This window comes from Hippoglossus hippoglossus, chromosome 14 (assembly GCF_009819705.1).
Source record: "Hippoglossus hippoglossus isolate fHipHip1 chromosome 14, fHipHip1.pri, whole genome shotgun sequence".
Taxonomy (NCBI): Eukaryota; Metazoa; Chordata; class Actinopteri; order Pleuronectiformes; family Pleuronectidae; genus Hippoglossus; species Hippoglossus hippoglossus.
Window position 1 is genome coordinate 21,464,770 of NC_047164.1, and position 69,346 is coordinate 21,534,115.

A 69,346-nucleotide genomic window follows, 5' to 3' on the forward strand; every position below is an offset into this window, starting at 1 on the left:
TGTGTCTTGTTGTACAACAGCACACAGCTGTACATATCAGGGTTGCACTTATGGAAGCAGGGTGGTGGAGGGAGGGAGGGTGGAGCTGAAGTCATTGTTTTTGGCAGCATACCGTATGCTACACTGAACTGGATCATTACCAGCTCCAATCCTGGGGCTTTGCTCTGAGCTGTAGCTGCCCCTGACCTCTGACCTCCCTTTGACGGGGAAAGTGAATAGTATTCCTTACAATAGAGTATTCAATTATTCACAGCATCCAATTATTATTTTATACAGATTAATTTCTCTGAAATACTCTGGTTTGTTTTTTCTCAGTCAAAACCAGAAATAAGAAAAACCTCCTTATATATTAAAATACAATCTATTGGAAAGGAGGTGCAAGTTGATTGTAAAGCAGGAGGATTTTTGGAAAGAGATAAGGCAACATTTTGTGGAACAGAACTAAGAGCGCAACTATCATCTAAATTTCCTTGTAGATGTAAAAGTACAGGCAGAAATTGTATGAGTCCACTAAGTCCATCTACCCGGCTGCTAATGGAGCTGCTTCAGGCGATGCATCAATATGACATCACAGATTACAATCTTTAGACTTTGGGAGCACTTTAGGTACTTTCAGTGCTGGAAGAATGGAGCAAGACCTGGCTGACAAAATACTGAGTCATTATAATAACAATCTCAGAGACGGGTGGAGCCGCGCAGTGATACAGCCCGACAGATATTTCAGGAGTATTCCCATGGGGACTTGTAGTGTGCCTATGGTACTTGATAGGGATTTTACAGTGACCTTAATGAACTTTTTATCTGTCTCTTGTCTAGTACAGTATCAGAGTATCTCTTTTTCTTGTTCCTTTGTTCTGAGGTTTAGGAGCAGGAATTGATTGCACAAGAGTACATCTCATTTACATTGATCTCAGAGAATTCTTTTTTGGGGGGCAGTTATAGCTTAGAGGAGACAACATGTCAGAGAGACAACTTCAGATGTAACTGAAGTCGCATTTCTCTGTTTTAGCAGCGTATAAACTCTAGGGCAGTGTGGACCCCAGGTATATCCGTAGCAGATTCAAATGAAAACATGGTAATGTCGAGGTAGCCTAAGAAGTGGAAGCGAAAGCGTGCTACAAGGCTTGTAATGTTATAACTATTTTTTAAACTTCTAATCCCTTACACTTTTTTGGAGAAAAAAAAAGTCATCACATAACTGGTATCTTGGAAAAAGTTACTATAAGTGAAGAGTAATAAATTGGCATTTGAATTGCAACAGGGAAAGTCCTCTCTGTGGAGTGTTGCTCAGGGGATTTCAGTGTTTATCCCTCTGCATGCTGCAACTCCGTGAATGTAATAGGACATTTCCCCTCTACCTGCATGCTCCATTGTGTACGTGCATAAACTCACTGTGTAACCCAGAAGGGGGCGTTTACTCTGGACACCTGTAAAGGCGAAAAGCCGGTATGACACCAGGCCTAAGTCCTGTGAACTGTTCTTTCTACTCAGACAGGATTTACCGGATAAGTGTCCTGCGCAGTTGGGACGCAGTCCTTTTGAACACTAACCACTCAAAGCTGGATTTGAAGCTCCACTGAACCCTGATGAACTTTGACATTTAAGGTAGAACCGAGTAAGAAAGAGTCTCCTCTCAGCGTCTAAAAATGCACTGTGCCCCCAGACCCCCCCCCCCCCCCCCGGATGTTCGATCACACCTGTTCCATCACCCTGCTGGCATAGTACCATTTTGACTCTTGCTTTTGATTAAACGAAAAAGCATTTAGACTAAACAATCAATAGGTACAGGCTTGAGTCGTGGATCGCTCTAGCATAAATCTTCCGGGTGCCTGGGCTAAAGTCGTCCCTGTATCATTTTTGCTGATTAGTTTTCCCATTACTCAAAACAGATGTGTTCGCTGGTGATGAATGATCCAATTATGGGATATTTGTCACCCATTTGATATCTGCTGCTAGTGGGGGACAGTAAAGAGTTTCAGCTTGGTGCTACCCCTCCAGTCCACAGTCCGCTCTGGCTGGGTACGTTGTGACCTGGCCTTTGGATTTGTTTGAATAGCCAACTAGCCGTTACACGGTGCTTACCCTGTGGAGTTTTTCTGTCCCCAGTAGCCGTTTCACTCTGATCATTTCATCAATCTTGTGGTTGCAGATAAGAGAGAAGCACTCGACAGAATACTCAGCACTCCTTTCATTGTGAGATAAGAATAGTTGCCCTGTCATAAAATTTAATTTAACTAGTGTATCCTCAAAAGTCCATACACCCTGCTGCCCCTCCTGCTTACATGCCTCGGATAGTAGTCATACATGTCTAAACTGTAGTTGACCCCAAACTGCTCCGCGCACACACACACATAAACCAAAACAATACACAGACACTCACAGCTGAAAGGATTCATGTACACCCCCAATCCCCCACCCTTGTCTGTGGACAGTAGACTGATTCTGCAGCCTCCCTCCCTTCCCCTTTTGCTCTCTCCTGCTCTGCTGTGCCGAGCTCTCTGTGTGTGTGTGTGTGTGTGTGTGTGTGTGTGTGTGTGTGTGTGTGTGTGTGTGTGTGTGTGTGTGTGTGTGTGTGCGTGTGTGTGACAGCTGCCTAATTGGGCATTCTCCCCTCGTCGGAGCGCCTGCCTCTCCTCTCTCTCCTCTCTCTCCTCCAGCCTGGGCCGGGGCTGCTGACGAATGGCAGCGGATTACAGATGAGGACACAGTGACCCGCCTGACCTTGCTGCACAGCCGCGGGGGAGGGAGAGGGGAGTGAGGGAGACAGAGTGCTAGGGGTGGGGCGGACAGGGGGCTAGGACTGCAGAAGGGGCGGGGCGGGGTGGGTGTGCGGGGGGCCGGCGGGGGTGCAGGCGGCGGTGGGCATAGGTGGGGGAAGGGAGATGGGGGGGTCAGGTCAGCGGAGGATGAGGTCACGTGAAGGTGGGTGAGATATTGCAACAGGAGGGGGGGGGGGGGGGGGGGGGGGGGGGGGGGGGGGGGGGGGGGGGGGGGGGGGGGGGGGGGGGGGGGGGGGGGGGGGGGGGGGGGGGGGGGGGGGGGGGGGGGGGGGGGGGGGGGGGGGGGGGGGGGGGGGTGGGGGGGGGGGATTTGCCAGGTGGTTGGGCAGACAGGCGGGTGGACAGGCGAGCGTTCAGGCAAATGACAAGAGTGTCACATGACAGCGCTCCCCTCCCTCCTCCACCCATGTCAGTATGTCAAGGGCACGAGCCCCCGCTGGCAAACGCCACTGCGGCATTTTCCCCTACTTTTATTTATATATTTAATTCCTCACTTCCCCTTCTTCCTCCTCTTCTTCTCCTTTGCTCGTATACCTTTTAAGGTGTTTTTTGTGTCTGTCAGACGAGTCACTTCTCCATGACTGCTGGCTTCCCTCCACACACCCCCAGGCCACGATGTGGTCGGTCAAACGGAGGCGGCAGATCCTTGACTGTGGTGAATTTTAATTTCTGTGCGCACTATAGATATTTCCATGCCCCCACCCACAACCCCCCCACCCACCCACCTTCCTGCTGTGCGTGTGAGACTGCCAAGGTGAGGTTGTGTCCTCTTGTTAAGAGCGATTAATGGCACTCGTTATGTACATAATGAAATATCCCTGCTGATGCATAGGGTGGCGTTGTCTCTCTCTCTCTCTCTCTCACACACATGCACACACACACTTCTACTGCCTGTGTGTGTGTGTGTGTGTGTGTGTGTGTGTGTGCATGCAGTGTAACATTGAGGACACTTTGTTACAGCCTCCAGGCAACTCCGGAATGTGTTTGATATGGTGTAGAGACCCCCCCCCCCCCCTCCCTCCACCCTCCTCCCTTGTAAGCCATCTCCCCAAATGAAAAACGAATGGGAATTAAGGCCCTGTCAATTCACAGTCGAGTTTGTTCCTCTTTTTCGCTTTAGATGCACACAACACTGCAGTTCCCTGCGTGACATGTGTTCTGAGAGATAGAGATGGGTGGCTCACCACTGAATCCCGTTTTGACTGGCGGAGTAAATTTAGATCTAATCTTCTTGTGTGTGTGTGTGTGTGAGTGTTCTTTTATAGCCCGAGAATGTTCACCTAACATATCAGCTTTTAAGTTGACCTTGTTGTGTTGTTTGCTCATCTGAGGCACGAGTATATGTGTGCGTTTCTAGAACGTGCCACTGCTGGCTTCCCTATAGGTTTTTATTTTGACCTCGTGTATCTGTGTGTGTTTGCCCGTGTGTGCGTGAGTGTGAGCGCTAACACCATTCAGTGCCTGAGTCAAGCTGTGCAAGCTCTTTTAATCCCACGCCCCGGTGCACGTAGGCTTGATTAGTGGCAGCAGTTATCTGTGCAGAAGACAGGCCGCCCTCCTTTAGCATTTGGTCAGGTCTGGGGCACTGGGAGAGGGGGGGTGTCAAGTCATGAGAAAGGTGAACAAGGAAGGAGAAAAGCAGTGGGGGCGGTGGTGGAGGAGGGATGGCGAGAAGGAGGGAAGAGGGGAGGGCGGAAGCCTGATTAGTATTCTAAAGGAGCTCTCCTGTCAGTAGAGCAAATTGATTACTGCACTTTACCTGTATCAGCCTCCACAGCTAAGGATGACAAGGTACGGGAGCATGATGTGTGTCTGCGTTCACCTCCCAACCACAGCAGAATAGGTGTGTTAGTATTTGGCTTAGTGTAGTTTTTTTTGTGTTTCTTTTTTTTACTACGACTACCGCTGGATATTTTTTCTCTGTCCTCTCGATCTCCTTCATTACAGTGAAGCAATAGGCCAGTTGCAGTTAGGTGCTGGCCTTGTCTATCTCTCTCTGTCTGCTTTAATAGTCAATAGCTGACTGAGGGAAGATGGACTCATTTCCTGCATGCCTTGGCCCTGCGCTTGTCTGCATCTAGACTGACAATTAGCATGTTTCTCTTGCAGTTAAGACAACCTGATCAATTCCAAAGCATGTACCTCTTCCATTATCTTATATTAACTATTTATTTATTGTTTGTGTATAATTTTCATTATCAGTAAGAATTGACAGGTTGATTACACCTGAGCTGCCTCCCAGTAACTGGAGTTAACCTCTGTTTATAAAACAAGCAGTAGGTTGAGAGATGCAACCCACTGACTTAAACAATAAATATCTGTTCATCTGCTCCTCTACTTTTGTTGACTGAAGCAAATGTATTAAGAAAAAACTGTTTCCTCTTCAGATGCTCCTGATACTATTTTTCCTGCCCAGAACAATCTTTTCACTGTGAAATTTAAATTCAAAGCCAATTACACTGATCAGTTCAGCTTGCCAGTTACGTGCCCTGCGTTGTCAATATAGTCAGTGGCCACCGCAAGCATTTTTATATTCACTGCTTGTCACCGGCCTGGCCCAAATCATGAACCCTCCATTCACTGGCAGAATGTGACCATTGAAAGTTGATTAAGCACAGTCTCATCTAATCCACCTGTTTTACAATGAGGGGTGGGGATGCCCACAATTGATAATAAACAAGGCGGTATGTTTTTTAAACAGACTGGAAGCCTGTGGGCATCATGATGCTTGGCACAACATCGCTACGACTGTTGACGATCAGCCATGGACAGTGACAGACATGTTAGCATGTTGGTTGCTCTAACATCATCTGTGGCATCATATCTTACACCTGATTTTATTTGGGGTGCTCCTCACAAATTTGAAAGTTTTTCCAGACACTTGACGTTTTCACCATCTTGCTAGTGTAGTTATAACTTGTAATGATATAATGTGTGTCATGTGATCAGATGTCACTGTCCCAGTGTCAGTGCTGGTAACATCAGGCGAGAGCTGTGACACACAAAATTATCACTAAAATAAAAAATGTCCTTGCCCGAATATAATTTATCGTTAGTTTATGCACAATTAATGATATACTACAATTTCTTATTATTTTATATGCTATTTGGGATTTCTGTCTTTGTCCAGATTTGCCATATTAATTTCCTGTGTAAAGTATTTAAAGGGATAGTTCACAGAAAAATTTAAATTCACTCATTATATACTCACTACTATGCCGTTGGAGGATTGGGTAAAGTGTTTGAGTCCACAAAACACTTTAGAAGATTCAGGGGTAAACAGCGTTGCAGCCCAACCCAGTGAAATTTAAGTAAATGGCGAGCACTTCTTCAAACGTAAAAAAACAACAGAAAACGCTTCCATTTTGCTTCTGTGGTGTCATCCAAGTGTCCGTAAGCCCCGACATTCAAATTCGACTCGAAACAGTTTTTACACCATGTTTTTAGCCTAAATGTCCAATTATTTTCCTCCTAGTTACTGCTGCAGCTTTAGGTGAAGGGATCTATTGGCAGATATTGAATATAAAATAATCCTGTTTTCACTAGTGCGTTATCATAAAAATTATTTTCTTTACCCTAGAATGGGCCCTTTATATTTAAATGCTAAACTGCTGCAGCTATCGCGAGTTATTGCGTTATTAGCATTTAAATATAAAGGGTCAATTCTAATAAATATATAATTTAGATGATAACGCACTAATATAAACACACTGAACCTTTAACTGGTTCAAATTTGTTCTGTTGCTTGAAAAGTAATCATAAGAGACATGTAACATTAACTTAAATAGCTTTGCCTGTCTAAAGCTAACACTCAGGTTGTGTAACAACAGGCTACAAGGTGTTTCAACGTTCTTTGGGGTGATGGGACGGCAGGCATATTGTTTCCTGTTTCATCAGTGTTATCCAAAACCCTTAGATTTTGTGGAAATATTGTAAGCAGCGGTAACTCATTGTGTTTTTCTAGCAGTGTTGCTCTTAATGGGGCTGTGTACCTAATCCTACCTGAGTTACTGTTAACAGAGATTAATTGTCAGTGTACTTCTCTCTGTCTTGATGTCTGTGCCATCTGCAGCTTGTTGCAGAAGCGTGTCCCTTAATATATTTAAGTGTAGGTTGAGAATAAGATAGATTATCAGTTCATTTTACAGATGTATGGACATGTTTGTGCCGCCTTTGCCATATTGAAAAGTCACAAACTTTTATCCAAAGGTGGTTTTGATTATTAACCTGGATGCTAATGTAGAGTCTGGGACTTTCAGGAATGTTTAGAGTTGGGCTGTTTTTGTCGGTTGCACCAGCTTTTGCTCAGTGAGCTCTGGGTCAGACTCCTAGGTGTAGGACTAATCTTATTGAAGTCTCCTGTTCATTGGCATGTACTCAGCTCTGACCTGCTAACTGGATTGGTGCTACTTGAGAGATTTTGTCAGAAAAGGTTGCACATAATTGTTTTATACTTTATTGGGTTAAATGTATCCAGTCGATTTAAGAGATTCCTTTTAATTGTAAGTCTTGTATTCTTACTTAGGTAAAGAGAGAAGAAAAAAATCCAAACTGTGTTTGTGATGCTTCTTGTGGAATGTCCCTTCAAACCCTGTTGTACAATTTGATATCATTCTCCAACCTCATTCAGAGCAAGCATTAGAATTATTTAAAAACTAGAAAGTAGGTCATGGGGAGCATTATGAAATGGAAAATGATAGCAGAAATATGGCCTCTTCTTTTTCTGTCACTTAGATCTCTGTCGCTTGCGTTATTACTGCAAACCATCCCAAATTACTCACAGTAAAAAGAAAAAAAGACAAGGTACTCTTTTAACCCAATAAAGGCAGACATCTTGCTGACTCACAGCAATAGCCTTCTTAAGGCTGATGCCAAGGATATTATGGGAATGATTCATTAAAGGCCAAGGTTTTTTAGCTGGTTTTATCCAGCTCTCAGGGCAGCCTGACTGTGGGACATTGGATCTCAATTGCAAAGTGGCCCATTTCCCTCAGACATCACCACTGCAGTCTGTTTCAAGAGCCTCCCTCTGCCTTTTGGCATGCTGGCCATGGGGCAATCAGCTGTTCCTATTTCCAGCACCAGTGTTTACTTTTAAATGTAAAATGTGTGTTGTTTCGGGAGGGAAATGAGCACCACTTTGGACAGACGATGTGAGCAGAAGATTACCTCGGAGCCCAATAGAAATGAATCAGGTATAGATTGATGGCAGCTACGGCTCATTAAGAAAGAATGTGTGTGTGTTTAATAGATGCACTAATTCTCAGCCACTCAGGAAATGGCCCTTGGGCGGGTCTTCCAAATGGCACACAAATATTTACTATGGACTCAAACAGTTTAGTAAACAATGCAAGCCTGGGCATGGGAGGTACGGGAAAGATTGCCTGGGTCGGTGATACGGTACAGTGATATCATCACTGCACTGGCTAGTTTGGCTTGGTGCTCCACCAGAGTCAGCTGGGCTCTGAACTGCTTAGATGACTCATCAGCGTGCATGAATTCCTCCATCCTCTCCCTCAACCCTGAGAACTCTTTGTACTGATGAGGACAGATGAAGTTAAAATCCACCCCCGCACTCCTCTTCAAAGGCCAGATGCAGGCCAGGAACTTAAGCACTCCAGACCCTTTTTGTTCAAGTCTGAAATGTTAGCATTCAGTCATCACATGCATTTCCTCACATCCAAGTGGTCTGAGAAGGATAGTTTCCCCAAAGAATCGCCTGTGTTATTTAACACAAGAGGTCTGACTTTTCAGCATTCACGTCTCACATTTCCTTTATGTCGGGCACATCCATGGCTCTCTGTGTGCACACATGGGGGCGTGTGTGCTTTGCATGACTTGTTTGGTCAGTACATCCTAAGAAGTGGGTCAGAGTGCCCTAGTTCTCAATGTGTGGGCGTGCACGCGTCTGTGTCTTGCATTTCAGTGTTATTTTGTCCTGATTGACTTATCTGCAAAAACATTTTCTTGCTCCAGCTCTCCTGCTGTTCAATGGCATGTTATTCTCTTGTTTACCTCTCTCAAGGTGAACAAGAGCTTTTAATTCAACTTTCCTCTGGTGCATTTGCTCACTTGTGGAAGGCCTGGAACAACTGCATTTGGTCAGGTAGCTTATGTTTTGTCTTATTTAATCATGTCAGAGCATATTGAATTTACAAATAGCGGTCACACCGTATGTGTAAGTGAGCTACCCCGATGAGTATGTGCAGCAGGGCTGGGCTGCAGATTACATGATATAATAGTGTTTAGGCATCGCCTCTCCTTTTAAATTCCTTTAACCTTGACTCCCCTTAAATGCAGGGAGAACACATCTGCCAGGCTGGTGTCAGACATTAGTAATACACACCGCTCGGGCAGCATTGTCACTTTTTATTAACGCCCAGAGCTTTGCATGGACACCAGCTGTTGCATCAAGTGGAAAAGCCTTAGCGGTATGAATGACCTTGACTTTAACTGCCGCTCCTTTGGCTCTTCCCCTTTTTAATTCTTTTGTTTGGTCTCATACATTTTAAATGGCTTAAATGGATTACCATTCCTGACAATGAAGGTCAGCTAGGAACTGACTTTTTTTAGATAAAAAAATACCAGCAAGTGTGTTCACGGCTGGGGGGTTGTAATGTGGAGGTCAGTGGATGAAATGAAGGTTGTATTTTAAGATGTAATCCGTGGCATCGGCACTGACATATTCCTATGTCTGCCTTTTGTTAATTCTATGACTCTTATGAAGAGTGACCTACAGTGACCCTGTTCTGTTCCTGGTGTCTTTTAAGTACAAGAGGAGCAAAAGAGAGAGTGAAATGGATGAAGAGTAGGCCAGCCAGAGGAAGATGAAGCTTTCACCCCTTCACATAGCTTTCCCTCCCCTCTCACATGTACATGGCTGACTGTAGGGGTAAAAATCACTTTAGAATGGTGCCTGTTCTGTCATTGGCTGACATTGTCAAGGATAATGGATAATCACCACAGAAACCGTAGAGCAGCTCATTGGTGCTGTGGTGTCCCACAGTGGGGGAGGGGGTTGGAGGTCAGGCTTTTTGGGTGCCACCTCCAATGAGATGACATGTTAACAGATGTGTAAGGTCATTTTCAATGTATACTCCTGGGGAGATAATGTAATAGTAATGCACACATCATACACTCTTGGAGGGAAAAGGAGGAGAGGTGTATGCTTTAGGTGCTCAGTATAGAGGACAGTTTTCCCTATATTAAGGTCATTTGTTTGTTGTCAGAGCTCCGTTACTGAGGAGAATATGTTTTTTCTTTCCCTTGCTATAGCATGACTTGACATCGGTTCTGTCATTACATATCTCTCAAGAGGCTGAAGGCCTCCACTTTGTTTAAAGAGTAATTCATACTTAATGTGAGATAGTTACTGCAGTTGCCCTGCTGTATATAAACTAACACTGTGCATGTCTTAGTGTCTCTGTGCTGCCTTGTCTGCTCTGTATTAAAGTTTCTTTGGACAAAAACATAGACAAGGTCAACTGTAATTCCAAAGGTTTACTGCCAGCAGCAGAGAGATTAACAGAATTTCCCATGTTGAGGCCGTGTTTTTTTTTCCCATTCACATTTTTCCCTCACTAACTGTATCATGGCATATTAGTTACTCTAACAATATATGTTGAAGGTAAACATGTTTACTGTGCTTATCAAACATGGTGTTACAGGGCATTCTATTATAATTGCGTTAAGCTCACTGGCGGGAAAATAGACCTAATCCTGAGCATCTAAGATTAGCATGACAGCAGACGTCAGATGGCCCAGTGTGACCAGGTTGGCTTTTGTTGCTGTCAGATTTAGGTCAACAGCTTAAAGATGGCCTTGAACTGTAATTGACGCGGATGGGTCCATCTCAGTTAAATTATGCTATTCTATACAATACTGCATAGTCTGAAATGTCTTATCAGACTGGACGTTTGGTTTGAAGAGGTCTTTAAATTGCCAACCTTATTGTTTCTAACTGCAATTCAGACATGCTAATCAGCCTAAATCCAGTTTCTAATCCGGGCTCATTTTCAAGGTGGCATTAAAAGTGCCACTTTGTTGCCCTTACTGTCATGACAACCTGTGAACCTTGACCATGGGGATGGATTTTGGCCTGGTTGGAAGCTTGCTGCCGTGTTGTTTTTGGCCCTTGCTTCTGTTCTTTGTGAGGTATTTAGTCTGGCGGTTGCGTGGGTTGCCATGGCCTCTCGTCATAATCAAGGGCTGCTGTCCTGTTGTGTGACCTGCTATGTTGGTCCACTCAGCGGACACCAAAGGTGAGGACGGCATTGGGAAAGGACACGAACAGCAGCTGAGGCGAGGTGGAAACTCTGTATTAATTAACCTTTATGGGATGTGTCCAGGACTGTCAGAGGTGTCCTGTATCCACGGAAACCAAGCTGACAGGGTTCAGAGCAGAGGTCTCCTAGGGCAGCAGTGCTGACACTGTCATGGCAACTAGCACAACGGTCACCCTAGTGTCACTGGTTCTGCCCTCCTGACAGTGGTGTGGTGTGACAGGTGCACCTGATCCTGAAGCCACCATTACTCCTCAATACATACACAAAAAATACACACGCACTTGACAGTTATGTAGAGCTTGTCTGTCAGCTACTTCCTTGCTGTGATTCTCCCCTGTCGTTGTACTGCATTTAAAAACACAGCTCACATCATATCAGTTCAGGTTTTGGTTTAAAAACAATTCGGCCTGTAAAGAGCTAATCTTGGTAAAGTATTAGCAGCTGGCCAGGTATTAATACAAATAATGCATTTAAAAGATTGATTGAGGTACAAGAATAGCTTTCACCTTAGTCTGTATGTATGAGAGTGTGCATATTCCTATTCAGTATCTATGTCTTCATGCACATCTTCATTCTTGTGTCTACGTAGGAATGCTTAAATGCTTATTATTTTGCATGTTGGTGGGTGGCTTCTGCTCTATGCAGACTGAGGGTTTGCTTCGTGTGAGATGCTGCTCAAGTGCATAAGGAGCAGAAGGTGGTAGGGGGGATAATCCACTGAAATGACAAGCTGCATAAGAAATTATTCACAGCTCTCACAAGGCCCTTCACTTTTGAAAGGCATCGCTGTGAGGGGCTTACAGCTCAAGACCTGAATGTTTTCAAGGTAGTGGTCTTGAATTTTCAATTTGGATCCAATCAGGCCTAATCTACATTTATCGTCTGTTCGGTGGCTGTGAAGGGAGAGTGCAGAGAGGAGAAGGAGCTGTGTGCAGTCAATCTGAAATGTTGCTAAGTAACAGAGATGGCAGACAAGGTGGTGAAATGAATGTGATATAGTGCTTTGCAAATCCCTGCTTCTCACACAATTTCTCCTTTTTCTCCTCTTTTTCTCCACCCAACCATCTCTGTTTCCTCCCTTCCTTCTCTTTTCTCTCATTCACTGCCATAGGTCCCCCATGTGAGATCTGCAAAGCTGAAAGGCGCCACTGACAGAACCACATCCAGGCCTTAGGACAGACATCCCAAACATCCACAGCCACGGAATGTGTCAACATCTTTGTGGTGAAATCCTGCCGACTCCTCGCTTGCTACTCACATAAGCCTGGAGCTGGGCCTTCTGGGATCCTACGGTGTTTTACAGGCAGACAACAATGCCTGGGAGGCCCCCCTGCCCCACATTGCCTCCAAATATGGATGCTGTTTTACCACATTGCTAACTCTGCACACTAAAAAGAGGGATCTCCTTCCGGCCAGTGAATCTTTCAGCCCCCGTGCCCTCTTTTTGTTATTTAGGAATTACATGCCACTGTCTACCAGATGACCTAGTGGACATTTGTTTCCCAGTAGCCGGCTGAACTATACGAGAGGATCCTAGTATTGAACATGACTCATGGGGAGGAGCCTGGCCCTGAGACACACAAGGATTCAGCTGTTTTAACTTATCTGGAAGGTTTACTGATGCATCCAGTGGTGGCCGGGCCTGGGGCCACGGCAGGTGGGAGGTCTGAGGCTGCCCGCAGCAATCAGGAGCAAGGAGACAAAGGGGGTGGGCCTTACCAACTGCCCAGCCATGGGCCCACAGCTCCTAAGACTGGAACCAATGGGCCCACACTAGGTTCTTCACAGCACTTGAAGAAGGCCCGCCTACTGCGCTCTGGAGTCTGGAATGATCCAGGGAATCAGCGGATGAGTTCACCCCCAATAGAACTGAATGGCCAAGGGGGAGGCCTACAAAATGGAGCACTAGAGGGATCTCCTCATGCTGGGGAGAGCACCCTGTTGGCTTCACTGCTTCAGTCATTCAGCTCACGGCTTCAGAGTGTGGCAATGTCTCAGCACTCTAATAAGCCACCCAGTGAGTGTTCCTCTCCATCCAAGGCACCACTTGCAGACAAAGACCCACTTCCTGTGTATGGGACAGCTTCAAGCCGCTTGAAGGGCCTAATGAGAAAGAGCAAACTTCAAAATCACAGCAACACACCTTACAGTCGACGGGTACACAATCAGGACAGGCCACCAGAATCACCTCGGTCAGCGCATAGCGCCACACCTCCCTCTGCACCAACAGCTACTGAATCGGTATCCTGTGCGGAGCGTCTAAAGGCAGTGGCCAACATGGTGAAAATCCGTTCCAGTCCAGCACCTTCACCCAAGCCCAGTGTAGCCTGCAGTCAACTGGCACTGCTTCTGTCCAGTGAAGCCCATCTTCAGCAGTATTCCAGAGAGCATGCACTCAAAGCCCAGCTCTCAGGAAGATCTGCCAGCGAGAGACTAGCTGCCATGGCAAACCAGCAGCATGGCCAGGACATAAGACCACCTAGTGTGGGAGGGAGTCTGCCTGGAGCTGCAGACACCTTAAGCTCCTTAACAACCCAAAACGGAATGACAACCACAAATACAACAACAATATCCTCTCGAACAGCCCTGTCAAGTCCACAGAGCCCCTCTTTGCAACGTGGCCATAGCCAAAGCTCCCCAGCCACTCCCCCAACTCCTCCAAGCCACACTCACAGCCAACAACCTAAGGAGAAGCGAGGCTTTGACTCACGTCCAACCCGTCCCCCACAGACATGCAGCAGCTTGCTCCTACTGCTACTCAACAACCACAACAACCAGAAGCAGCTGACCAAGAATGGGCACCTGGAGGATAGTTGTGGCATTCTGCCACCAAGCGGCTCCTCTTCAGTCACATCGGACAGCGAGTGCTCCACCCAGGAGAGGAGCCTGACCAAGGATAGCAGTGATGCGGAGAGTTCCTATTCGAGTTGCTCTCCTATTGACCTCTCAATGAGAAGCCGGGCCAATACACAACGCACAGGGCCGAAAGCTACCACCCCCTCTTCCTCCTTCTCCTCCTCCTCGTCCACCTCTACCCTCTCTTCTTCCACAACGTTGTTTTCTTCCACCCCTGTTACATTCTCTCCTCAATCTTCAGCTCAACCCTCCGCCTCAAACCTTTCACCACCCTTGACTGTTGCTTCCTCTGTCTCCAATGCTATTTTCTCATCTTCCACCTCCTCTATCTCTACCTCCTCCCTGGACAAATTAACAGAATCTTTAATAAACAAGTGGAAGCCAGAGGCATTGGGATCAAAGTTGTCCATGAACAAGGAGTCTGAAATGAGCCCAGACCTAAAATCCCACCCTAAGGTCACACTAATGCAGCTTCTTCTTGAACGCAGAAATAATGAGATGGTTAATAAAGGTGCAGTTAACCAGGATTCGCCACTTGATATAACTATGGCCACCATGTCTCAAAGCCCACCAAAGGGACTGGTGCCCTGGGATGACACCAGGACAAAAAGCCCCACAGATAAGCCCGTAGCCCCAGCCCCACCCCACTACTCAGTTAATCGTGACCACAGTGGTGCACTGTCCCCATACTCCTACCCCTCTCCCCATGTTCAATCCAGCCCATTGGACTTGTGTAAATCTAAAACCTTCCCTGCTGAGAAGGCCTCTGAGCCTGCCTTCAGTGCCAGTAAACTGTTGCAGAATTTGGCTCAGTGTGGCACAGCTTCATCCTCCCCACCCATCCCCTCCAGCAAAGGACTGGCCCAGGAACCTGATGCCAACAGGCCCCTTGCTCTTTTGGAAAGGCTCAATGCTCCAATCCACAGGACCACCACCACTCCACTCTCCGACAGACCCTCCGGCAGTGGCACTCCTTTCAGTCGTAAGGAAGCTTCTCCTCCTTCTCAAATTGAGAACCTTCTTGAGAGACGCACCGTACTGCAGCTCCTTCTAGGAACAGGCTCGGCTAGCGCTACAGTCAGCCGCAAAGATAGGCCCAGTGGGAGGAGGAGTGTGGAAGTGGCAGGGGTATGCTATGAGAAGAGTCCTGGTACCTCCATCATGTCTGACACTTCAAATGGGCCTCCTTTGGACATAAAGGTCAAAACGGAGATCACAGAGGGAATGGGACCGTCATCTGCCATGTCTGAGGACTTAAGTGGCAGGAAGAGACCTAGTGGCTATGAAAAGAATAGCCCCCTCTCAGATTCTCAGCAGGACTTTAAAACAGAACCACGGCCTGCAGAGGTCATAGCAAAATATGGCCTCCTTAGCCAGCTGCTGAAACAACAGACTGCTACCTACTACACCAGTGCTGCAATGCAGACTGAGTCTCAGCCCAGACAGGTTAAAGAGGAACAGAGGGAGTATCCAAGCCCCAGTCCTAAAAAGAGACGCCTCTGCCCTGATCACACTGATAGTTTGAGCAATACCAGCTGTTCAAGAGCAGTGGACAGTAATGACACAAACATTTTTGCCTCTTCTGCTGTTCAGGAAGAGCCTGACTACCAGAGGAGTCTGAAGGAAGAGGTGGCTCCACCCAGGAGCCCACCAAGTGAAACCCCTGCCAGAGAGAGTCGGGGCTTCAATGTGCTCAAACAGCTGCTGCTCTCTGACAACTGCCTGAAGGAGCTGTCCCAGCAGCCCCGGGGGGCAGCCAGTCCTACTGTCCTGCAGGCCAATGGCAAGGCCAATGGCAGCATTCTCAGTCAGCCTGCCCATAATCACAACTTCCTTCACCTACCTGGGTGGCACCCCCATGGCTCCCTTAACTCAGGGCTTCAGAGTAATCTCAGACCACTGCCCACCCCGCCTGCAGGCGACAGCCCTATCCGCAACCCTTGGAGCCGCCACCCAGCTCCATGGCCTGTCAGTCAAAAACGGGACCCCCCTACTCTTGTCAAACAGGAGCCTGAGAGCCCTGTGCGATGGGGTAGTCAGGAAAATGAGGAGGAAGAGGAGGAGGAGGAGGGCTGTGACTCAAACCTGGACTCTCCTCGGCTCTCACGTTCCAACCCCATCCTGTATTACATGTTGCAGAAGGGCAGTATTCAGCTGAGGAAAGAGGTGAGGGATCAGGCAGTAGGGACCCAGTCTGTGGTCAAAGTTAAAGAAGAGCCAATCAGTGACATGCATGCCTATGAACACAGTCTGAGCTCCACCCCGCAATCACCAACCCACAACGACAAGCACAGCCACGAGAGCCAGGGGCTGAGCCGATTTTCTGAGTAGAAGTTATATCATCAACAGAAAAATAACAAGTGGAAATCAAAACCATTGACTCTGTTTTTTCTTTTTTTAAATGACTTGCCAAATTTGTTTGATGAGACAAATAACAAAGAATGCAAAGCTGAAAACAGGCCTGTCTTAGCAAAAATGTCTAATTGATACAACCAAAACTACATTACTGTCTCAAATTTAACCTTTACCATCAGTGATTATCATGCACTACATATTTTATTTTGTCAGATATGAAGTCCTTTACAAATTGGCCTTGTTTTATACTGAATTGCACACATATCACTATCCATGACTTCTTTGCTGCCTGCCCTAAAACATTTAGAGAGAACATTTCAAGTGACATTTATAATTAATGAGTCCAAAATTGTTCATGCTCAGTTCAGTGGACATTTATTTATTTTCTCCATCAGAACACTTTCAGAGAGACAGAGTCCCATCAATTTTAGATAAGAATCCAAATAAAGTCATTCTCGAACAGTCACAGCAGTCTATTACAACAATGTACATGAGACATTCATCCAAAGGACGTTGAAAACAATATTAACACTGCAGTTGCTTCGGTGAAGGTCTTACCATGAGGAATGCTTTGTCTTGCTTTTTATAAAGATTCATGGTGTGGTATGATTGCCAATGAAGTGAGTATATATCAGCAGAAGTTTTAATGGTCACAACTCATTGTATTTTACTTTGATTTGAATTGAACTTCTAAGGCTAATATTCGACAGTGCAAATTCAGGGTAATGATGTTTGTGCAGTTTTCAGCAGGTGGGTCAACAGAGCGTGTGTGGTACTTACAGTTGAGCAACTGTGTGTAAACAGGTTTCTAGAGCAACAGTTAAAAGGCTGCAGTGTCTGAGAAACTTATCTTACCATCCTGGGTAAACCCACACCACTGTTTTTTTTCATGCACACAAAAACTTTGAGTGTGAAGCACATGGCCTTTTCTTTTCATTTCATAGAAAGGAGCACCCAGAGTTTGCACTATTGAACCTGAGTTTCTCCGTGTGCTTTTCAGCATAATTTGATGGCATGTAATAAAAAATGTCAGTGTTGTTATCTGTTGAGAATTTGACAGTTTGTGATTTCTTTTTTTTCCATCATTTTTTAACTGTTGTGGTTTTTGGACATCTTTTCTTTTTGTGGCTCTCTCTGTCTTTTAAATCATAAAATGTCAAAAGAAATGCATGATAATAAAGAGAAGACCACAGGTACATCTTTGTTTCCAAAGCAGCTGGATGTGTGTACCTGGCCAACAATCGCCAAGACATGTTGGTGTCTTGAGGGATATCTGGTATCTAGCTCCTTACTTTGATTGAACTGTATTCTTTTCAGTTACTTTCACACACTGCTTTATCCATTTAGTCTTGTGATCTTTTTAATACATATACCTATGAAGTATGTCTCTTCGATTAATACATTTTCACAACGGTTAAATATATTTGTGTAAATAGTACTTTCAGTATGAAAGATGACTATTTTGTAATGTTTAAGAAAAGATATGACCCTAGTTTTTAATGCCCTGACATGTAAATATGAATTATATGCGTACAAGTGTACATACAAAGGCAGAGGATGCTATGCCCATCTTTTTTTGGTTGGTTTGTTCTTTGCATGTGTCTCTATGTGGTAAATGATAATCTATCCTGCGCTGTGTTGTGTAATAATGTCTGACTCTCCTCACTGCTGCCTGTTGCATGCAGACGCATGGGAACTACCTGTGTATCCCTACTGGTGATGGGGGAAAATGTCAAGTCTTAAAATAGGTCTTTTTTTATCACACAGAGAGGTTCGTTTAGAATATGATCAGTCTCTAAATAACCACAGGCTGTTGAGCAAGTTGATAAAATGTGTGAAAAATAAACGTGCATTGAATATTTTTGTGATTTTCTTTTCTGTTACTGGTTAACAAAGCTCTGTGAAAGAGCTTTAGTGGCGGATTGACGTACAATCATGGATCTGCATTGTGCATCTAAGAAATACATTTGTAGCAACAAATATTAAAAAAAAGATGTTTCATTTTTTCATGTGAAGACCTGAAACATTATTTCATTTTTTATGTTTTCATTTTTGGTGTTCATTTGCACTGATATCTCAAAAATAAAGTACTAAAATGCATGACCTAGTATGAATGTGTTCCTCTTTTTCTAGTTTGCCATTCAGAATATTTGTTAGACTATGTTATCTAAGGAAAACGTTTAGGTACAACCATAAACCATAAAATACGTTTGTATTTGTCAAGATTCTTTTCAACAATACATGTGTTGAAATATTTACTCTTGTTCAAGGTTCAAGTGTAGCCCAGTTTCCATGTGAGTGGCAGGTTTTAGAGAACATATTACAGTAAACTTAGTCAGCCGATAGGGAAGTTATCACACACATCCCAATATCAGACTTAAGCCTCACAATATAGAATTGTATTATTAACAAAGGACATCAAAGACTAATTCACTTTTGTGTAATCAAAGACTGTGGTCCATTAGAGTGACAGGATGTCCTGTATTTGGCCCAAAACTTCTGCTTCTGACTTGGCTGCTGTTCACTGCAGTGCTGAATTAACAAAGGCAGGAAAGACACTGAGAGGAGGGAGGACACATAGAGGTCACCAGATGTACGCTGAAGGCCCAAGGATGTGCCTTACAAAATGGAACACATATCTTCTATTTAGAGCCCGAAATAGATCTCATTGTACAGTCAATACCAAACCTGAGTTCTTGTGTTCACTCTAGAAAGCTGTCCACTTTGTGATAAATTTCTCGACTTGAGAAAAACAGCCTGTAGCGTGAGACCTCTGAAGGTGAAGATGAGTTCAAGCTAAACTTCCCTGGCACTGGGTTTGAATATGAAGTCCAGTGAGTGAACAGACAGCTTTTTGTCTGCAGTGCGCTTTTGAAATCGGCAGCGCAGTTCCTCAGCCCTGACTTCCCTTTTTATTTAATCCTCCCCATGACTGACTGCACTCTCTTTCAACTCCCTGTAACCTTTCCCCTCTGTGAACTTCTCCATTTCGAGATTCTTATCAAGGCTGAACCGCCAGTAACCTCTTGATTTCCTCTGACTGTTGAAGCAGCGGCAAACATAAAGGCGGGAGCTGCAAGTTTAATCCGAGGTCAAGGTGTAAAACTTGACAATCGGCTGTTTGTCTGTGGCTTCTCTCTTTAATTTCCTGACCTCAGCATGAGGCCAAAAGGATGTGAGCGGCGCACACCAGGCCACCAATGACTCAAGGACCCGGAAGTCCCACAACAGACATCTCATAGTTATGAGGCCCAAAAGCGATTTCCTGGAGTTACAGATGCTTATTCTCTGACAAACAACTTAATGACGGCACTTAACATGCTCGGTCATGGGTGTATCAGCATGGGAACGCATTCGACTGTTTAAAACACCAGCTTCTCTCGCACTCCGATTTTAGTGTTAATGAGTGACTTTCTTGTGAGGTGCTTTGTTTACTCACATGGAGACCACACTGAGCTAACACTTGTCACTAGTTGTCATGGTGATTGGTGTGATAAACATGCTCACAGATGTTCGATCACCCTCTCCTCATACAAGTGTTTGAACTTCGAGCACATGGTATGACCTCATATGTTACGTGAACACACAAACACACACACACACAATGCAATTAGCATTTTATGGTCCACGTGACCCCATTTGGAGTGTCGTAAATAATGTGTGAATAAAATGCTGAAAAAAACAGATTCTCTGCCTAAAAGACACCAGTAAAAATCAGGCAAAGTAGTTTGCCTGGGGTTAATGCTGCTGCTGTGTCTGGATGAGTGTAAAATATATGAGAGTGGCGCCTCAAGTCAGACAACAAAAAAAAGAGGTTAAAGTAAACACCTGGGGAAACTCCTGCGCCGAGAAAGGAGGTCAAACCGGTTTATTTTCTCAACCTTATACCATTTCCCCAGTGGCCCTTCGCTTTTGAAGATGTACCTCTTTGTGAAGTCTGTTCCTTAACCTCAGGGGTCATGACCTCTTCCACCCCCCCCTCACCATGACCTGGCTGATCCTGTTTCCCGGGACAGGATCAACTGTTGGCCTGCAGCTGTGGCACCCCGCCTCCCTCCCTCCTCACACACACACACACACACACACACACACACACACACACAAACCAACAACACCATCAGCACCTTCCTCCACCCTCCCCTCCCCGGCATTACACTCAGACCATTCTTCTAACGTTTCATAAATATGACAAGTGGCAGCATGGCTTGAGTCCTCTTTTTTTCTCTCACGCCTGACAGCCTCTCAACCCGTGCTGCTTCCTGTGGCCTCCTAGTCTACATACATAAAGCGGTAATTAGTCATGAATAAGCAATAAGCTTGATGTGGAGCACAAGAGTGGAAATAACAAGTGAAAAGACAACTTTCTTTAAAAGTGAACTGGTTGTAATGCATAAGATGAAAGTGCAAGAATGGACTTATATTTTATTATAGTTGCTAAAGTCAACGATGGCTGTTTTGTAAAGCTCTCCCACTGATAGCCCTGTGCAAGCATGTAAACAGTCCCGATGTAATATTCATGACGAGTGAGAGTCCCTGCAGTCCACAGAGCAGCCTGTCAGCTTGGGGATCTTGGCTGACATTGAAAGAACATGGATGATACTTGCCATGTCCGACAAGCACAAGAGTAAATGTTTTACAAACTGGCTAGGGAGAACGAGCAATGTCAATCTCCGCTCTGCCAGTGTCTTCTACCTCTGCAGATCTCCTCTCACACGCTGCTGCTCATACACTCCGTCTGGAAGAGAGAAGCAAATCCCCTCTGTGGTCATTATTTTCAGAGGTGATTCATTTCACTCTTGACTCCGACCTTAACTCGTTCTCAGTTTGAACTTAGAGAGAGCAAACAATCAACTGTCATCTCGTTAATTTCGAACTCTTTCATGTGAAAAGTCTCATCCTCAGGAAATGTATAGGCCACTCGTTTGCTGGAGGTTTGATCAGAAGCCACACCGTGGTTGATCTACAGGGTCGTGAACTTTTTAAGTCAATATTTGTCAAAATCCCCAATTGAATGAGAAAGGGCAGCTCAGTGTCAGCCGGTCTGGCAAAGACGAGCTCAGGATGTGAACCCTGTGCTCCGGGGGTTAAGGGCCATTTAAGATGAAGCATGCCAAATTTAACTGTGAGCTTTTGCTCTGATGTTCCGCTCAGTGTGAAGTCTCTCGGGGAAAAGAATAATGATAATAATCCGAAAAATGCATTTGGCATTCAGAAGGTATTTACATACATTTCAAAAACAAGAGCACTTGAAAGTTTGACAGTATTTAGAGGAGGATGAAGAAAAGACTGTTGTTCAACAATTATTGGATGTACTGCCATTAATGGCAAGTGTAGCTACCATAGACTGTAAATAAAGATGGATGACATCACAGCTCCTCAAAAGTCAAGCCAAAGCATCACAATCGCCACCTGGTGGCTGGCTGCTGTACAGGTCATACATCCTCCTCCATGTTAACAGATGGGACATGGACCAAACGTAAATGTCAATGTACACGTCAAATGTTTTTTTTCTCAAAGATGTTCTCTGTCATTTTGTGTACCCTGGATCATATCACACTGACCTTTGTTCATTTTCACATTAAGTTTGGTTTTAATGAGTTGTTTGATGCAATAAAAACATGATTAAACGTCAATCCTGATGTTTCATCCATCCGCAGATCGCTACTGTCAACCATGGCTCCAATTACGCAAGATGGCAGCATTCCTATTGGGGATATTTCTGCTTCATATCTGGATAGTGGAACGAAGTGGATTATAAACTTCTATGGTTGTTACGTTTATAGTTGTAATGGTTGTAAGCTACGATAATAAACCTGTTAAACATTAGACCTGCACCAGTATGTTAGCTCTGTGATGTTGTGAGCATGTTGCAATATGTTTGTTGGCCTTTAGTTTAAAGCACCACGGAGCCTCACAGAGCGACTGGCATGGCTGTATACTGAGAAGGATGTGTAATTTCTAATCCATTTTACTGAACATAGGAGCTACACTTTGAGAGATTATTGATTATATCTTGAACATGCATCCAGACTCATATAATATACCATATGTAGTGGAGACTTAGAAGGAATTTATTAAAGGGAATATTTGGGGAAAATGAAACCTATCACTATTGTGACATGTAAGATTCCAGTGAATAATTTCTAATAAGAAACATTGCTTCATGTCTTCACTCCGAGACTATTCAATATCCGTCCAAATGTTAAATATGGTAACAATCTTTCCGTCTGTTCCGTAGTTATGGAGTCGTATAACAGCCAGAAGGAACATTTTGATGCCACTTTGACCTTTTGGTCATCACCAAATGTCATCACCTCATCATTGTATCCTATTAGGGTTTAAGTTCTTGCATGATGGCCAAAAACAGGTTTTGTGAGGTCACAGTGAACTTGGCCTTCGGCCTTTATGTGGATGTTTGTGCCAAAGAAAGATTTCCCGTATATATATCGTGCTCATGGGAAGGGGACAGATGTACGGACAACCCGGAAACGTTAAGCCTCTCGCAGGCATAAAATATCATAATAAATACTAAAGGCAGGTTATTGCTGATGAATGGGGGCTGACAAGTGGAGGTGGTGGATGTCTACCATTATAAAAAATTAAAAGCGAGAAAATGGCTGAAACGGTCACAAAGAAAGATCTTGTCAGGATGCCCTACATCCAGCCATGACAGGGTTTAACTACTCCATTCTTTACTCTGTCATAAAATCAATGCTCATATTGCACTCTGACAAAAAAAACAGCAAAGGGAAAGGACACAATCAGTGTTGTTTATAATTAAGTGAACTGTGTTTTATTGCTACCATGAATCTTTCCAACAAAATACATTGATGTGTGTTCTCTGACTGACTGTGTTTCTGGCTGTGCTTTTATTCCGCTCAGGTAAGATGGATTCAGATTGTCTCCGTGAGCATCTATGACAGACGTTTGTATTTGATATTAAATGTGGGGATCAGCAACTAAAATCTCTGCGTGACACAGTAATTTCCCCCGGGCCGCAAGACACACCGAGGCTTATCTTGTGTTATATGAAGACCAGGACTTCATAGATGGTCCCGTGCTTTCGTATGAGGAAAAAATGCTCTCAGATGACACATCATTATTCATGGCTTAATGTTTTATGACAGATAAATATCCTGTTGGGAGATTTTAATTCAGCAGTGTTGAAAATAACTTCACTGGAGACTGGCGTTTGGCTGTTATATTGATGGACTGGCCACTACCTCCAGGAAGGCAAATTCTGAATTTGCAACGGTGAGACGTCATGTGTGACCTCATTACTTTTCTGATGTGCACGCTAACCTCACATTAGAGACTGTGTCAAACTATATGTAATATGAAGTTGTACACCTTGTGCCGTAAAATAAAAGGTGCACGATAATGAGTTTCAGTATGTGGAGAAACTGGACGCTGCCTGCTTCAAGAAGAGATCCTCACACTTACATAGGGATTGTGCCAACTCATTTAGACTTAAAGCCATTATGTGATGCACTACACTCATAAAAAAGGATCTCAACTCCATTTCATACAGTATAGTGACCAGCACAATGGTCTGTTACAGAGTGTGGATAATATTGAAGGATATGTCGTCTGCCAGAACCAGAGAGATGTAATTGCTGCAATCCCTTAGTTAATAATAAAAAGAATGCTTTACTCATAATAACTCCGCAGTGTCCATCTGCAGCCTTGGAGCCCGGCCGGTCCCTGAAACCCCTCGGTAACAATACGGACTGTGAGGCATGGGCACAGACAGACTCAAGGGGGCAGCACAGAGAGGACGACCATGGATGCATTTCAACATTTTGTTTCCAAAACATTGTTGCAATATAACGTGTATACAGAGAGTCTGCATGGAGCCATCTCAACCTGGTGTGTTTGCAACGGGACTTTTAGCGTCAGACTGGGAGCCATGGTTTGTGACGATGGCTAAAAAATTAGAATCCTGGGGGAAATGTCTGCGCCCTTACTTCTCACACGTGGGAAGTGTGGTATGGTTTGTTCACATTTATGCAGGATACTCAGGATCTATACATTTCGATTACATTCTCAACCTTTTTTAACCCATTCCTTTCTATTCTGCAAAGCATGCACTGAGTGAACCAAACCAGAACTAACATTAAACCATTAATGATAGACAATACTTCTTCTGTTCCTATGACACAGTAAGTAAAACAGTGTGCTAATACATTCAGTGTGCAGGCTAAAGGTTAAAGATACGGTAGGAGGACAGGACAAGTAAATATTCTGCTTATCTATATCATCAAGGAAACCAAAATCTACTCATGCGCCGCAGATGAATTTGAAATTCAAATTGGAATCTCAATATGCAGTATGTGGCCTAAAAGGTCCCCCAGTACAGAAACATCCACGATCTATGAGGTTTATCAGTTAAATCTATATATCAGGATACTGATGGTGCCATTTTAAGCCTTTGATAAATTGTAAATGGTCTGTATTAATATATCACCGCTCAAAGCACTTCACAGTACAGTTTTACCATTCACCCAAACATCACACAAGTGCATCTATGTGCAGCACTTTCTCTATCACACATCGCTCACACACTGGCGCAGCCATCAGAACCATTGGGGGTATTTTGGGGTTCAGTATCTTGCCCAAGGACACTTCAGCACCTCAAATGGAGGAGACTGGAATCGAACTATCTACCCGCTGGATAGTGAACCACCCTAACCCACCCTTCTTCGGAACAGCACTCCTGTGACCAAATATACTGTATTTTTTACGAATTTCACTTGCATTGATTTTATAAATCTTTATCAACGTGCAGCTGTGACGTATAGTGGACTTTATGTGTGGTGGATTACTGAATCAGACAGAGAGCAGGGGGGATTTTAAATATCCTGGTGTGAGTGAAGCTATTATCATACAGCCCTCAGGCTCACTTTCAGGATACGTTTTGATCTTCAACAAACAAGCCTGAGCTCTTTATATTGGCTATCAGCTTGTCAGCCAAGGATCTATTCCGACTGCAGCAGCTACTGTTTGACTTTGCCAATTGATTCATCAACTTATTTTCTGATTAGTTTCCTGGCAGCTTCTGAGATTCTCTGACAGATAGCTCTACCTCCTGCCTTGAGGTCAAACTGTGTGTGAGATGTGTCTGCTCAGGAGATGTTTTACTGTCAGTCATGATTTCATTGTGCCTCATACAGAAGTATAGAATATTGATTACGGTGCAGTGATGAACATTGGAAATAGGCTTTTTGACTTATAATGTCACTTGTTTACCAAATTGAGTCATTTTCATGAGTAATTTCATTTTCCACAGTCCTGCTGTGACTGTGTGTCATTATGCAAGCTGGAGAGGATAGAAGGATGTTGCCCTCTGCTGGTCAAAAGCTGAATATCAGTGCCACACTAAGAAGCTTATATTTGTACTGAATGAATCATTAAGGCCATGCCAAAATAATATATTGATATGTCCAATACATATATGTGTATATATGTAAATATCCAACCAGAATCAAAGTTAATAACTCTTATAATAAACCTGAAAAATGTATGCTGATGACACCATCTTTCTTACACTCCTGTTGTTTTTCGCAAAATCCTTCCACATAACACCACAAAGTTCTGACTGCTCCCATTAATATTTATATGCACTACTTAGATGACACAGTTCATGTTAACAAAGCACGCTGACTGCTTCACTTATAACTATTACAACAATGCTATTCCTGAACATCTAAAGGATGACCCAGTTCTGTGTGAGAGGACTGTTCTCTCCCATCTTGCACTGAATTAATAACAGCTGACAGATCTGAATGCCCAGTGTTTGGATGTTGGTGTTATTTTATCTGTCTGAATAATTAGGCCGGGAAATTGGACGTCTGAATTTGTCTTTTTTACACACTCGCACTGCAGGAATGTCCAGAAATCAACACTTTAAATAACCTGAGAATTGACAGAGGATTACTGACTGATGAAGGTAACAAAAATATCATCGTATTCCAAATTATTCAGGGAACTGTTCCAACACAACATTTTGAAATTAACTCACCACAATGACAAGGAAATAAGGACTGAATAATAGACACACAAATTACTTGTAAAATGAAGAGTGATCTACAGAGGATCTGCACCTGGAGCAATTAGATAAATACTGTGGAGTAAAATGTTCTTTTACTAAAAACGTGTTTTTCCTAAAATGTTGGAAATACTCAAAGGACAAGGATCCTCTCAAAATTAGACTTTAGTACAATACTTGAGAAAATGTACATCCACCTAAAAGATCAGCTGTGGTGTTGTCGTAGCTTTGGAAATGATCTGCATCTGAATCTGTACACAATGAAATCAAATGGTATTCAAATAGCAAGTCTGTTTAGTACAATGGTGAAGTTCTACAAGTTTGTGATCTTGTTATTTTGCCTCTCGGAGGCCAAAGAGTAGCTCCTGAATTAAAAAAGGAGCTGAAAAAAAAGAGCAGAAGACAGCAGGTGTGTATTTCCCTGTAGATGAAGAGCAAATACTACGGTTGTAGAAGCCTTCAACTAACTACAGTAAGATTATATTGTGAGAACAATTAATTAAAGAGAATAGCCAGAGGGAAAATTAAATAATCTATAAGGTCAATAACCAAGCACTGAAGTGGTTCACTGGTGGAATTTGAGGAAATCAAACACAGATCATGCATTTATTCATTAAAGATCTACCAAATGTTCAGAAGATAACACACTGGAACTTCTTTATATACAACATCAGCTCATTTTGCTTCAACTCCTCATTCATATAAACAATATGCATATTTTTACACTGTTTATCATGTTATATAAAATTAAATAAAGCACTTCTTTCAGTATGACCTGACAGTGACTGACATTTTTTAATTTGAAATCAAAAATATCCAATCATTATAGCCTACACATTTTCAATACAAAATGAAGCAATTATTTCACAAATACACCCCCATTTACTGCTGTCGTCATAATATCATAATAACTAAATTGGCCAAATCTCTTTGCATTTTGGTTTATATGTTAAGTTATTATCATCACACAAAGCAGCTAAAGTAAGTATATTGTTTTCATTCTTTATATATGAATGGTTGTTTGTCTTTGTGTGTTGGCCCTGTGATCAACTGGTTACGTCTCCAGGGTAGACCCCACCTCTTGCCCAATGTCAATTGATGGCTCGATCTCTCTCCACGACCCTCAAAGGTTAAATGGTATAGATAATGAATGACTGGATGGATGGATGGACGGATGGATAGTTATCATTTCATTGGATGAAATGATAACTATCTAACTGAACTAACTGACGGATGTGTTAAATTCTTGATGCTGCTTCCTCTGTGTTAAAAACAATGTCTATAACAACCAGTTTGTAAGAATTCCCAGGAAACTGAATTACCACCAAGAAAACCCCAGGTATGATCAAGGATTTGATCCATAGAAATAAAAAAACAAATAAAAGACAATACCTGCTGAGTCTGCACAACTTCTTAAACCAATGCTAATGAATGGGAAATACAATACAAGCACACACATACAAATACATATACAACTGAAATGGTACAATTGGTATTCAAACTTATTTAATTTGCAACATATTTGGAATCAATAAAAACATTAAATAACACAGCTTTTGTATTAAAAGTTACACCACACACCCACAATAGAAATATTATTCCTAACTCAAAGTCTCATTTTAGTGTTGCATTATCAATGTATTATTAGTTTTACTAGTCTGCGCCTCTCTCATAATTGTCACGTTATAATAATGTCATCATTTAGTCAATAAATAAAATTAAACTCACAATAGAAATATTATCCTCATCAGGTCTCGCAATCTCATTTTACAGTGGCATTATCAATACATTACTATTTTGATGGGATACCTACGGTTGTTGAGTTACAATCAATCAAATTTTATCAATCAAATTGTATTTGTATAACCCTTATTCACAAATCACAATTTGTCTCATAGGGCTTTAACAAGGTGTGACATCCTCTGCCCTTAACCCTCCACAAGAGTAAGGAAAAAATACTAAAACAAAACCCTTTAATAGGGTAAAAAGACGAGGAAACCTCAGAGAGAGCCACATGTGAGGGATCCCTCTCCCAGGACGGACAGAAGTGCAATAGATGCCACGTGTAATGGAGATCATCAGAAAGATAAAGGTATTTGCAGCATTGATTAGAATAAACACTTTGTAGCATAATGGAAGGTCAATGAATTGATGGATTGTTGTCAGTAATGGTCGAGTATCTGAGGAGAAATATTATATATCAAGCAGTCTTGTAATCATAGTCCATGGTCAGCAGCCACCACCATCAGGATCAACAATGAATCCATCATTTAGTTCATCAATAAAACTCACCTGTGCTCAGAAGTTGAAATGTTTGATAGTTGAACATTTTAACAAGGTAGCACATAAATGAATATTTAAAGCTGCATGCAGCACCTGTAGCAGCTCTCTAGTTTGAGTTCTATATAAAATTATCTGCAAACACGTTTGCCTTTCCATTTTGAAAATGTTGAGAGGGGCTTGATTTACTGAGTGTATTAGTAATAATGTACTTATATGAGTTCATGGTATTCAGATCAAACAACACATGTTCACTACATAGAGTAAATCTATTTAATTATTTCCTCACCCATTTTTTATTGCTTTATCTACAACATTGCAGATATGTGCTCGGTACAGATATTAACCAGCTAAATTGACTTACCTCGTAAAATAGACACATAGATAAATAAACATCTATTCGAAAAAATAAAACAATACATACATTATGTCAAAAATAATTTATAGCATAGATAGAAAGAATAGAAAAGAAAAGACAGAGATGGGGGCAGTGCATTATAATTATTATCAACACCATCAGAATTGTTATTATTATTATTAGTAGTAGAGGTAGTAGTAGTAATAATATTACTAGTGGTAGTATTAGTATTATTAGTATTAGTATTATCCTTGATTTTTGCAAAAAGTCTCATCCATGACGTAAATGCAGTTGAGACAGACATGAGCAATCGAGTCCTGATCCGAGCCTGGGAAGAGCAATGTTTTCATGCCTGCAGACGAGCTGCGGTACTCAGTCCGTCATGGCGCCCGTGATGTCGCTGATGAAGGAGGGGACCTCATAGCTTCGTGTTGTATATCGCGCCAGTGCACATTATCCCGTGCGTTTAGCTACTCTGGGTTGAAATACTTTAAATTCCCCTGTGAACCGGCCATGACCGTGGAGCAGAATGTCCTCCAGCAGCATTCTCAGAAGGTAATCTCACACAGGCTAACTTGGCGGCTAGCTAACTTTAGCCCAACTGCATCTGTACATAGTTCCTGGGCTCACGGGGTCTGCAAAGACAGATACAAAGCCCCCGTGGTCAGTTCGGTTCCCTTTGACTTGTTGTCTCGGGATTACGGGACAAACATTGACCGCGGCGAGGAACCGTTTGTTAACAGCAAGTGAATTTGATGCAGCTAGGCCCAACGCTTCTCCAGCGCAGACCGTTCTCCTATGTTATGCTAGCTGTTAGCCAACCGTAGCTAACGGTGCCACGCAAAGTCTGGTTAAACGGTCGCGTTGTTCGACTAACTTGCTAAATCATAGGTCGGCGTGAACTGTCACGTAACCTCCTGCTAGCGTTAGCATGCTGAGCTAACGGTGTCGTCAACCGAAATACAGGCCAAGTGGCAGTGACCGATTTAACGTTAACGTCGTCAGCTTCTTAACTCGAGTCTTTTATTTACTGAAGACATGTTGGCGTGTCAGCTGCCACCGGCGGTGACGTGCGGTTCGAAGCAGCGCGTGTGTTTGTGTGTCCCAATGTTTCCCCGGTTACTCATCACATTCTGTATCTGATATCTTTGTTTACAAAGTGTGGCCAGCGGCGGAGGCACCGCGTCCCGAGGCTGGGTGGGGATTGGGTGGCCTCATAGCAAGCCAAGTGTGTGACGGTTCAGCAAAACATAACGATCAAGCTTACATTTGATCATAAGTCGGTTTACAAAGCACATCAAATGTCGATTCCGTGTCCGAGGCTCCTGTTTCTGAGATTTACTGAGCGACCACCAAGCTCAGCATTGCGCTGCTTTGGTCAGTTATGTAACCACTTGAGTGATGTTGCTAAAACGTGGATGAGATGTTTGCTCTGCCAGTCCTCGTGGAAATAAATTATATTTTTTGCAGATTGTGTAATCACAGCCATGCTTAACTAAACTGGATTCAATTCAGTACCTTGGCTCTGCAGCCCAGGTTTACTGTGTTCAATCTTAATCCAACATATCTCACTTAACAACAAATTATCATTCAGAAGATGATTATATGGTCCGATGGCAGTTTGAAGTCTGGAGCCAAAATAAACGTGTCATTAATGCCTCAAACTCATAAGTAGCAGTGTAACACTAACCCCATTATTCTGTGTGGCCTTTTCAAAATGAAACCTTGATTAACAACAGTGGCAGTAAATTAGAGCTGTAATAGTCTACAAAATGTTTGAGCAATTCAAGTTTAGACACAACTTAACGTTTGTAAATATTTTATTAGGTGATACAATTATTATTTCCATTAAATACCAGGGGATATAGTGATCAGTTGTCTTACCCATCTGTCTGTTATCTTTCAGTTTCTGGAGCAGAACTCAAAAAACATTAGGAATGTTGTCCTGAAACTTCTCAATTATGTTAATCGGCGAGAGAAGTGGTGCTTTTAGATATTTTGCGGTGATGGTGGAACTGGTCATCATATTATTCAGCCTGCAGAGCTGCTCAGGTCGGATTTCTTTTGACAATGCATCATTGTGTTGTGCTCCATCTTTAGAGTGCCTCACCAGTGCAGGGTGTGGTGCAGGGCTTCATGTAATGGCCTGTAGACGGTGGAATGAGGTTATGTTGAGGAATCCTAATCCCGCATTGTTTTTGTTTGCAGCCCTTTTGCATGCACAAACGGAAAAATCTGTGAGAACCGATGAGAAGATTCACGGGGTTGCTCCTGTCTGTAAACTGCTGTACAGCCTCAAAGTTGTTCCCTGTGCCATGCAGAGAATCCTCTGGTGGTGTTATTCACAAGTTGTCACTTAATGGCTGATGACCAGTGTGACAAACAGCCGTGCCAGACATGTCTCATGGAGAAGTGTGTGTGTGTGTGTGTGTTTGTTTGACCGCTCTTGTGGTTGACTTGGCCCGGATCTGTCACAGGTGTAACTTGTCCCACACTGAACTGACCCTGCCATCCCCCTTGCCAGCAAACCTACATCCATCAGTTTCTGACCAAAAACCACTGTCATCTTTAAGTTTACCTGTCTCCAGTGGTTGAAACGTGGCAAGTGCATGAAATATGATCTAATGCTTTGATTACCCTAGTAACAGAGTTTTGTACGATCCCCACACTGCAAACATGAGCAACACTCATCATAACTAAACCTTCTGTAATTACAGTCTTTGAGGAAAAGGTTATAATCTTCAGAGGTAATATACTGTTATAAATATTTCTTCAAAAATGTTTGAAGAGTATTTCTAATTCTGACCTAAAACTGTGATTTGGAGGAGAGTTTGAGTGTGGACACAGCCATGAAGGTTTACAGGTATGTACTTGAGTTCAAAATGAATGCTGAGTTCGGAAATGTTTGTGGTCTTACTCATGACCTCAGAGAAGTCATGTAATAATGTAGTAACTACTCATGAAGTCAGAACATCAACATGTTGACTGGTGTCAGGTCATGTGTGATCCTCTCACTACATAGTCTCTCTCCAGTTCTTTTTGAAGTTCAATTTCTGATATTCTTTTTATTTCAATATGTTTCTTAGGGCTGTTAAGGGCATGCCCCCCCGAATTATGTACTAATTATATATAATCACCAGCCCTAGTGTAAACTGCAGACAAATTGTTTGAGTAATAGCACATAAATAATACACCAAAGACGGGTGAGAACTTTCTTTTCATTCTCTCCACTGACTTTGTGAAAAGCACTTTTGCTGTCGACAACTCACAGAAAATCATGTACTTGATGGTAGGATTGGACTCGGGTCCCAAACAGGTGCACAACAGCGTCCCTGCTGGGCCTGGTTCAATTGAGTGCTTCACATCAGGATACTACAACACAAGTCCTGCTGTGCTGATGTCTTTGACTGACCTTGTCACTGCTTAGTTGCAAATGCAATATGTGGTTGCTCTAATGGTTTATTACTGTGATGACTAGGGATGGGCATAATTAATCGACGATCGATTAATTGATCATTAAGAATTTCGTCGATGACATTATTTTTTCATCGATAAAACGAATGCATGTTCTGTTGCGTAGTGTGAGTCGCAACAACGCACATCCGACCCTGGTTCGTGGCGGTGCATCCTGCTCTCGGTCTCAACCTAGCATCAACTCGGTGTTAGCACGGAGGAGCTGCGATGCACAACGAGCAGAGAAAATTACCCAACGGATCTGCAGGTTCATCGAGATGGATATGCTACCCTTAAGTATTGTTGAGGGCGAAGGTTTTCGACAACTGATAAACTTATTGGAACCGGCATATCACATTCCGTCACGACGTACCATCACCAGACTGGTAGAAACGCACTACGAAGAACGGAAGCAGGAGCTGTTAAAAAAATTGAGCACAACTGAAAGAGTTGCTCTAACCACCAACTGCTGGACTGCTACTTTCTGAGGGAAGCTCCCCCACCCCTGGATTGCACCCCTATAGACTGGTGGAAAGTGAATGGAATAAGGTTCCCCAGGCTTGCCAAGTTAGCACGGAGGTACCTGTGTATCACGGCGACGTCAGTCCCCTCAGAGCGGGTGTTTTCGGTGAGAAAGATGAGCATGTTAACATGCTCATCTTTCTCAACAAAAATCAGTAGGCTGGTGCTGAAGTTGTATGTGAGTTACTGGTTATTTTTATGAAGCTTTGTTAATTAGCCTAATTCATTGTTAGGTAGGCTAATCTCTCTCTCTCACCCTCTTTCTCGACTCAGTGTCATTTTTGATAGTTTTGAGTTACATTTGGCAAAACCTGTCAGACCTAAGTATTATATATTTTTGGTTAAGTTATTGTTTAACATGATTGTTTTTTATATTATTATTATTATTATTATTATTATTTTATTTTGGGTCAGTTGTGTTTATGAGCACCGGCTTCTAGCTGTTGGCTCTGCTGCTTAAGACTACAGCAGTGCATATTTTCAAGTGTAACCATTGAACGGATCCCGTTTAACTGCCACAAGAGTTGTTCATCTTGTAATAAAGATCTCAATGAGGAAACACGCTGTGTTTTTTCTATTTTCACTGCATTTTAATATAGCCTATAAATAGTGAATTTTAATATAAAAATATTAATGATTAATCGAAAATCGATCGTTAATTCTCCCGACGATCGATTAAGACATTTTAATTGAATGTCCATCCCTAGTGATGACGATAACAAATATTTTTTAATAAGCTGATTTTTTTTATTAACATTTGTGAGACTTTAGTTGTTGTCTTTCTGAGCTAGCATCTTCAATTACTTAAATATTTCTAGTGCCGAGTTTGTGACTTTTGAAGTTTTAATTTGTTTGATATTGTGTCACGTTGCAAGTAGACACTTGAATTTATTTCCAAGGCACAACTTTCGGGGTGTATGGGTGAGTGCTCTGTATAATTTGCTTTAATTTAACCCTGACAGTAGTGCAGAATATCTAGTTCTGGGTGTGTCAGACTAAAAAAAGGCTCACAACCCTCCTTTGTGAACAACATTCTTCTGTCTTAGCATAATATCTACCCAAATTACAAATTTGCCCAACTTAAATGAAAACCACTTTACTTTTAGCCAGGATTCTGCTGTAATGCATTGGATTGTGCACTTGCACAACAATGCTCTTGTCTTCTGACTCCTTTTTTTGCACCATCGTATCGGTATCATTACTGACGTGCACCAGACTGCTCATTATCTCCCTTTGGCCAGACAGCTGGCATTTTAGTGGTTGAATAAAGAGTGTAATTTCCAAATCACTACACTGTTATTTTGCAAGTCTGACAGCAAATAATGTGCTGGACCCCTGCAGAATGTGGTTGGAGGTAATGACTGGGATTCAATTTACCACTGTTAACAGCATTTAATGCATGTGGCAATGTGGTGTCAGTACAAGTTCACACTTTGACCAATTAGTGAGTTGTTTGTTACTTCATCTCTTTCACATTTCTTTGAGAAGTGCATATTGATGTTTTACTGAGGTGCAGTCCAGATTTATTCACCTTTCCTTCCTCATTCATAGAGCAAATGCATACACTGCTTAAGAGCTGTGCACAAAACTTGTGGGGGATGAAACAGCCTGCGTTATTTGTTTGCTGGTGGTGCTACTTTATGACATGCTATGCTCCTGGGCATGACTGGCTTAGTGGCTTTCATTGCCTTTTGTGTAGCAGCTCGAGCAACTCCATTAAGATTGTTTAGAATTGTTTGTGGTGCAGTCCAGCGTAGCCGTTGATGTGTGTTGTGTAATCAGTCTTTGGTGTATGAAAAGAACCGGCATTAATAGTAACGAGTCCTGAACCAACCCATGTGTTGTGAGTGTGACGCTCCTTTCTGTTGCCTGCTGCACCTGTGAAACCTACTGCACACTCTGTGGTCCTCTCACTCAAACTAAAGACTCTTTCCTTGGATGCTGACACTAAGTGCACTCCCCCATTATTCATAGTGCATTTATTCAAGCTGTGCATCGCAGTTTGTGTGTGTGGTAAGGCCATGCACTCCAGCTGGGGTTGACATCACCAGGTTCACATCGGTGAACTCATCAATAGAGAAGCAATTTGACAGAGAGCTTCTAATTTGATACTATATCAGTTCCTCAAGAATTTAGATATGTAAGACAAATTCAAACTTTGTGACTTGACAGGATGTTCTGTATTTTGTATTGTATTCCGTATTTTTGGATTTTAGTACAGTTGATACAGTATATCAACAGTATATTTGGAGGGTAAAGTATCTATTTTCCTCCTGTTCCTCTCTCAGCCTTTACCTCTGGATAATGTTGAGCCAGATGCAGTTGAATGTTGGTTCTACAGAATAGGACTTTGCCATAACTATGTATACTAATAGCTAATAAATGCTCTCTTAATCTTAGTAGATCAAGGCTATAAAAAATGTGTTCAGTCTCACTATGGTTCCCACTAACAATTATTTTCACAATCAATTAACCTGGCAATAGTTTTTTTATTTATTATTAATGTGTTTATGAAATCAAACGAAATGTGCCCTCTTTAATTCCCCACATCCCAAGGTGGTGTATTTTCAATGTTTGTTTCCTTTAACCATCGCCAACTTCATAATCAGGTATCACAAAGAAAATAAAAAACTCTAAAAATAAAAAACTCTAAAAATATTAATGTTAACGAATCTGTAACCTGTGGATGTTTGGATGAATGATTTAGTACTCATCAAAATGAGAGCTGATACATTTTTCATGATTAATCTGTTTAATATTAATAATTAAGACATTTAGGCTTAGTTAAACTATATGGAAATGTTGGATTTTTACAGTAAAAGCTGTGCTTTCTTTGTATTGTTTTTGCATTTAAGAACCTCAACCTGTTCTAAACTACTTACTGCTCCTCCATCATGCTCTACTCTGAACTGCTTGTGTCCTTCTCTTCTCTTGTGCTTCATTAGCATCAGCAGACTCTACTAAACCAGTTGAGGGAGATCACAGGAACCACAGACGTTCAGCTACTTCAGCAGGCTCTGCAGGTACATCATCACACACATTACAACCTCTAATATCCCAGTTGACACTTACTAATACTGTGTACATGCAAACTCAAACTGAAATCATATTCAAGTTCTAGTCAGGCCTGGTTGTTAATTTTCCTGTGTTCACATCCAACTAATATTTTCCTGAACCAATTGTTGCTGCAGGTGAGCAATGGAGACCTGGCCGAGGCTGTAGCCTTTCTGACGGAGAAGAATGCGAAGGTCCCTCAGCAAGATGAGGCAACCTACTACCAGACATCCCAGGTGGCCAGCGACAGATACATCAGTGTGGGCAGCCAGGCAGACACAAGTGAGCAGCTCACTTTAACTCTTGGCACAGATGTTCTAGAGACCTCACAGGGATGATTAAAAGAAAAAGAAATGTATAAGTCTCTGTCTGTACAAAATATCTGTATTTTGGTTTAAGTGACAGTAAGACATAAATAAATGTGAAAGGCATTTTGAATGCTTCGTTCAAGTGAGTGTGTGTCTGTGTGTGTGTGTTCTTGATGCAGATGTCATTGACCTGACTGGGGATGATAAAGATGACCTGCAGAGGGCTATCGCCCTCAGCCTGGAGGAGTCCAGCCGGGCATTTAGGGAGACGGGCATCACTGACGAGGAGCAGGCCATCAGCAGGTTCGCTCTACAGCATTTATGACTTAACAACAAATACACCAATAAATTCTGGACTCAATGTGTTAAAAAAGACAGGTACAAGCTTTGGACAAATTTCCACACTCACTGCCTACATTGTCTTCATCTTTGTCCAAGGTGTGAAGAAAATATCTCTTACTTACGCTTGTGTTGGGTAATAGTGAATTCAAATCAAATAATGCCTCCTGAATAGTCAAATGATTTGTCGTACAGAAAAGTAAAATGTGTTAAACAACAATAGGTATTAAAATACAGAAGTTTTGAGGCATATTGGAAAAACATTTTTGAACACAATCTTCAATCAGGTGAGGAGCACTGTAACAGATTTGTTTTTAGGCACAAGATGAAGCACAAGATAAAAGAAGTTAAATGACTTGTGTTCATATTTCATCTTTGGAAGTGACAAGGGGCTCAGAAAAACGAAAAATGAAAATAAAACGGCACATCCTGCTGTGAAATACCAAAAAAACATGCAAAAAGTTAACTTGTAAATAAAGCAAGAAATCCTGCAGAGATGGGTCTTGTGTTGTTTCGTGAAAAAAATTTTAATTGCCTAAAAACATGTTTTTAGTGTGCATCTTGATGCCTTTTCTCTCTCTCTCCCTCTCTCTCTCTCCCTCCCTCTCTCTCTTTTTAGAGTTTTGGAGGCCAGCATAGCAGAGAACAAGGCGAGTCTGAAGCGCACCCACACAGAAGTATGGAGTGACTCACCCAACCCACATGACAGGAAGAGGATAGACAACTGCCCTGTGGGGCTGAAAAATGTTGGCAATACCTGCTGGTTCAGTGCTGTCATTCAGGTGGGCACACACATACACACACATGCCGTTATAATCAAAGGCATTGTTTGATATTTTAGAATAAAGGACAAGATGGTGAATATCCCTTTTACATTTGAAGGACTTCTTCACAATTTAAGTTACCAACTACCAGTGGATGTTAGCAGGTGTAAGCAGCCACCAGAGGACGTTAGGGACAGAACTTCAGTTGTGCACCTTCGTGTCATCAAGTGTTTTGGCCTTGTAATCAATGATACAGGCCGAACTTGAGGGTACACAAGAGGCTAAAGGTAAATCTGACTGGCTACTGGCTTGTATGGCAGTACTATGAGAGCCATGTGTATCAGACATCATTACCTCTATGCCTTTTTAAACTAAACACTGAATATCCCTTGTATGTTCTACCACACTAATTAATGCCTACCACCAATTGATGTTATCAGATGTTAGGGACATATCTTCAGTTGTGTACCTTAGCATCATCAGGTGTTTCGGCCTTTTAATCCCAAGACAACCACTTCTAAGGCAGTCCCACCGCAGGTTGATCAGACCTGGGTGCATGTCCCTAGCATCTTGGGGCCCAGTTGGGATCTTTCCTCCTGACCCAGAGCCATTGGCTGCAGCATTCTGCAGTGTGTGATGTTTCTTTTATGGTCTGGCACAGGACTTGTCCATGGATCCCCAGATCTTGAGCGACCTGATGGTGGATGTTGCAATGAAACCTCTGCAGCCAGCCTCCACACGGCAAACTATTGCTTTCCAGGCACGTTGCTCTGCCTCAAATGCCATGTCTGCATACCGCAGCCTTTTCGTCTCGTTCGCTTCATTAACAGCATCCTCGCTCGGTACTGTCAATTCTATGAAGTAGACGACATGCAGGGTGTTGGACCAAAGTATCAGGTCTGGTCTTAGGGTGGTAGTGATAATATGTGACCGTAAGCCGCTGTGAGTGACAGCCTTTGCACATCTCGCTGCCTCTTTCCGACTCCGGATTTCAGGTACTACCTATTTTCGCCACTCTGAAGGAGTTTCCTTGTTCCACAGGGGTCTACTCTGACCTAGGCCCAAACCACCTCTTTCCTGCTGATTGTGGCCCACAATGTCAGCATGCTGGAGTGCTGCTTTTGCCCATTTAAACTTCTCTACAAGACTTAAGATAGGCAGCTCGAGGATGCTGTGTCCATACAGGCCGATGTTTCTCAGACATCTTGGAACTAACCACTTTCTCACTTAGGAGTTGATCGTTCTCTCCATGTTCTCAACTCTTGTGAGGGGAACGCCGAATACTGTAAGTGGCCAAATCAGTCGTTGTAACAGGCCAAACTATAGGGACCGAAATTGGCTGATGTTTGAGGATTCCTCCTCTTTTGGTATCAGTACTCCTCCAGCTCTGTGCCAAGCTTTGGGTATAATTTGCTTCCCCCATGCCACTCTCATTAATTTCCACAAGAAACATAGAACATCAGGAGCATTCTTATATACCCGATATGGGCCTGGGGCTGATGACACTCTTGCCCGCTCACTGTGTTCTCCACTTCCTTCCATTTTGGAGGGCTCACATCCATTTGGGACTCTGGCTGCTCGATGGGTGTAATTTCAGATAGATTTGAGATTTGCTATCGGATCATGTCTCTTTGGATCAGAGTGTGTTTTTTCCAGGTACTCGTCTAAGTCCTGCTTCGAGGTCCTCAGGGTTCCTACCTTCTTTGTGGTGAAGAGAGATTTCACGAGCTTGAAGGGGTTTTCAAAGAAAGAAGTTCTTGCTCGTTCTTTTCTTTTCTGAGCTGTTCTGTGCTCACCTCAAGGTTGTCAGTTGGCTTTTGATGTTCTCCTGGAGTATGTTTATTCCCCCCTTCTGCTCTTCTGAGGCTTTCTTCCACTGCTTCTTAAGCTGCCTCCTCTCTTGTATCAAGCGATCTATTTCCAGCTGCCTTCTGGATTTGATTTCCGTTGTTGGTGTTATCGGTTTTCTATGTGTCACTCTAAAATGTTTCGCTCCTTAGTCATAGATGATGTTACCCATCCTCTCAAGCTTCGTCTCAACTGTGCCCTTTAGCTCTTCAAGGATACTGCTTAGGTCTGCATTGATGGCCTCCCATTTAGATTTTTCTGAAGCTCCAGGCCAGTTAAACTTTGGTTTGGTTTGTAAAGGTTTCAAGATACAGGGGCGTCTGATGTCCTGCGAACTCTGGGTTTAGTCTGGTCGCTGGACTTCACTCGAGTGACCTGAATAGCTTCTTAGAAAGTACTGAGCAATGCAAGATCCTGGCTCTCTTTTAATCAAGCACCTTTTCTTTCCTTGGTGTATTTTGAGGCCCTTTGCCGATGTAATTTCCTTCAGCCACAGGGAGACACCTGGAGCTTCCTGTCAGATTATTTTGCTGTGTTAGCTTCTTGTTTTGTGCTTGCCTTCCTTTTTGTCGTTTCTATTCCCGGGTCATTAGCCGTGTGGTCCTTTTTTAGTGAGTCGTCTTCTGCCCCCACTCTCACCGACTCTGGGGGTATTTTTCCTTTAATGGCTTTCGTAGCCATTAGTGGGTGTCTCCAAATACCAATTCGTATCGGATCCTGCCAGCATGGGAAGCTAACCTGCCAGCCCCAGTGAGGTCTATTCCCTCTAATCAGCTTTCTTTCCTTGCCGTCACAAGGTCTCTCCCTTGTTGTCAGCCATCCTGTTCATCCTGGACGCATCCACTTCAATCTTTTTAAATTCTAATTAAATTTTTCTCTTAAGAGCATTTCCACATTTTCCTCTAAAATCCCTTTTGTTTATCAATTTGGCTTTTTGCCATTTCTTGTACTTTGCTCTTACACCTACTTTCTTAAGTTTTGGGAAACATTCGAAACACACTGTCGACTTGACTTTTGCAATCCATAGTCAGGGATCATGAGGGATTTAATCTAAGTGGTTGTGGATAAGAGTCAACCAAATGTTATATGATGAAAAATACTGGAAATGATGTCATAATGCTTCTTGTCCACTGGTGGGATCAGTGTTCGAATGTGACCTGAGGTGAAATATGCCAGATGAAAACTGGATACGCCATCACATGGTTTCTGGCTGCTGTGTGTAATGTAACCCCCAGCCTTGAGAAGAAGGCACTGCTTGAACCTGACCCTGCTGCACTTACAAGAACACGAGTAAACAACTTTCTGTATTCATAACAAGATATACAAATTGTTTTGTTTACCTTCCCATACGTAGCAGAAAATAAACATCACGGCACCAGGGTTAATATAGTGAGCCAAGTTGTTACTGGTGTAAAAAGTGAAACATTTTATATAGTTTTTGTTATGTGTAAAAAATAAAAATATTTTCTTTTTATCTCATTTCAACTTGCAGTCTCTGTTCAACCTGCTTGAGTTCCAGAGGCTGGTGCTCCACTACTCTCCACCAGCCAGAGTCCATGACCTGCCCCGCAACCAGAAGGTAAGACCCCCCCCTGTCCTCACAGAGGACAATGAACAATCCAAAACTAAGTCGTAATGCTTTGTAGTTCAGGTGTATTTGTGGGCAGCTTCACGCTGTTTATATCATAGCTTCCCTTTTATATCCTATCACAGCCAGCAATGCTTTGGCTCTGAGGGTTTGACCCTTAGAGCTGTGAGCCTTCGTCCAGCAGCTGTTTGATCATGCCCTAAGGTCACGGGAGCTTAGTGTTTGTTCCTGATAGTTGACTTATCTCACTGCTTATAAGGGACAAGAAGTGCCAGCTGGTGTGAAATTCTTGATAAATCCTGGATATATCCCCACCAGGACAGAAATGAACACACAGACAGAGAACGTTTTGATTGAGCCTGGAGTTTCTCAAATATGAGATGTTCAAATTTGTCTCATCACAGTCGTTGCTACAGTATATTGGCAGAGCAGCTCTCGGCATGTTTCTTTTCATCCATATTTTCTCTACAGGGTTGCTCACCATAGGGTTAGCAGCCTGTCACTAATCTGGTCTAAGCCTCAGATGGGGAAATGTGGTTTGGGGCAGTCGTCTCTTCATCATCTAAGTTCCCTCAGTCCTAATCACTGACCTTTTACTTTATCAGTATGAGACGACCAGAGCTTAGATTCTAATCTTTACATCACCATCCATGACTCACTAGCACAAAAATAAGTGTGCTGTTACTATACACTGCCAAGTCTTGTTAGCTCTGAATATCACTGCCACCATGGGGACACTGCAAGACTTTTGGAAAATGTGTATTTACAAAAAAACAAATCTGTTAACAGTTACAGTTTGGTCTACGGGCTTCACCATGGCTCTTTAATGTCAACAATGCATTATATTTAAATGGGAAAAGGATGACAAATAGAGTGTTTACTCATACATCATTCACCAGATGACTTTTGTTCCCCATCGTGTGGTTTTAAATGAAATTGCTGAAGTGGTATTGCTGGTGTTGCATTTTAGTGATATTTTAAGCTTTGACTGTACTGTAATGTCTGTTCAGTTTGGTATACTCCAAAAACAATTCAATAAATTGGGCAAATTTTGAAGAACTAAACCCTCAATTAAAAATATTGAATACTATACATTGTATACACAATATAACATATATCATCTCCATGGGTGTGCTCTCCTCTTACCAGTTGTGCCTGCAACTAAGTGCTTTAGTATAGATGCACAGATCTGATACTGATATAAGATACCGATCTGATTCAAACCACAACATTGGGGATTGGTGGCAGTAGGGCTTTGCTATAGGCTTAATCCAGTCAGTTTAACTATATGTTATACTGTGTTTACAACTATGTGCAAGTTTTATATCAGGCGTCAGCAGTGCGTCAGTACACCGTACATTTTATAAGAAGGAAAGCCAACATAGCATGGAGGGAGCTTGGTATAAGGGGAATCACTGTTTACACATAGAAGAATGATACCAGTCTTTCACACAGTGATGCACACAGCTTATTAATTAAACACCGGAATATGATCCGTTCTCTGTATTTGACAATACTTAAACCCAAGGCACTAAAATCAGTATTAGGACTGAAAAGGTCAGATTAGTGTATCCCCATGCTGTGGTGTATCATTATCCTCAACAATTATCATACTAGAGATAATGTTTTATCTTTATAAAAGCCTATCACTGAATTTTAATAGCGTAACTAATTTGAAAACATCAGATAACGTCTCTGTTTTCAGTAAAACATTGGTGCATGCCTTCTCTCCCCTTCTGAGATGAGGAACACAGATTTGATTCTCTAAATTGTTGATTGTGTTCCTCTGACCAGGAGCACAGAAACCTGCCCTTCATGCAGGAGCTGAGGCACCTCTTCTCCCTCATGGTGGGGTCCAAGAGGAAATATGTGGATCCGTCACGAGCTGTGGAAATCCTCAAAGACGCCTTTAAGTCCAGTGAGTCACAGCAGGTAAGCCTCTTTCTGCCATACTGTTTCTTATCTGATGTTCCATATGTGTTATTGTTTCATTTACCAGTTTAACTGGTATAGAGTCATTGTCTTCTGTTATGTAAAGAAATGTCTCACAGTAGTTTTGAAAAGTTGTAAATGAATTGTCTACTTATCTAGACATTTCTAATGGTTATTTCAGTCAATTTAGCAGTTTTACTGTGGAAATATGCAAGTATGTTAATTTCAAACAGTCAAAATATTAACCTAGACTTAACCCTATTTGTCTTTTAGGTATGAATTGGACAATTGGACAATTTGTACACACAGCCCCTTAAAGGAATGTGAATAATTTCTGTAGACACACGTGACAAATGTACTAAACTGAAGCCAGTGTCGCTGCAGAGGTTAACTGAGGCCACCCCTCTGGCCTGTGTGCTCGTTAGCCATGTCGCTCCTCTGAGTATTAGTCAGGTTGGATATAGGCATTGACCTGAATTACCGTGTGGCAGTGATGTCTATGTGAGAGTGGCCTTAGGGTATTCAGGTTCCCTTTGAAGTTCAGCAATCCGTGAACTCCGCAAAGACCAGTCATCTCGTAGCTGAGGCTCTGTGAATATTAGGAGTTGAGAGACGTGGCATTGATTTGACTGATTGGACTTTCTTGCTTGCAGGTGCAGCTAAGTCCTGTAGTTTAACTCTTTGACCTCCATGTCCCAAAGGCAGTACTGTGATTGGTCTTGTTATAAGTATGTCTTTGTATGTTCTTTTACTCAACAGCAGGATGTGAGCGAGTTCACCCACAAACTGCTGGACTGGCTGGAGGACGCCTTCCAGATGAAGGCTGAAGAAGACAGGTAACCACTGTGGGAAGAATGGATATACAGTAGTACATACACAAATCTATGTTGGTGATAGGAGTGAATTCTCAAGCAGAGTCACATGTCAGTTTCACATGTAAGGACTGAATCTGAGATGCCTCATGTTTACCACCTTTTTTTGTTGTTGTCAGGGAGGGCGAGAAACCAAAGAACCCCATGGTGGAGCTTTTCTATGGTCGCTTCCTTGCTGTGGGCGTCCTGGAAGGTGAGAAGAGGTGTTAAATTAAAACCAATAAAGAGACAAAATAAAACAATCACAGCAAGATTACGCGTTTGGATGCTCTGATTACAGCAGCCAGAAAGCGAGCCAGTTCTTGCCCCTGGTAATGAAGAGTGACCTTGTCTTAATGAGATGTGGTCCATGTAAAAGAGGAGAGCAGTTGCATTGATTGTGGAAGACCTTGACGGCTGATTGACATTGCGCTTATTATGCATGACAATACTGGCCCAGAGCCACCAAAAGCTGAGCCAGTGGACTCTGCTGCTCATAAAATGACCTTAATGCCTCATCTGCATGTCCGCTAGCAACTCCTCTCCTCTTTTTTTTTCTGTTTTTGGAAGGGAGGGGGGTCTTATCAGGGAGCTACGTGCAGCCATTTATGTAGTTGTGATTGAGTGACTGCCGAACAACTGAAAATCACATTGTTTTCAAACGAGAGTGAAGTGGCTGTAATTACCTTTTATTAAGCTCCTCGCATTTCCAACTCTCCTATATGGTGCATGTGATTCTCTGTATCTTTCTCTCTCACATGAGCCGTTTTCAGACAGGAACTCTGGAGAATGTCTGAACTTTGCTTTTCACATATTAAAAGCAGATTGTTTTTCAGGTCAGACACACTCACAAAACCACAAAAATCACCAGAAAGTTCTGGCGAGGGGTGTTGCCTGGGTAGAGCATGCAGGAGGCAGGACATAGCATAAGAATTCCGCTGGGAAGATCACATGCTTTTGTTTACAGCACATCGACACCGGCATTAGTCTGTATCACCAAAAGCTTGTGAATCTCGGTGACATCGTCGTTGTATGGCTCCTCGTTTTCATCTGGAGATATTTGTATTCTTTGTTTTTTATCAGTTTCATGTCTGTTAGAAACGTAATCAACGCACCCACTCACTCCCAGTGATTCCCCTGGAGAATCTCCTGCTGTTTTATCTAATGGGAGTCTTTACTAGTGGCCTGGCAGAAGGTTTCGCAGAGAAAGTCTGAAGCCTCTGACTTTGTTATTTGCGTTCCAGCCTCTCTCCGGATGCTGTCAGGAGATCTGGAGTTCAGTGCATGTCTGAAAGCAGCTATGGTTATAACCCAGCTTTGAATAGGTGACACACAGCTGCCTCATGGTGTGCACTGGCCTTGTTCTCACATATCTCCTCAGTTCATCTCTATTGTATGTGTGTATTTCAACAGGTAAAAAGTTCGAGAACACAGAGATGTTTGGACAGTACCCACTGCAGGTGAACGGCTTCAAGGATCTTCATGAGTGTCTTGAGGCTGCAATGATTGAGGGCGAGATCGAGTCCCTGCACTCGGCAGAGAACTCTGCCCGGTCTGGACAAGAGGTCAGTGCTAAAGCAGGATGACAACAGTCGTTTTGTCCAAAAGACTTTTGACTGACATTTTCAGAAGTTATACAACATGAACTAAGTTTTGTTTTTCATCCTCAGATGTAATACAAGAGTGAACTAGCAATACATAATGACTAATATGACCATATGTTTATCATTGGCATCTCGGGATGTATAATATTGGAGAGAACTCTTTGCCTGCAGACATTGCTGAAAATAATCATTAGACACATAACAAAAATTTAAATACTTGAATATTTTATTGCAATTGTAAAATATTAACTGCTAATGGCATTGTGGCATTATATTTTTGCTCATCACATCTAAAATCTTGCTCATAACTTTAGTTAAAGCAGATGAGAGGTTTCTGACAACATTACCTACATCCAAGGGGCATGGAGAAGGTCAAAATTCCACACTTGCCATATACTGTATTAGATGTATGACAATAAAGTTCTTGTATGTACTACAAGTATAAGACCTGTAGTTCTGACCTCTCCAACCAATTGTTAATCACTACCTATCATGAGCACTAAAGAGAAGAAAATCAGGTTAAATGATATGGGATTATGTGGTGGATCCTCTCCAAAGGTTTGACTTTCTTGCCCTTATGTGACACCTTTGCTATTCTGAGTCTGACCTCTGGTTAGCCGTGGCCTTGCCCACCCTGTCCCTCAGCAGCTGGGTGTAGCTAATTAACAGGCAAGTACACAGATGGGTATGGCACCCAGCCCTCTGGAAAAGCACCAGGCATGAGTATGTGGGGGGGGAGCATCAGACACAAGGATTGAGAGGGAGTGATGCTCCATTCAGATCATGCAGGCATACAGGGTTTCCTCCGGGAGAGTGGTCAGGGGAATTTCTATGTCCTCAAATATCTGGATCAGGCCAAAATTCATTTACCTTCCATGTCTAAGTGGATCAGGGAGAGACACGTTTGCTTCCTGTCATGAAATGACCTTTGCTTTGTGTAAAATTCAGTCTGATTGAACTTTTGACCAGCAAAATCTAAAGGCTCCTCGATGTCCAGCCTGTTTGAGAGGGGGTGGGACTTATGTCTCATTCGTAAACCTTTTTTGTTTATATTGTTTAATAACCTTGCAGCAAGAGAAGAAATGCTCTTTGGTTGCATCTAAGTACAATGACAGAGGTTAATGACAGTGAAAAGTTTGATAAAAACAAATCTGACTTACAATTTTGTTGGCTGCTGTTGTTTGCCCACAAGCCTCGCAAGCTCCTCCCCACATTATTCCATGTCCCCCCTGTTTTTTTGCCACAGCAGAACCTCTACATTGTCTTACTGCAACATAAATCAGCAGCCAAATAAATCGAATGACAATTAGAGTGGAGTATAATCATTTAACTGAAACTAAGGGCAGAATATCTTTGCCGTGCACTAGAGTCAAACATGAGAAAGTTTATCTCAACATCAACATTTTCTTTCAGCACTGGTTCACAGAGCTCCCTCCCGTGTTGACCTTTGAACTGTCAAGATTTGAATTCAACCAAGCACTAGGACGACCTGAGAAGATCCACAACAAGCTGGAGTTCCCCTCGATGCTCTACATGGACAGGTGACAGAAATAATAACACTGGAATGTGTTATGGAAAATCTTTGCCTCGGCTGTAAATGAACATCTCAAATCTCTTTAAGACTGAAACCTATGTTGTGATCTTTGTGTTGTTAGGTACATGGACAGGAACAGGGAAATAACCAGGATCAAGAGGGAGGAGATCAGGAGGCTTAAAGAGCATCTGACGCTCCTCCAACAGCGACTGGAGAGGTACCACTTGTCCACCTCTGTATTTAGCCACAGTCAACAAGAGCCATGGAGAGTAAATTCTCCCTGACAGTGCTCATTATGCCCCCCCTCTCTTATTTCTCTCCCCCTGTGCTTGCTTCCATCCCGTGACTCTCGCTGTTTCTCTCTGGTCCTTCTCAGGTATCTGAGTTATGGCTCAGGCCCCAAGAGGTTTCCTCTGGCAGATGTCCTCCAGTACGCCATGGAGTTTGCCTCCAGTAAGCCTGTGTGCAGTTCCCCAGTAGAGGACATTGACTCATCAGTGCCCCCCGGTGGCACAGCAGGACAACAGCTGCCCCCACCAAGGTAAGTTTCAAACATTATGGGCCTTGTGCAAGAACATTTCTGTATTCTCATCCTGAATTTCCTCTTTTCATTTGCCTGTGTTAATGTTCCAATAGATAATTATAATCCTTTGGTAATCCAAAAGGGAAATTTGCAAGTCAGATTCAGCAAAGTCTTCACTGCACAAACATAAATTGCTTGTTTTAACTTGATGAATGCCACCTGTTCATAAATGGGTGCACAATTTGAATTGACCATTAAACTTAAGACTGCCTGTTGCTTTATTTATAGACACAACATGTCACCCGAGTGTGAAAAGTACAGCTTAACAGCACAGATCTTAAATCCAGCTGTTGGAATTGAGCAGATGACAACTGAAAGAACAATGAGCAGAGACAGTAGTCATATATTAGGGGCCGAAAACACACACAAAAAAGTTATGTCATCGGTGTACAGTGACAGAAATAAAGAGGGAACTATGTGACATGAATTTAGCTGCAGAATCATGTCTCAGTAAGGCAAATGGGTACATGACTGACCTGGGGGGGGTGGTTTAGTCAACATGACGATCACAGATTGCAGGCCACTCACGGATTCTGTTGGTACTTAAGAGAAAACTCAAAATACAAGAAAACTAATGAATACAACAAGTTTTAAAATATACATTGTACATTTCTATGTGATTCTTACATCAGGCAGTATTTTTTAGATTTAATTTAATTGAACAAAGTATTTTCAACAGTGTCATCTTTTTTTTTACTCGTCACACACTGTCTAGTATTTATAAACCATACAGCTTTGACCCCCCTCAACCATGATAATATTCAAAGAAGTTCAAATTTTTTGTTTTTTTCCTAACATAGGCCCAGACCCATTTTCTGTATGTATTTTGGTTTTATTTTTATACCTTGTTTTTTAACCTGCAGCACAGCCGAGCAGGAGTCCCTGCCCCCCCCAGAGAGCTCAGGCTCTGCTTCAGGTCCCCCCACAGCTTCTACTGCAGCCCAGCAACAGAGAGTACCCATTCATAAACCCTTTACACAGTCCCGACTTCCTCCTGACCTGCCAATGCACCCTGCCCCGCGGCACATCTCAGAGGAGGAGCTGAGGGTGCTTGAGGGCTGCTTGCATCGTTGGAGGAGCGAAGTGGAAAATGACACCCGTGGTAGGTGTACCTGCCTTCCAATTGCAGCCCCTAATGTTTCCTCTGTTGTGATTCCTTCAGCATGATTTACTTGTCCATCACTTTCTGAGTAACATCAAGGTAAACTTTAGATTGGCACTTACAAATAGATTGTATACGATTCTTTTCTCACCAGATCTGCAGGGCAGCATAAACAGAATCCACAGAACCATAGAGCTTATGTACTCTGACAAATCTATGATGCAGGTGAGCACCAGTTTTCTGTAATCAGTCGTAATTGTGATGCAAAAAGCCATATCGAGTGCTTCATTTATAAATCAGCGTATTAAACCTCTTATGTTATTACAGGTGCCATACCGGCTTCATGCAGTGCTGGTCCATGAAGGCCAGGCCAATGCAGGCCACTACTGGGCTTATATCTACGATCCACATCAGCGCTGCTGGATGAAGTACAATGACATCTCAGTCACTAAGTCGTCGTGGGAGGAGCTGGTCAGGGACTCGTTTGGAGGCTACCGCAACGCCAGTGCTTACTGTCTCATGTATATCAACGACAAGAAGCCCTTTCTCATAGAAGGTACATGTGCACTTAAGATTAGCTGTTTGTAGCATTTATATGTATCTTGTGGTGTGAGTGCTATCTTCATACTGTATGTACTTATGAAGGACAATTATAGTACTTCTGTTGAGTGTAACTCTTGACTTTTTGACTTCCAGTAGCTAAATCTCTCCATTCAAGGTAGACAGGCTAACAGGAAGTTAGTTCTAAATTTGCGCAAATATAAATATATACAGGCTAAAAGTTGAGTTTCATATGGATATGGGTAGTACAGCTGTCAACGACATAGTGTTTCTGCTAAAAAGCTGCAAATGAAGTTTAAACTCAACAACATAGCCGAGAGTTCAATTATCGTAATCTTTCAAACATTTTATTTTATCCTCATTTGTTTTCTAATAGTAATTCTGTCAGCTTCCTCACTGGTGTTCATATATTTTCATATGTAAAAATGCCTTACCTTTGAGCTTCTTGTCAATTTAATTCTACAATCAATTCAATTAAGTAAGTAGAGCTGATTCCAATGAGTTAGTTTTTTCTCTGTAGGACAGTTTGTAGTTGCTTGACCAGCTCAGACTGGCTGCTGAAAATGAAAAAGACTAATTCTGAAAGAAAAAACTTCTTCAGTTTATTGAGAGGTAATGATAATAACAGAGTTTTGATTCCATGTTTTGCAGCAGAGCGTATAAGTTTATTGTCTCTCTCTGTTGTCTTTGCAGAGGAGTTTGATAAGGAGACGGGACAGCTACTCAGTGGCATGGACAAACTGCCTCCAGACCTGAAGCACTATGTGAAGGAGGACAATGAGCTGTTTGACAAGGAGGTTGAGGAGTGGGACACTCTGCAGGCCCGCAAGGCCCAGCAGGAGAAGCTGGCGATGGTCGCTGCGGCCGCTGCTGCCTGCGCAGCATCCAGCAACTCCACCACTTCCTCCTCCCCTCAGCCCATGAGTACTGAATCAAGCCCTCCAGACAACACCGGTCAGTCATGACCCTCAGGATACTGACAATCAATACTAATCAATCAGTAGTGGTCAGTTTAATAATCAAGGCGATGCAGACAAGAAACTACAGTGGGACAAATTAATTCAATATTCATTTCTAATACTTTAATCCACTACTAAAAATAATAATAATTTAATGAAGTAAAGAGATAGTTCACGAACAATGAAAATTCTTAATTTTCTACTCACCACTAGGCCGATGGAGCCACGCTCACGCTAATTCAGAAACCCTTACAACTTGCACTTTGCTGTTGTGACCTTTGTGTGGATGACAGACAAAGTGATTAGAAAATGCTTGTGTTAAAAGAGAAGAGTTGAAATGGGAAGAGCTGTGTATTGCTGCATTGCTCTGATGGTGTAGTTGTCCTCCCACAGTGGCCCAGCAGGAGCCAGAGTACATGGAGCAGCCGTCACCCACAAACGACTCCAAACACCTGCAGGAGGACACAGAGAGAGCCATCTGTAGAGCTGCTGCAGAGCAAGAGGAGAGAAGCCCTGAAGCATTGTTAAACGCTGTATGTGAAATATAAAGACACCGTGCACCACTCTCACACCAAGTCGTTGCCACCCATCATGTCCATTTGTCTTCAGTTAAATATTAGTCAGGATTTTGTATTATTTCATTCCATCCTCTTTCATCATTTACACCTTGAATTAATCATGGGTGAGGTGTCATTTTTCTTTAGAATGTTATTTTCAAGTTTAATTTGAATGTGAAAGGTGTCACTTGTAGTGACGTGATCGTGGGGACAGTTTCACTGACAATCTTCGCTGGACTTACAGCACTATGGACCTTAATCGGGTCTTTCAGCCTATTGGGTTTTCTTCACTGGCAACTTTACAACTTTATAAGCAGACGGACAAATTCACATACGGCCTTACCAGCAGAGAAGTTAACAGCCAAAAAGTCCGTTTTATTTTTTAAGATCTGGTGGAGACCAAACTAGAGCTAAAAGCATGACGCAAATGAATGATAGTTAAATTCCATCATATCAACATAAAAGGTGAAAATATGTCTGTGTTGGGTTTAGTGTCTTTCCACTGCGCCCAAGTGAGCAAAAAAATATAATGCAGGTTAAACCGATCCATTTGAGCTGTGGATTTGCTCTCCCATTTTAACATTTGAATTGGATAGGAATAGGAAGGGAGAGGAGGAACAAAACAAATATTTCCTTACACATATAGAAGTTTAAGCTTGGAAGACGTGAATTTATCCTTTTAATCCCTTTTTCGTGCTTATTCAAGTTTCCACCACCATTTCCACAAGTGTTACCTGTGAGTCTGAACGAGGATTAAGCTATTTTATCTGTCAAGCTCTCTTTTCAAGAGGCAGAGAGAATATGTGGATATGCTTGGCAGATTGGTCAGTGCACGCTCCAACTGTTGTGTCAACTCAACACCTCTCTTTCATACTCATACTGGAGGTGCAGTGACTTGGCCCCACATGCAAAAAGTGGAAGTTTTTCGGAAATTATATAATTTCTACTCTGCCGTCCACAAGTACAGGATTGGTGAACATAAACTAAGCTTAAGTCAGTCAGTAAACCCCATTGAATTTTTTTAGTGTTCAGATATTAAATGAGTTTATTCATTCAGTACTGTTTTGCCAATATCTCAGTTTTCCCTCTCTGTCTGATGTTCCTTGCCTTTGCATCACTTCTCTATCCTTCCTGTTTCATCTGTCCCATTCTCTCTACAGTCTGTTCCCCCTCCCACTTCCCCTCAGCCTGAGGTCCAGGTGAGCAACCCCTCTACCCCTCCTCCTGACCTGGTCATGGAGGATGAGTCCCCAGGCCAGCGCACCGTTGAGGTGGCCATTCCCAATGTGGGGACCTTTGTCATTGACTCAGAAGAGGGGGGGTATGATGACGAGGTAGCTCTTGCACAGATATGACTCCTCGCCGTATTTTGTGCAATGTGCTGAGACGCCTGTGCCTTTTTGATACATTCACATGGCTCTACTCAAGATTTTTCACACCTGAGAAAATCTGACACTTTATGTGGACTGATTTCTGGATTGGCTTGAGGCTGAAAATGCAATGCAACCAGACTGACCTCTTTCTTGACAGTTCTGTTCGACCCTTGTGTGAAAAGTCTCTTCTCGAGCCAGTCTGCATCTTGGCACAAAGGCTAGTTGACCTTTTGTAGAAATCTCAGGAACTGTTTCTTCACATGAGTCACAGTTAAATAAAAAAAGCCAAGAACACATTGTCATGGCATGTTATGAATAAACTGTTTTAATTTGATATCAAACCATTTTCTGTAGTCAAAAGGTAATGAGATGTTTATTACATTATGCACAGATTTCATGCAGTTATGGAATCATAGTTTATTTATCTTTTGAAATTGGCCTCATATCAGTATTTGAAGATCAGTATGACAGTGTTCAGACCTGTTCAGAAACTGTGTCTCAGGGGATCCGTTCACAAGTGGGCAGCTTTAAGTACAAACGTGAATGTATACGTTTTTCCCCCCCCCAATATTTATTCAAGAGTGTGGTCTTTCAGTTTGAGAGCTGGATTTACTGATTTAACGTTCAGATTTTGAAATCCTTTCACTCAAAACTCTTCGCTTGCACTCTTAGCTCCTGCTTGTGATTAGATTTGCTCTGGTTGCGATTAGATATTTTGTTGCTTTGTTGCGCGCAGCCACATCTAGCAATATCGAGTTTTGGCGATTGCACGATGATAGGACGATGTGACTGAGGTGAAGATCGCCCAACACTGATGTGCACAGTGCATTGATTTCCTCAGCCCTTCTCTCTGTCTCCCTCTCACACTGACACACACACACACACACACACACACACACACACACACACACACACTCACACACAAACATACTGAAGAAAGCATCTTCCTAAAACCCACATTTGGTGACGTTGTCCTCTGATCATAAGTGGTCGCAGGAGACACATTCTAGTACCACGTCTGAATTGTCCTACTTAGAGCTGTCCATTTGTGATCGGATCACATGTGGATGGATGTTAACGCCAGGTGTGAACAGGGCCGATGTTCTGAGCAGACAATTGCTGTTGTTAGTGAGTTTTCCAGCCTGTTCCCTCATGTCCCTGAACTTCTAGTTACGGGTCACACACAGCTGTCATGCTGCTGCCTTGGTTTTCTCACATTATCCTTGTGAGGATTGTGCATCTTGCCATTGAACCGGCCGTCTCTGTCTCTCACAGTTGTCACTCTAACAAATGCATGGACTGCTGAGTGATGCCTGGCATGCCCTGACTATGGTATGCTTTACTGTAGTGCCTGAGAGCACGTAACTTAGACGTTGGCCTTGCTTGGTTCGTCCCAAGGACCTTTTGTTTTGTTTAACATGGTTCCTGCTCCCTGGGCAGGCGATGATGACCCCCAACATGCAGGGTATAATAATGGCCATTGGCAAATCCGGCTGCATACATGAAAAGAATGGGCCTGAGGCAGCCTTTTTTAAGGTACACACCATCTCTCCTCTACCGTCCCTCATTTCATCTCCACCTTCACCTGCCTTCCCCTTTATGTCATTCAATTTCTTTGATGTTCTCTTGTTTACTTTCTCTTAGTGCGCTAGATAAATACTTATAAGTACTTATAAGCACAGTAGTATAATAACATTGGCCTATGTTCAGAGGTGATTGTTTTTTTTCAATTCTTGAGTCGGAAGATACAAGTAGAAATGTATCTGTAATATTGTGCTGTACTCTAAACTGCTTCTCTTTCCTGGTGCCACATTAGAGTATTGAAATCAGCCGAATACAGTCTTGAGCCTTAAGGTTAACAAAATCATTGTGTTCTGAACTTTCTGCAAAGAACTTGTTCGATGGGACAACGTATAGAGACGCAAAAGGGTAATAGTCCAGGTTTATACAAACATCTAGTAGCCATATATTGAGGAAGAACTGTCTTCTTATAATTAGATTGCATATCAATAAGTGAATGTGTGTCCAACCCTCAATATTTGACATATTTTATCTTCATTTACTATTGGAGACGCATCTGCTTTTCTGTGTGTTGGCATCTAACTTCTGTTGAGCTGTCGACTTTTTTACCCCAAACAGAGGAGAAGATCGTTTGTTATTTTGCCCAGTATTTACAGAACCCTTCAGACAGTTGTGTATTTATTTGTGTCGCGTTGGAGCAGATTTTGTTTTGCATATCTTAGCCCCTGCAGTACTTATGTTTTGCACAAGTATGAGTCTAAAATGACAAGTGTGTTGTACCTTTATAAAGTAGCTGAATAGGAAAGAAAAGTTGAATTTAGTTTATCATAAAGGTCTTGACTGAAGAGCAGGTAAATAAGTGTCCATGATCATACCTCCTAAACCTCCAGAGATTTAACCATGGACCGTTACTACTTTGTCACTTTGCTCAGGCCATAAAGCTGGAGTATGCTCGTCTTCTGAGATTCGCCCAAGAGGACACATCACTTGAGAATGACTACCGACTTCAGCACGTCATCGTCTACTTCATCCAAAACCAGGCCCCCAAGAAAATTCTGGAGAGGACTCTGCTCACACAGTTTGCTGACAGGAACCTGGCATTTGATGAGAGGTAGCTCAGACTCTGTTACACTATGCCACAACCTTGTATTTACAAAAAAAGTCTTATATATCATGTATATTCAGTGCTTTTCCAGTGGGTGCCCTAAACTTTGTCACTTTCTAGAAGTTATTTTTTATACTGTCAACTTCTTAAAATGACCAGCAGAGGGTAGCAGAGACCTTTACTGACGTTACCGCAGCGTCGTCAGTGATCGTGTCTCATCCGGACACTGCTTTCTGATGAGTCTTGCCTCTGTCTTTTGTTCCAGCACAAATCCTAAGACACACATGTACACTAATGATCTTTTTAATACTGCTGGGAAATATCAAGATTCCCTCCCCAGTCATATTGTGATGCTCATGTCACTAGAATGTGTAACGCTCCTTACTAATTCTCAAAACTTTTCAACTACGCTTGTTGGCCTCAATCCATATTCATGAGTGAAAAATTGATTTCTCCCTTCTCCTCTATTTTGAGCGAGATAATTAGATTTATGTGTGCATGTGGCCTCAATAGGAGCCTCCGGAGGAGCGTTTCACTTCTCCTCTCAGCTCTAAAGAGTGATTCATTAGGCCACGTTCAGGCCTAGGGGCAGGGCGGACCGTTTCATCTCCTAAGTACATCACGATGACTCACCATCTCCTTGTGTCCCCCTCCCACAGATGTAAGAGCATTATGAATGTGGCACGTGCCAAACTGGACCTAATTAAGCCGGAGGAGGTCAACATGGATGAATATGAGGTCAGCAGTGCTCTTTCTTCATCTAAAACAGTAGACTGCCTTTACAGTAGTATCACACATTGTCTGTAAAGCTTTTCCAGTGACACAGACATACTGGCATTTAAAAATGCCAGTATTTGTGTCATTGAATTTCCAGGAACTTGCCTTTATTAACTTGTTTGTCTACAACAGATGTGGCATCAGGACTACAGGAACTTCCGCGAGACGAGCGTCTTCATGATGACCGGCTTGGAGCTCTTTCAGAAGACAAAGTATGGTGACACCTTTTTTGAGTTCCTCCTATAATCAAACACGGGGAAAAACAAAATCCAACTCTGCCTCCAACTATCATCTTCGAGCTTTAACTCGTACATTTACTCTGAGCCGATCTGCAGCAGCCAGTGGGTGCTGAATTGTCTCCTGCAGGGGGCAGCAGTTGGCTGTCTGCGCAGCTCCAAGCTTTGTAGTTGTGCAGTGGGGTCATCAGGTTTATTTCCTCTGTAAATGGTTTGCTCTCTAAGTTCTTGGTGCAACTTTGATATTCATTTATGTGAACATAACATCTGTTCATCAACTTTGTTTCCTTCCCAGTTACGTGGAGGCTCTGATGTATCTCATTTACGCGTATCAGTACAACAAGGAGCTTTTGTCCAAAGGGCTGTATCGAGGTCATGACGAGGAGCTGCTGAGTTACTACCGTCGAGAGTGTTTGCTGGTGAGTTCTCAACACAGTGCTTTATTCCAAACAACAAGTCAGATCTCTATTGTTATGAGTGGATGTCATATTTCTTCAGTTTTCTTTGATCATACAAAGTGATCACAAAGAGGGTCTGTTGTGGAACGGAAACCTTTGTGTCCCGCGGTCCTTCTCTGTGATCGTCGCCTCTTTGTCACTCCCTTTCCTCTGTATCACACTTCCTCTGCTAAAGTGACCCAGCAAAACATAGCCAGACATCTCTCCTTCAATCCTGAGACGAGCTACTATAATCAAATTGCTTTCGCTGAGATATTGCTTTCGTTTGCTTGCTGCACACAAAAGATTCCACTGAAGATTTTTCATCTGATTCTGACAGATGAAAATCCTTTCAGCGTTACGATGTGAGCCCCCTTTTCATTTTACTCCCACCGAGCTCCAGGCTGTGCTCTGGTATTATTGGTTAGAGCTGAGGGTATTTTGGTCTGATCAGCCTCGTACTGATCTTCAGCAGCCCCCTCGCTGCTGCACTCAGTAACCTTACACCAGCATTGTGCTCATAATGTAATCACTGGAGTGGGAATAGGAAGCAGGAGGGCCTGCGAGTGTAAACACATTACCATGAGACACAAGCGTGTCCTCAGCTAACCTCAAACCTCAGCTCCGCACAGCTTGATCGGCCATCTCAGATCTCTGGCCAGAACTTCTGGCTCCGTCTGCTCAGCTGTTTACCTACGGCTCTTGTTTTAATTGAAAACACTGCTAACATTGACACAGCTAATGTACTTGGATGTTTTGCAAATCCAGCATCTCACTCTCGATTCCAAACGGGCTTTCAGGAAAAACAGGGTCGTTTCCTCCGAGAGAGGAGGTCAGGGAGTTTGTCTGTGACAGCAAGGTGGCTCTGGCCAAGAAGAGGAAGAAAAGCTTGTATCCACATGTAAAAACGTCAGGACCCACTTAAGCTCCAGTGGCTGTAGGACACTCGTCATATTCATGCTGCCAGTAGGATTACTGTTAGTACTTAAGCTGTTGAGAATTTATCTATTAGAGCTAATGGAAAACTTGACTCAAGAACAAAACAAGCATTGAGACATAAATGACTTAGTAAAAAATAACGACAAAGAATATTGTTTGGAGTAAAAACATTTACACAAGATAACACAAATATACAAAAGTCAGCAAAGTGTGTTCTTGGATGTAACTCTTAAAGAAATGAAGACTTAGTCATCCTCATTTCCTTTGTCTGAAAGCTGTGAGGGCAACATGACCTTGGCTCACGTCTCCAGCTCAGGTTTTCAAACTGTGAGACGCATCCCCTTCCAGGGGTACAGGGGAGACGTGAGGCAAATATACTGCATGAGGTGAAAGGAACAGGTGCATGCTGGTGTTCTGAACACTACAGGAAGTTAGTCTTGTTTTTTTGGCTCGCTGGTTTTTGGCTCGGCTTATCATCACGGTCAGCAGTTGGTGCAGTAGCAGTGGCTGTGACACAGCAAACGGAACCAATTAAGGTTGTGTAAAAATCCTCCAAGCGTGATTTGTGGCAGTTTTCATGAAAATTCACTCTCCTTCTCAGAACTGCTAACAGTTAATTAGGCAAAGTTTTGATGTTGCCACTTTGTCAATATGTAAACAAGTATAGGCTCAAAAGACGAGAATGAAGTTGGAACTGTTAATGCACTGATGCTTCCTGTTTACTCTCCCCATAGCTCTTAGACTATGGGAACTGTATCTGCGAAACTTTGACTGTGATTATCCCTTAAATTAAATCAATTATAAAATTTTAGGAATTACAAAATCCATTAATTTTACTGTTTAAACTTTGACTCTGTAAAACGTCTACTCACCAGTATCTTCCTTCCATAGAAATTAAACGAACAAGCGGCCGCCATGTTTGAATCCGGAGAAGAACCCGAGGTGACCACGGGCTTAGGAATCATGAATGAGCTGGTGGTGCCCTGCATCCCTCTGCTGCTGGTCCACGACACGGAGAGAGACCTGCTGGCGGTGGAGGACATGAGGAACCGCTGGTGCTCTTACCTGGGCCAAGAGATGGAATGTGAGTCCCTGAGGGAGCAGGAGCAGACTCGGCCTGACAGATATTTCTGGAGAGTGAAGTCTTAGGTTACTGGTACATTCCTCAGTGCCCCTGCCAAAGATCATGATAATCAGGCCACTGCACGGTGCTTCTAGGTTGTGCAGCATTAAGAAACCTGAAGAGATGCGTTTTTATTTTAAAACATTAGACCACTGTAGAGCTCAACAGCAATATCTGCCTCTTTCAGCAATTTTGTCAACGTGTCCACATGGTTTTGAAATAAGCCGACAATACCATGGCTTCTTATTTCCACCTTGGAACTGCACTCAGGGTTTCACACGCCACAAGACTAAGAGAGCAATAGCATCAAGTTGTGCAGTGAGGTTTCTCTCTTGTTTTTGCAAAGAAAAAAATCCTTTTCGGTCATGATATAGCCTTCACGGATTCGTCAAGCTCCTATCACGTGACCGCCTTCCAGAAGAAAACAACCGGCATTAGCCTTGGCTACCAGTGCAGAACTTAACATGAATAATCAGTACACCTTGTTGTTGGTCCAAGAAAAGAAATCCCTGCTCGTACTTTTCGCCATTTCGCCATTTCTGCTTCTCGTTCGTAGCCCAGCTCTTTCTGCAACTAACAACCACACACTTCCAGTCATGTGTTTTCAGATGTGTTAGTATGGACAGGTATTAAAGGTTGTTCATTGTTTGAATTTGAAAACGCCGTTTTTGAAGGAAAATGGATGACGACTAAAATCAAAGCATAGTTGTAGTTACATTCACGTTAGGGCTGTCACAGTGTCAGATTTTCACAAAGTGTTTATCATGGCTGAAATAATTCACACTAACAATATTGTCCCCGTGTATATGTGTCGGTCTGTGTTATCGTAATGCTGTTTGTTAGTTAGTTTGCTATACCTCAGTTTTGGCTAATACAAAATACTAATATTTACTTGGATTATGCAGATAGATGATCATTTCATTGATGGTCATAGCATCCACAGATTTTCCCAAAAATGTATTTAATAATTATAATAATTTATAGAAGTAGCAATAAATCTAAATAGAATTTCATTTGGCCCACATCTCAGCAGATTACAGCAAGAGCCCTACTCAACGTCATTTTAATATCTTTCTTGTTTAATATGAAAAGCTTGTAAGTATGCAAATATGTTTTGAAGGGTATAACAAAGCCAGGAGAGTAACTTTACCTGATCAAAATCCACAAGGAAATATTCACAAATGCTCCTGAAAAGAATGTGTTGGTAGAAAAAAAAGACTGGAAAGGACTCAGCTTTTATCAGTGCATTCCAGTATCAGTCCACAGAGAGCATGTTCTCAGAGTTCCTGGCCTTTGTTCAGGGAAATCACAATATTATCACCCAGACACCAATTCACCAGAGGTTCAGTCTGATTCGGTCCTGGAACAGGCTGCGATATCACGTTAAAATATTTGCCCTGTGTTCTCTGTGTTACATTTTCACTACATTATGCTGCAATGTTCAAACAGTTAATCATCCACTTTCTTTCCATCTGTCCTCCCCCCTGCTGGCAGCCAACCTCCAGGAGAAGCTAACCGACTTCCTCCCCAAGTTACTGGACTGCTCCACGGAGATCAAAAGCTTCCACGACCCGCCCAAGCTGCCCTCCTACTCCACTCTGGAGCTGTGTGAACGGTTCAGCCGCATCGTGGCTGCCGTCAGCAGGATCCCCAGCGAGGGGAGATGAGCTCAGAGGGGCGGCCAGACACCCCTCCCTTTTTCACAGGCCCGACCCAGGGCAGAAATCCATGGACCTCTCTTAACCCATGCCTTCCTTTATAAATCCAGGGGTCACTTGCTTCTAGCTGTTATTCCTCTGTTTCTCTTTTGCTGCTATAGGTTTTATCACAATAAATATTATTTGATTTTTATTTCAAACAAAACACAATGGCGGAAAGGAGCAGGAAGAGACTGTTGGGAGGGAATGAGTAAATATGAGATGAGAAGTTGATGGGGGGGGGGGGAGAATAACTGGGACTGCCAGCCTGCAGTGGTTGAAAGCACACTCTGCTTCAGATTTGTTAAAAAACAAGAGTTTGAGAGTTTTTCATAGTTTATTACTGTTGTTGCTGCTTGATTCAAGCTTCTCCAGCCACGTTCATAGCCCTTTCTAAAGCACCCTTCTCTGCGTGTAGAGGATCACCCTGCTGCTCGGCCTCCAGTTTGGTACAGTATTACCATGTTTTGTTTTATTTTTCTAAGGAAGTTAGGAAGGGAGCCTCCAGTTCTATCAGCGGCTCGCAGTATCTCAAATGGGTCTCATGTCTTCGTGGACTGCAGCAGAGTGAGATGTTTTAAGTGCTGTGGTAGACGGCCACAGACTTCCTGTGGCTTGTTAATAAATTGAGAGAATAAAGTTTTATTTATGGCCCCTTTAGGCCAAATAAAAAAATGCTTTGCCTTATTGTTTCTTCACTTGCACGATAATAACTGACTGACATTCAACACTGCACTGATCAAAGTCTTTGATTTGAGACATCAAGGTGATTAACAGAGCGACGGTCAGTGAGGGATGAGAGACGAGGTTCAGTGTCACGCTTAAAGTCCCATTGACATTAGCTGTCGGTCTCAAACCTCCATTATTCACTGTGATCATTTAGCTGCCATTATGAAGTTTATTAGAATTTCATTAACAATGCAAAATCCAAAGATTACAAGCATTTGGCCAAAAATAATAAAGATATAGGACAGCCTCCTCTCTAGCTGCTTTGCAATTGCTATTTTTTAATAAAAAATGTTGGTCTAATTTCCTGCAGGGAAATTCATTTCCTGGAACATGGATCACTTCAATCAATCCATGTGATGAAGACAGGAAATGCCTTTTCAAAACATCGCTGCCAGCACCAGGCAGACGGTCACATGGACGTTACCTTACCTAATTGAAAATACTGAAAATATGCTGGAGTGTTTCTCCAAACTTAAACATGGCAGAGTAACCAGTATATTAATCTAATCCAGTATCTTGATCAGCGAGTTACAGTCTTGTTCAGGTGCACACATCACCTACTCTGTACATGTTTGTTAATTCAATAGATGATTATATTTGAGCTGAGGTTTTATTCATTATGATTAAGCTTTTTTTTTTTTTTTTTGACTCAAAGTTAAAGAAATCAACACTGAAAAACCTGAAAATAATCCAGAAAGACATTCAGTACCAAGCTGCCATCTGAACATGTCTCAATCAGGCAATTACAGTTAAAAATCTATAGAAAAAAATTGTATATCTGAACTCTGCACTGAGATGTGGAAATATTGTTGACAGTGGGACATTTATACATATTTAGACAATACCACTTTTTAAAGACCTGGAACGTCCACTTTGTAAACAGGAATCTCTTGGAGGGGTGATACATACACATTTTATTTCCCTTTAAGTCCCTTTTCTATTGTAATTATGCAATTTAATAATGAAGTCATGAAGAATTAACAGTAGTACATTGTTCTAGCCATATGATCATAAATGATTATATCAGCCTTTAGGTCGTGTCTGTTGTCCTCTAGGATGCAGAGATACCTGGAAAGGGGCGTCTTCTGACTTCATGTGATGGGGAATCGTTTACTGATCAATATAAGCTTCATATTGTCTCTAGAATCATATGTCTTTTGGACCATATGTCTCTTGACCATGACTTTTCACCGATCAGATCCAAAAGTTCATCCTCTGGGGAGATGCACACAAATAATAATCACACCACACCATAAGTTGTTTACCTTTATACACACGGACCCTGGAGTTTACGCAAGAAGATGTCTGTGCTCCTGGAACATAAGACTTGGACCACATGATGTTGATGGTGGGTCTCTGTTGACTGAAGGCAGACACAGATCTGAGTTTCGAAGGACGGATAACAACCCAAACTTGTGCACACACTGGAATAACTTCAAGCTGACAGCAGCCTTGCGAACACGGTGTCTGATGGTCTGTAGCATTTACACCGTGTCTGTCATTGGCTCGGGGTGAACTTCTGCTGACAATTTGCGATTGGCTTTACGATCCTTCACGTCTCTCTGTACCACTGGGCTGTCGGCTGGCAGCTTTTCTGCTCTGGCCTCCTTTTTAAATCAGCGAGCCGCATTTTCAGCTCTTGAAACACTTAGACTGTCAACCCTGGTGCGTACGGGTATGTTTGATTTGTTCCTGCGCATGAGCTCAAGCTTTTTTTAATGTAAAAATGTTCCCATCTGAACTGTGGTGGTTTTCAGATCCTTTCGTAAAAATACAGCTTTGTAAAAATACTCCATCCAAGTAAAGTTTTGATCATAATAATATATGATATATCTCTAGATATATAAACTTGGTGGATGTCGAGCTACATAGTTCATATACAGTTAGGTAGTTTATTTGTGTTTGGGGGTGGGCCACAAGATAAATCTCAGGGTAGTGAGATGACTGAGTGAAGAAAGACAAAGAAAAAAACTAAAGTTTTCTTACAAAAATCTGTTTTCATTTTTAGGGTATTTCAAACATTCAAAAATGGATAATTTGACCTCTTCAGACACATGAATGGTGATTTAAGTGGAACCATGTGAGAATTTACAGGGAAATCACTATTTGTTGGAACTGCTAACAACTCGCAGACATCTGGAAAGTAACATTGTGTTTTTGAAAGTGGTCAGAAGCCAAAAAGCATTGGAAACCACTGATTTAATCATCAGCAAAGTGTCATATTTAAATCAGCTGGTAGTTTCCTTAATGTCGAATTATTCAGCGAAGTAACATGCAACCAAAGTTTTACTGGAGTAAAATATACAACTTTTCTCTCTGAATCATAGCTGAGACTAGACAGCACAGAGCAGAGCACATTCATCCACTGAGGCCCAACAGGCCCTTTCTATCAAACTGCACCAAATGTCACACACGCACAGATATCAGTTCTCTAAATGCCTCTAGTTTTTGAATCCATGAATTATTCCCTAGGAAATCAACATAAATATTTAAAAATGTCTTTTCTCGTAATGTTTATGAAAGTGAAAAAAAACAAATCCTGGGTGCGCCCTCTAATCTGGATCACCACCAAACTTTAATAGGTTCTTCTCTGACGCATTCCACATCCTTCCACAACGTTTCCTGGTAATCCGTCCCATAATTGTTTACAAGCAAATAACCAAACGGGTGAAACCATGGAGGTAAATATGACTTATGTCCCAAAAACGATCGAATTTCTAATTAAGTAAAGTATTTGAGTAGTTACTTCCCCACACTGAATCTTAAAGGGATAGTTCACACCCCGATCAGCATAGTGGTGAGTAGATAATGAGTGGATTTTCATTTTTGGATGAACTATCCCTTTAACTAAATCTCTCAGTGTACCAGTAACATAAACAAAGCAGATTCATCCTGACGTCCCACATTAAAAAGCTGATCTTACTATTTGCGCCGCTCACTCACATGTCGTCATTGACAACATGCAACTGAAGCAGTTTGTCCATTTACAGTTTTTATACAAAGGGACTTATTGTTAGCAGAGAAGTTGTGAGTAGCCCTGATGCACATTCAGGTTGTCGTACAGCTCCATTCACTGTGTGAAAAGCTCCAGCCTCACACTCCCTCCTCAGCTTGTCTCCACCGGTTCAGATTATCACCACCGCAAAACCAAATAAGGAAACTTTTACACCAGCCCATCTTGTCTTCAGTCTTTTTTACACAGCACTTTGTCCACTCAGCAGGGTAACAACACAGCAACACAATTGTTTCAATGTTATTTTTATTATCCAAGTCACTCTATTTATAGGCCACTGTTGACTTTCTCTCAAATGAGTTCTATTTTCTCAAAGGGCAGACATCATTTGTGACTGTTCCTCATACAGATCCTTCGCTGTCAGTGCAGCTCCACTCTCTGTCCCTGCTGCTACCAGTGTGGAGATCAATAATCCACTTCATCTCTGCTTATGAAGGAATATGACTTGGAGATTTACAGTAAGAGTCCTTTGTCCTTGTTTTACCCTCGTTTTTTAAAATACCGAGGCAGGAATCCCATAGACTACCTTCGTGGGACAGATATTACACTAAACACCAGTTAATTGGTTACGTTAATCAACTCAAGTTTGTGTAACATCCCCAATAGTGAACTACAACTGTGTGTGTTTGTGTGTAACCACCTTGGAGTTGGCCTTCTGATAGACCCATATACGCAGACTTTGTTGAGCTGCAAATATTTACGGGACGCTCACTATAATTATTGGCAGCGGTATCCCCTAATTTTGCTCATTATTTCCATTGACTTGAAGTGGGGCGTGAGGCCAAGTTCTGTGATGATTATAGAGCAGAAACAGTGGCAGTTTATACAGTCCATGATACTGATGGACAGGCTTAATTGGTGGTTTGTTCTGGTTTCCCAACAGCATCCAAATTTAAACACCACAGACCCCATTCATGACCTTCCTTTTTTTGTGGGGGGGGGGGGGGGCTAAAACAATATAAACAGCCTTGCCAAGTCCTTCTAATTATATATTCAATGAGCATAGTAATTATTGGAACAAGTAGACAAACACTGGTAGATGTAAAGCGCGGCGGTCAATACCGGTCAGTGTTTTCTCATTAAGTCTGACATTTCTACATTTTACAGTAAACACAGAACAAGAGCTGTGTCTGTGACAATGTGACGGTGTGGTGTCTTCCCACAAAGCCACTGAGTTCCCAGAATCCCACAGGACATACAGGTGTATCTTGTCTTTTCTACGCTGTGATCGGGGCTCGGAAGTGGAGGCCACAGATTTCCCATAACACAAGTATGTGCACAGGTCGTACATGCAGTATGTGCACATGGGGAGTTTGCATGTGGCCCCCGTGTCTGTGTGGGATTTCTCTGGCTTCCTCCAACAGTCCAGAGACATGCAGATAGGGGTTGTTTGTCTCTGTGACCCCCAAACGATGGATGGCACATGTATGTGTCCAAGTAACCTACAACTGTATATCTGCTGATAAGGCTGCCTCCTGCAGGATCTGGTTAGAAAAGGCAGAAGTTCGTTCAGGGGAGGAATGACGAATGCAGTCAGGTAATAAAAAAAAGCATGATAGGGCTTTTAAAATGTTTTTTTTAAATCCGAATTTCCAACATTTCACACGGTATTAGAGAATGCAAGCAGTGGTTTGACAAACCCAAAGCTAAAGGGAAGTATTGGACGACATTTTGTGACACCATAGAGACAAAGTGTGGGGAATGATAAAGAAGATGAGGGAAATAAGCCAGGAGTGGGGGTAGCCAGGACTGGAAAATAACTTGGATATGTTTGTCGAGGCTCTGGATGAGGGTCAATGGTCTGGAAATATGTCAGGAAAGGAGATAAGAGGAATAAAAAGAAAAACAAGTAAAGCAAATAAAGAATAGTTGAGAGAGAGAGGGGGCGAGAGGGGTGATGCAATTAATACTCCCTTCACACTAATGGAAATGAAACAGGCTATGTGCACATCAGGACTAACTGCTCCAGGAAAAGATCTGTACTGTACAACCCTGAGCCATATGTCTCATGTAGCATGTAGAGGTCATATTACATTTACATAACAAGGTCTGGCAGGAAGGAACATTTCCACAAAGCTGGAAAGCAGCAGTTCTCCTGTAGTACCCATCAGGAAAAGCAGGAAAAGATCTCCCCACATCTCTAACTATGGACCAACGGCACTGATTTCCCACATGCGTACAATTATGGAACGTATGATTACTTTTTATTTGGAAGAGAGGAATCTCATCAGTGTATTTAGAAAAGGAAGTAGAACAATGAATCTGTGCCTCAAATCCAGTTATCTGTGTAAATGCCCTGCCGTATCCATTATTGCAACTCTGTCCTTTCTAGTTTTCCCCTCAAGCTTCTCCATAAACTTCAACTGGTCCAGAACGCAGCTCTCTGGATCATCACCAGAGCCTCCTCCAGAGAACTCATCATCCCCGTGCTCCAACAAATAGTCAGCTCCCTGTCAAACATCACATCGATTACAAGATTCTCCCTCTTACCTTCAAGGCTGTCCATTACCTGGCACCTCAGCACCTCTTTACCTCGTACTCACGATCTTCCTCCTCCATCCTCCTCACTACTCCTCCTTGTCGCTTATCCTCGATGGGTCTAAAGTCTCCTCAGTGTACACACCTCTGAACCTGGAATTGTATCAAGTATTTTGAGCTTTTGAATATTTGTTTTTTTTAGACTGCAGAATGCACAATCATACTATGTAGGTACTAAGTGGAAATAAATCAATGTCTCATTGTCCTACCAAAAGATTAATATATAGGTTATATAAAGTTGATAACTTGTGAAATCAGTGTTTTTACCGACACCTCGATAATGTGATAATTGTGTTGATGTTGAATTTTTGTTTTTTCATAATACAATTTGCTTTATAATGACATTTTGATCACCTGAAGAATATAGAAGTATTCAAATCAAAACACAAAATAAGTATTAGTGCTAACAGGTAGGGGACATTAAATGTAGGACAAAGCTGTCACCTGTTGAGCTCTCACTACTTTACAAATGTAAAAAAACTAATTTTTTAATTTCACAATGTACACCTGACTATATTGGCCCAACCATAAACAAGTAATCACACCTATGTTAAAAGTTTCAGTGGCTCAAGATAGATAATAATCTTGAGACTGCACATCCCAGGGTGTATTTAAATCAGCAGTGTGACAACATAGTATTTTCCAACACCCAAGAAGGTGAAAGAAGGTGAAAGCTTTTGTTATGTTGGACTTTGGAGTGAAAGTAAACTGCTATTACCTGATCCTCCAGAAAATGAATAGTGCAGAAAACATGCAGGCCAGTAACTGGTGGTGCAGACCTGGTATGTATCAAAATGTCTAAAGTAAAATAAAAAGTATTTGTTTGTTTTTTATTTCAGATCATCATAGTCACATTTAGAGCACATAACTCCACCAAGGCCCATTTGTCCGGTTTTGAAACCACATTTTAATTCATAAATGCTCTAAATTGCACACAGTCGCTGTTAATGTGCCTGATTTCTTTCATCATGATCCATAAATTATTCCCTAGTAAATTCATGAAAATGTCAAAAAAAGATTTTTTATTGTCTAGAACTTTGTCTAGATCCAGCCCCAAATTTAATATGTTCTTTCTAGGCCCTTATCCTATCCTTCCACCAGGTTTTAATAAAATCCGTTCCATATATTTTTTTTGAGTCATCCTAACAATCAGACAAAGCTTCAGTGTTAGTTTCTATTTTGCTTTTGAAGGAAAACGATATTTTAGTTTGTAAGTTCATATGTTATCTTTTGTCCGGTGTGCTGGCAAATGTGCTCCGGTTTGAAAAGATGAACACTGTTTCCCCCAGGTAATCATGAATCTCTCCGTGCTCCCACAGTGACAGTCAGAGAAGCACCTGAAGCAACCACAGAAGTGACCAAAAGAGGATCTCCACTTTGCAGTTGGGGAATGTTGCTCAGTTCCTTCTCCCCTTCGATGTGAGTCTGTGTTCAGTTGAGTCAGCATTTTGTGAATGTCAAAGAATTCGTACCTTAGAAATGTACAAAACAAGTTGTGATGGAAGCTGGGCCGTGCAGCTGCAGTGGCTGATTGAGAGAAAAGCCTCTCGGCACAGAGTGCTCCGAGCTCACGTTGCCAGCCGTTGCATGAATAGGGAGCAGCGGAGGGCATTCTTCACACAGCCATTCTGAACACATATTTAACATCTTTGTTCATGTTGGTCGTTAATCCCCCTTGAACTGAATATCAATTAACAAGCAGCTCTTTATAATCAGGTTGGAGAATAGCTGATGGTAAGAAAGGGATTTCAAATTGCTGCCCGTTCACTTAACACTTAATGGTGCTTTCTGGGAGTCCTCCCTTGTTGGGCCGTGTTTTATGGTCAGATAAAAGTTGTGCGGGGAGAAGAATGCCATGTGGGCTCTGTGCCAGGAGGCTGGTGTTTCACAGCAGCTCCTGCCACACACCGGGATGTGACGAGAAAACTTGGTGGGAGAGGGCCACTGAGGTGAGGGGTTGGGGGGGCCCTCTCAAGGTGCCACTTCCATGGAGATGCAGCTGGGTCAAACAAGACTTCCATCAGCCGACAAACAAAAGGTGAAGTGGCTGACTGACTGCCTCATTAGTGGCAGCCCAGCAGCCGCCACCAAACTGCTGAGATCGGCTTTATCTAGGGGGCACTTTTCAACACAAAGTACAAAGTGCTACACAACAAGAAAACAAATGGTTAAAATGCAGATGGAAGTACGTAAATAACAACGATAGAAATAAAAGACCAAAATAGCCTGGCACCCCAAGTAAATTCAGAAAAGTGCCGTCTGAAAAACATACTTGTTCAGCTGAGATTTAAAAGAAGATACTGTCTCAGACAGCCGTCCTCGGCCAGTTCATTCCAGAGCCTTGGGGCCCTGATGGCAGACACTCTGCCCCCTCCCCCCCCGTTTTCAGCCTAGATTCAGGAAGTGACAGCAGACCCACATCGCATGCTGTGCAGAGGGAAATAAAACTGTGTTTGTTTTTTCTTGTCGAGATGACTTCCACTTGGAGGACAAGGGAAAAGAGGCAGCGAGGTCACCTCGTACTTGACCACCCCTCTTGTTCTCTCTAATCACAGACCCAGCGCCTCTTGGAGCATTCTGTGAAAAAGCACGAAGTGGCATCGGGCCCCCTCCAAACACACATTGTGGCGCTGAGTTCATGATCTGCATTCAACCAGCACATGTGGAGAGGACACAGAATATGTTTGCTCTGCAACAGGATGAATCAGTGACATCACAAGATGGCCACAGGGGGATTTAGTGGGATAGTTGACATGCAATTTACCGAGATCAATGCATCACCAGTGTGGAGTTATACAATATTTCATAATTTAATTTCATCTACAGTAAATACTCAGACTATTTAATACCAACAAGCCTAAATCAGGGAGAGACAGCTAGGATGCTGACAAAGCACTGAACATTTTCTCCAGCAGCCACGAGAGCGCTGTTTAAAAATAGCTCAGCAAATGAGGTGTTTGATGAGAGTGGCTCTCGTGATATACAGCTAAAACCAGTTGTGAGGAATGAAGGTTGGCTGGTGATTCAATATTCATAAAAACAGTTAGTAAAACTTATGAGTGTACTTTATGTTCCCTAAAGACTATTATCAGTGATTCTGTGGAAAAAGCATCTATAAAACAACTTCAAATAGTGGCAGCGTTTGCATATTTTGTGTAATGATAGTGTTTCTTTGTTTTTACTGTGTGGTTGTTATATTTGCAGTAAAACACATTCCTGCCTCTGGTTAATCCTTTGTAATAAGTTCTTGATTATGGCATTGATGAGGTAACTCTTAAGTGCTATTGAAGACTTTCCTTCAGGAGCAGCCAATAAGAGATGAAGCCATGAGGACGGA

The 69,346-nt window shown here is 42.5% G+C and overlaps 2 protein-coding genes across 5 annotated transcripts in view; both read left to right on the top strand.

The window, feature by feature from the left end:
• The window catches only part of nrip1b (nuclear receptor interacting protein 1b), a 34,594-nt gene extending 16,212 nt beyond the window's left edge, over positions 1 to 18,382 (top strand). Inside the window, exon 2 of the mRNA XM_034606022.1 lies at positions 12,177 to 18,382. Within this exon, the coding sequence (XP_034461913.1) occupies positions 12,611 to 16,252 (3,642 nt within the window). The 5' untranslated portion in view covers positions 12,177 to 12,610 and the 3' untranslated portion in view covers positions 16,253 to 18,382. The remainder of the gene's footprint in view (positions 1 to 12,176) is intronic.
• Positions 18,383 to 29,296: 10,914 nt separating this feature from the next.
• On the top strand, positions 29,297 to 60,404 carry usp25 (ubiquitin specific peptidase 25). Of its 4 annotated transcripts, none has more exons than XM_034607471.1 (26): positions 29,297 to 29,517; positions 35,883 to 35,960; positions 36,129 to 36,276; positions 36,464 to 36,602; positions 37,258 to 37,420; positions 40,743 to 40,829; positions 42,633 to 42,770; positions 43,530 to 43,606; positions 43,762 to 43,835; positions 45,035 to 45,186; positions 46,639 to 46,766; positions 46,881 to 46,976; positions 47,136 to 47,300; positions 48,206 to 48,444; positions 48,599 to 48,669; positions 48,772 to 49,000; positions 49,699 to 49,959; positions 50,358 to 50,497; positions 51,682 to 51,855; positions 53,335 to 53,430; positions 54,348 to 54,526; positions 55,180 to 55,258; positions 55,430 to 55,509; positions 55,829 to 55,952; positions 57,801 to 57,993; positions 59,527 to 60,404. In XM_034607471.1, exons 1-26 carry the CDS (start codon positions 29,311 to 29,313, stop codon positions 59,697 to 59,699), a joined length of 3,690 nt encoding a protein of 1,229 aa, XP_034463362.1. In that variant the 5' UTR covers positions 29,297 to 29,310; the 3' UTR covers positions 59,700 to 60,404. The 4 variants fall into 4 exon arrangements, with proteins under 4 accessions (XP_034463362.1, XP_034463363.1, XP_034463364.1 ...); XM_034607472.1 differs by having other exon boundaries at positions 29,298 to 29,517; positions 36,129 to 36,273; positions 36,479 to 36,602; XM_034607473.1 differs by lacking the exons at positions 51,682 to 51,855; positions 53,335 to 53,430 and having other exon boundaries at positions 29,299 to 29,517.
• The last annotated feature ends 8,942 nt before the right edge of the window (positions 60,405 to 69,346 follow it).

What these genes read in the sequence shown, in the direction of transcription:
- usp25 (XM_034607471.1), top strand. Translation starts at nt 29,311, where the DNA reads ATGCCTGCAGACGAGCTGCGGTACTCAGTCCGTCATGGCGCCCGTGAT. An exon ending in CAACAGCTGCCCCCACCAAG is followed by an intron (nt 47,301 to 48,205) that starts GTAAGTTTCAAA and finishes TTTAACCTGCAG; the next exon opens with CACAGCCGAGCAGGAGTCCC. An exon ending in ACCGTCGAGAGTGTTTGCTG is followed by an intron (nt 55,953 to 57,800) that starts GTGAGTTCTCAA and finishes TTCCTTCCATAG; the next exon opens with AAATTAAACGAACAAGCGGC.